At 29.8% G+C, this 60,865-nt stretch overlaps 1 protein-coding gene across 3 annotated transcripts; it reads left to right on the top strand.

Moving 5' to 3' along the window:
• Positions 1–12,796: 12,796 nt before the first annotated feature.
• On the top strand, positions 12,797–58,719 carry Pop2 (CCR4-NOT transcription complex subunit Pop2). Of its 3 annotated transcripts, none has more exons than XM_075358269.1 (9): positions 12,797–12,926; positions 25,047–25,149; positions 28,126–28,297; positions 39,301–39,440; positions 43,779–43,975; positions 46,723–46,884; positions 50,527–50,641; positions 51,726–51,866; positions 57,573–58,719. In XM_075358269.1, the coding sequence occupies exons 2-9, from the start codon at positions 25,063–25,065 to the stop codon at positions 57,693–57,695; spliced, it is 1,137 nt and encodes a 378-aa protein (XP_075214384.1). In that variant the 5' UTR covers positions 12,797–12,926; positions 25,047–25,062; the 3' UTR covers positions 57,696–58,719. The 3 variants fall into 3 exon arrangements, with proteins under 3 accessions (XP_075214384.1, XP_075214383.1, XP_075214382.1); XM_075358268.1 differs by having other exon boundaries at positions 39,277–39,440; XM_075358267.1 differs by having other exon boundaries at positions 39,253–39,440.
• Positions 58,720–60,865: the final 2,146 nt, after the last annotated feature.

The raw sequence follows: 60,865 nt of genomic DNA, 5'->3' as shown, positions 1-60,865 counted from the left end.
AATTGAAATAATTTTTTGCATCGAACAATCACATGTGTTGAGATATGGGTCCATCACTACAGTACCAAGTTGAAAACGGCCAGTATGGAGTGGCATAGTAGTAGATCACCTTACTTTGTAAAAGTGAAAAAGTGTCCATCAGCTAGAAAAGTTCTCATAGCAATCTTTTGGTGCTGGAAAGATGTATTGCTCATTGACTTTTTCTACCAAAGTCTTACTGTGAATACTGCATAATACTGCAGCTCTTGAATAAAGAAAAAGCCACTTAGAGGAACAAGAGTTACAGTCAGCCAATCAATGATATGAATTCTTCTTCAAAACAACACCAGCCCACTTACAGCAGTCAGCACACGAGATAAACATTATGAAATTTATTGGGAAACATTAGAACATCCCCTGTACAGCCCAGATTTTTCCCACTATGTTTTCTTTCTGTTTGGCTCATAGAATGAACCAGTCAAAGAACATTGATTCCAGAGTGAAAATGAAGTAATATAACATATTGGCTTGTAATATGTCTTCAAATTTTTTATGGAGAAGGGATCCACAAACTTGCAAAACATTGCAAAAAATGTGTAGAGTTTCAGAGAGACCAGATAGAAAAAAGTAAGTATGTTTTATATTTTTATTCTACACTAATAAATGGTAAAAACAAAAGTCCGATCTATGTTTAACTGACCCTCATATTCATTTGAGTTATATAAGCCAGAATTTAACATGGAAATTGGGATATACTATTTTTATTGGCAGGTTTATAAATCATACCATTTTCAAGGATCATCCATTTTTTAAAGATTATTATCAAATGTGGATTATAATCGGGCATTCATTGAAGAATGAATCACTCATTTTTCAATGAGTAACTTAATTATTTTTTAGAGAGGTTGAATATTATTTATTTTACTTTAGTTTCTGATGCGACTGGGTACGAAATTCAATTCAAGGAAAACAAATTTGAAAAATTTTCAGAATTCAAATATTGAAGTTCAGCATCATATGCATACCATTTAAGTTAATTTTTTTATTTGTCTACCAGGTTTTGTTTAGAAGAAATATTAAATATAAAAGAGCTATAACAGTGAGTAACCATTAATGGTTTAATAAATTTATTATTTTGCAAATACAGATTGGAAATTTCCTTAATACTCTTCATTTAATTCTTGAATAATGATAATGAATTTCAGATGTATGATTAAATAAAGACAGAACAATATAAACAGACCACGTTATAAGGAAAAAAGATAAGATGTTTGAGTTACTATACAAAACTATAAACTACCGTATCTAACCTTGAGCTAGATACGATACATGGGTTAAGAGATTTTTTTAACTTATGGTAGTGTTTTATGTTAATTATAGTTGTGTAAACTAATAAAAGAGGGTAAATAATTTAAAGCACATCAAAACAAACAAAGATAATGGACACCCTATACCATTTTGTGTATATTCTATTCTATAAAAAAGGTTTTTAAGGATGAGAACAAATTTTTCCAATTGAGTTAATATATAAAACAAATGGTTAAGCTGGGAAAAAGCTCCTTACAAATTAAAAGGCAATTTAATTAGAGCAAACTGCATTTATAAATGCATGTTTGATAAATCCATTTATTACAAAATTTAGCACTCTATCTATGTTGGAGAGAATGAAATATGCCTCTTAGAATGGTATATACAGTATGTAAATAACAAATGAAATGAAAGGTTTCTGTCATTTGATAATGGTTTGTTTTTATTTTATTCTGAGCTAATGGTATTCAGAAATTTCAAATTTTAAAGCTATTTTCTCTTTTTTTTTTCATGTGTGTAAATCGGATGTATTTTTGTTACAGTAAATTTATTCATTTTTTGTGATATGCGAATGATATTGTATCTATTTATGTTACTATGTAATTTATGCTGTTAAATCCTTCTAATTACCTAGCTTTTGTTCTTAAGATGATATAGAACAATATACAAAAATATATATAGCATGCACAGATAAAACAGCAAACTCATCGGCCAGTTTTTTTTAAGGAAATAAATAAAAATAAAAAATACAAAAACATTAACTATGAAAAAAACTAGGTCAAAACTTACCAACTAGGTAAAAAAATGACTTGCAAATTAAAAAGTTTCAGATGTAATGTGCTCTTCAGAACAATAAACAAATTAAACTTTTTTGACAATGTTATACACAAAATAAAGTTGCACAATGGTTCAAAGAAGATGCAACTTAAAACACAATAAACATTTAAAAGCTTTTCTCCGTTGCAACATAATCAATATTTTCCAACCATCTCAAACATGTAAATCACCTATCAACATTATAAAACAAACTTGATATTCCGTATGTAATTCAAAAACAAAAAACACATGCACACACACAAATAACATCTTAACATAAATATATACAAAATGAAATACATAAATGTAAAAATCAGACAATAATGAAATACTAAATGAACATACATAATTCAAATCAAACTCATTTTTTAATCCTATTTTTAGATACATATTAAATGTGCATTAATCTAATTATCAATAGCTTACTGGCAGATTGAGAACAGTTGGTAAAGATGAGATAGCAAGAGTGACTGATAATGTAATGATGTATTTTTTAGTCATATCTTATTTAACTGAATTTAATTTGGGACTGTTAGTTTAATTTTAAAGAACAGATTATCTTAAATATTTTAAATTGTTTTAAAATTTAAATTTAATTCATCCGCTGCCTAATTATATTGCATATTCTGAATGTGGAGGCACTGTTTAGCACACAATTTATTAATCTTTGCACAAATAAGTTACCTCATGTCATGTTTTGATTTATATATTTTATAACCGCAAGTAACAGTGATCTGCACTCTCCTTGACTGTATCTGTTAATTTGGGATTGGGTGGGAGATTTGAAGTAGCACATAGAATTGATGTCATTTTAATTCATAACATGATTGAAACCATGATGTGATTTATGTTTCTGATACTTTTTACCTTAATTTTTATAAATTTCCTATTTGTTTTGTATATTGAGCTTTTACTTTCATATGTGTATCATTATGTACATAATATATACATATGTTTAAATATATATATATATATATATAATATATGCATACATATGTAAATCATACAATATAATAATATGTTACATTACAAATACATCATAATTTATTTTCAATGTCTTATTGCTATTTATTATCATCACCAACACCATCATCATTATTATTATTATTATTATTATTATTATTATTATTATTATCCCACAGCTTTTACTTTTGCCGGTGACATTCCTTAAACTCGGAGTAATTTATACCAACAAGATTAGGCTTGCTATTGTTGACTATGTGCCTTCCGGGCAACATGGCAGGTGTCAATTATCACACTCCTTTGCATTAGCACATGGGTCTTCCACTGGATCTTCAGTTTTTCAAAACTTGTGCAAATTAGATGGTATTATTCCCTCCACTGATATAATTATCAGGATTATATAAACTTCTTTTTGATTCCACATTTCTTTAATTTCAAAAGCAAGTTCTGTATATTTCTGCCAGCTTCTCATTGCGTTTAGTGTTGATGTTGTTACTTGATGGGATGGCTATGTTTATTAGTTAAGTTACTAATTCTATTTTATCAGCTACTACTATATCTGGCTTATTACAGATGATGGGTTTTGCTGTTACAATTCCCTGGTTCCAGAAAATTTTGCGTTGTAGTTCTCCATAAAGGAGGCTGACTCAAAAGTATAGTAGGGCCCTGTTTGAAACTCTAACTTGTATCTATCACAGAGTTCTATGTGTACAATTTTTGCCACGCTGTTGTGCCTCCTGGTGTATTCCATCAGAGCTAGAATCGGAAAACCAGTGATTATGTGGTCTATTAGTTTCATTGTGTTACATACTTTTGTTGTTGATATCTTCTTTAAGAATAAATCTCTTAATATTTCTCGTTGCTACCACTTGATCCTGTATGCTACATATAAACTCCTCTATCTCAGAATATAACTTTCCCTGCTCAAGCCAATTATTTGAAGCTGCTTTGTTGACTCCTTCCTGCTCTAGACGGTGCCTATATCTCCCATGCAGCTCTTTTCTTCTCCAATCTAGAATTTTATCTGCAGTGCTCTCTTTCTTGTGTTCTACCTTGTTAGTCCTGTTGGCTAAGTTATGCCGCTATGGTCTGCCGCTATGATGGCTTGATAGAAGGGGTGATGCCTGCTATGAAAGTAATCCCTTAAGTTTTTGTTCTGGCCATAGCATAGATTTTTAATATCGAGTACTCCTATTTCACCTTCCCTTTTCAGGAGCGTGAATCTTTCTTTCGACGAATGGATGTGGTGGGACTTTCCTTGGTAGAATATTTTTCTAGTGAGTCTGTTCAACTTGTCTAACTCTGCTTCACTGTATTTTATTATACCTAACGTATACTTGGTACTGGTACTGCATATGTGTTCACTGCCTTCACATTATATTCCCCATTAAGTTCCAATTTTAAAATTAATTTTAATCTCTTTTCATATGTTTTCTTAAGTTTTTCCTTAATGGCTTTGTGCTCCAATTTTATCATTTGATCGCATCCTAGGTACTTGTACACATCCTCTTCTTTCATTGCTTCTATGCTACCCTGGGCCTGCAGGTCGTAATTCTGTGCTTGGTGAAACTTTCCGTTCACAATGGCGTTTATCTCACACTTACTTATTCCTAGCTCCATTTTAATGTCTTTGCTGAACATTTTCACAAGTTTGAGCAGTTGCTGCAGCTGATGTTCAGTCCCTCCATAAATCTTTAAATCATCCATATAGAATAGGTGTGCCAGTTTGTAATTTCCTGCTCGCGATTTTATATTATAACCATATCTTCCCTCCTTTAGCATGCTTGAGAGCGAGTTGATAGCCATACAGAACCAGATCGGGCTCAGGCATCCCCTTCAAATATTCCTCTACTTACATTTACGAGTCCTGTTTGTATTTTTCTTATTTCACTGTTTGCAATTAGTATCGTGCTCCAAGCACTCATTGCATGCCTCAAGAACCTAATCGTCTTTTCATCAACTTGATAGGTTTCTAAGATCTTCGTCAGCCACGAGTGTGGCAGACTATCGAATGCCTTTTTATAGTCTATATAGGCCATTCACAGATTTCTTTTAGTGTATCAAGCTTGTTGCATTGTTACCGTATCTATGATTATTTGTTCTTTGCTCCCCCTCGCGGCTTTTGCACATCCCTTCTGCTCCAAATGGAGGACTTTGTTGGTTTCCAGGTGCTTGTATATTTTGTTGGCAATAATTGCTGTCAATAATTTATATGTTGTCTGAAGGCATGTTATGGGTCTATATTGAGCTGACTTCTCTAGCGTGTGCATCGGGATCTGGTTGTTTTTCACAGTGACCTACTTTTGGTCTGCAATTCATTGTTCTGTCAGGTTTGAATACTGTAACTTCATTAGTCACTTAACAGAAGTGGATATCAAGCACAGTTGATTCCAAAAAGATGACACCACAATGCATTCAGTTAACAGGTCAATGACTTCTTTATGAATTTTCTTTGGTGAACGAATCATTTCAAGGGCTTTGTGGCCTGCAAGATTGCCCAGTCGACTTCCCTAGGTTATTTTCTATGGGCGGAACAGTATTGATGTTGAAGTACATTTTCAACATCTTTTACAAACTATTTCAGTTAAAAGTTGAAATAACCCTTTCTATAAAATAATGAAATAAAATTACAAAGTAATAATTAAGAAAGGTTCATCATTACACTTCCTCAATTCCAGTGCACAGCAACTTTCCTAACGCACTGTACTTTCCTCACCACTTTTCCTCCTTTGTTCTTTCTTCCTTCTCCTTCATCAATCACTTCCCCTTCACTTATTGTGCTTGCAACAAGCCCTATATAATCTTGCCTGAAGCACCTCTACACATGCAGTTAATTGACTTGTACTGACTAACAAGATTAACCTTAAATGGATAGACCCGTCTGTGAGACGTATCCCCCACCATCTCCTTGCTCCTTCCCCACCACCCTCAGCAACTATAGGGCTCAAGGTTTTAGTACCTTCCTAGCGTTCTGAGAGGGAGGTAGGTAAGTGCTATTTTAGTTCTATTTATAGCAACATTGTCTGGATGGAGGGTTGCCTCAGTAGGAGCTCTGTCTCATAGACCCTGTGTACCTTTCTGGCAGTTGATTTGGGTGTTTGTGAGACGGTGTGTACCAAGGTGACATTACGACATTATTCTTTTTTTTATCTCTTTTATTTTTGATTTAGGTTAACGTGTTTTGTATTTATTGTAGTTTATCCTTCATGTAAAAAGTATAATATATACTTCTTTTTCACTTTCCTCATACAGGTAAAAAAAATGGCGCATTCTCAATCTAGTTGCAGTGATGTAGTTTATCAAACTGACCACCCTGGTTTCGCTGAAAAAGTGAGAAACCTTTTGTTCAAAGATGAGTATATGGAAAATGAAATTTTATCTAGGAGATGAGAAAGCAGAGAGGAGAATAGCTTGGGTATTGATGATGAAATTGAAGGTAAAGATGATCTGATGGAAGGCTCTGATAATTGCAATGTAAACCCTGACTATGTTGTATCTTCAGAAGACAGTGATAAATGCTGGAGCAGTGATAGTGATTATGACAGTGATGAAGTCCATGAATCTTCATGTCCTCGATTCTATACAAATGTGGAAGCAAGTAGAGCTGCAGAGGCAGATATTGTTTGGAAATACCTGTAACATATCTTGGGACGAATGATTTCGAAAGGCGTTCTGCAGAACCCAATCAGTGAGTACGGCTGTCTTGTGAAAAAACAGTCAGATGTCTTTCTGATCTTACGAATTTGGCAAAAGCACTTGAAGAAAATCCATCTCCAAAACAACTGTGAGCCCTCCTAATAGACCAACAAATATTTGATGAAATATTAAAATGGATGATCAAGAAATTGGAAGAGGCCTATAGGAAAATAAATACTAATCCTGAAACGATAGAAAATGAAAAAAACCTCTTGAATAAGTATAGACCAACTGATTTGCATGAGATAAATGCTTTCATTGCGGCAATCCTGTTAACATTAATTTATAAAAGGATCCACAGAAGATATTGAATCTCTTTTCGCTTCCACAGCTTCAGGGCGACCGATGTTTAGATCCATTATGACCGGAAAAAGATTCAAAATTCTTCTTGCAGCCCTATGGTTTGACAACCCTAAAACCAGGCAAGAAAGAATGCAGGATGATGAAATTTCACCAATTTCATTTATTTTTTAGCACTCTGTCAATAATTGCCAATTTCCTATGAACCTCAGTAGTACGACTTGCATAGATGAAATGTTAGTCCCTTTTAGAGGTCGTTGCTTTTTCAAGGTTTATATGCTGAATAAACTGGCCAAATATAGCATAAAGGTTCAGGTGCTCACTGATGCAAGGAGTTCATATTTTTATAATGGCTACATTTATCAAGGGAAAGGGACTGATGGAATGGGACTAACTCCCTTTGAAAGAGAATCCAATAAGAAGTGGCGTAAAAGGTATCATCAATGAAGTTCTCAATGTGCTACCAGAGCCAGAGCCTTGCACTGAAGAAATGTCAGATGTGCTACCATCAAAGAAAACTTGTAAAAAAATATGATCCTAAACTAAAGAGGACACAGTATAAATACATCAGCTGTTGTACACCTATTACCCTACAATGTTCCAGAAAAACATGCACTACTGTACTAATATAAAACATATAAATAAATAATAAATATTATGACTGAAAGAAAATAAAACTGTACATCTCCTTCTTATTATATTTGCAAGCTCAAGTTTAAGTACACAGATAATTTTTTAGAAAATTACTGTTCTTGTTCTAGTTCTTTGATAATTTTTTATTATTCTTGTACTTTCATATAATTTATTTTAGTATTTTTGATGATCTCTTTTAAATGTTACCTGTGTATAGTATATATGTTCATACTAGTTTACAAGAAGTAAAGGCACACTTATTTTCATTTTAAAGAGGTGATTGTTCTTCATTTTTCTACGGATTTTTATGGAGGCTGTGTTTTCTAGCTAAGTCAAGACCTAAGGGAGGGTATCATTAATTCTTTTAGGCTGTGTTCTTACTTTTATTTATAGAGCTAAAGCAAGATTATAATAATTTTTTTTATTAGATGATGTTTATAAGAATTGTTAGTTATGTACAATCAAGACTGATTAGCAGGTTAAAAAAGAAAACTTAATGAGAAGTTTTATAATTTGAAAATACATGTCCCAAAAAAGAATAAAGTTTTATACTTCTAAAAATTTACTCAATCTACTTTCACCTTTGTATTCCTGTATTCATATATGCAATGTTCAGTTTAAGTAAACTGGAGGTAAAATCACTAACTTGGTGAAAAAAAAAAATGGTGTCTCACAGCCAGTGTGTACGCTGGGGCAAGCCCAGGTGCATGTACCTATGCAAGTTTAATACATGTACTTGAATCAGTTGGTACTTGGTGAGAAGGGGATGCAAATGTATTTTCTCATTAAGTTCTGCACATCAGAATCCAACCTTAATATCTAATTGAAGGACTGGCAAGGGCCAATTTTACCCTAAGTACATTTTTATAAACATATTTATAATATGTTAGTTTATGTCCATGAACTAAAAGTTTCTGTTAAATACTTTGTATTATGTGGTCAATACTTTGTACTGACCACCTTTAATTTAAACAAAAATCTATTGATTGATTCTTTACTATAATACTTCTTTCTATTGATTTCTAAGTTTTATTTTTAATAAGGGAGTCCTTTTATTAAACCTTTAACTAATTTTCCTCATCTGGATTTGTTAGAAATTCTCTCTCGAACTACAGATTTTTCAAAATATTGTGACATTTTATTTTTTTGGCGTTTTCTAAATATTTCTTGAATCTGAATGATCTATTTAATATAATCATGTTTTACATGTTTCTCAAAATGATCATTTACTTCTCATTTCTTAAAAATGTCTAAAACTTTAAATTTTTTATCCAGCTCAGAGATAGCTGCTGGTTCTCATCTCATTTTTAGGTAGATTTAATAAGAAATCTACCTATTTTAATGGGTACCGTGATTCGACTTCCAGAAAATTTCAACATATCTTCGCGTTTCATATCCCTCAGACCCCAAAACCACTGTCAGCTCAAAAGTTTATATATATATTACACTTTCATTGTGGACACTATAACTGCTGTAATTTTGCACCTTTAACTTTCAAATTGTTCTTTAAAAATAAGTCATTCCAAAATCTCGATTCAGTTCGTTAATGGCCAAAATCAGACCATGGGGATTGAAATGTGGGGGCTTTTTTGAAAAAACAAAATATGGCAATAACTTTCTTATTAAGTAAAATATAGAATTCATTTAGTTTCTACTATTCTTTGGATAAGGGCCTAAAACTTATCTAAGTAAAGGTTTTTAATATCACCAACCATCGGCCAAGGGGGTGGAAAAAATGGGTTTTTGAAGACAAAAAATCATACCTTCCTTAACAGGCACAGTATTGAATCTGTTTTATGTGGTAATTAGTTCTCTAAATGTTTGTCTGAAACAATTTTTGATATAACCAACCCTTACAGCAAGAGATGACAAAAAAAAATAACGAAACACAAAATATCGCTGTAACTTTCTTATGAAGCCAAATATCAAATTTGTTTAAAGTTCCCACTATTCTTTGGATAAGGGCCTAAAACTTATATAAGTAAAGTTTTTGATATCACCAACTACTGGCCCAGGGGGTTGAAAAATGAGGTTTCAAAGACAAAAAAGAATCATACCTCTCTCAATAGGCACAGTATTGAATCGGTTTAAAGTGATCATTAGTCCTCTAAACATTACCTAAAACTTTTGTCTGAAACAATTTTTGATATGACTAACCCTTATGGCAAGGAATGACCAAAATGTTACTGGAATTGTAAGAATATGGGGCTTGTCATACGCTAAACATGTGAAACTTTTTTCACATGCAACCATTGTCACTGATGAAATCTACCTCTGCCTTCCAGGGTGGTGCTGAAAGGGATTTTTTAACAAAGTATTGAAAGATTTTGAAAAAATAAAGAACCCAAATATTCTTAATTTGTAATATGAGCTTTTTGTTGAACCATAGTTTGCTTGGTTTTCCCATAATTTTGTAATATCAGAATAATAATTATGACTATTAACTAAGTGAACATCAAAATGTAGGGTTTCATTCCATAAATCCTTTTCAAGTTTTAACTCAAAGAAGGCCTTTGATTTTTTTCTGTTATGTATTTTATTTAATCTCTCTGCATTTTGTTAAGGGATGCTTGTAATGAACACCTACGTAATACCTTTACAAGCTCACCAGAATTTGAACTCTTCTAACACATTCACTATCATTGTTACATTTCTAGCTTCAATAACTTCACTATACTTTTGAACTTATGAAAGTGAAAACCTGTTCAGATGTGAATAAAACCATCTCAGAAAGTTGAGAAATGTTTTTTATTACCCATGTTTTCTTTTCTTTTGATGCATTGCTGCAGGTAAGTTTATGATTGGGTTAATTAATTTTCAGTGGTGTTCTTATTCATAGATTTTATAAACTCTCACATTTTTTCTTCTAAAAATGAATTTTTATTGTATATTTCTCTTACTTGAACTTAATTTACCAGTAAATTCCAGTCTTTTTTACCAAATGAGTTCATCTAAATTAGTGTTGGTCATCTAAGTACTTCTTCTATATTGATTACTTTAAACAGACTTTTTAAAACCTTTTATTTTTTGTAATTTTTGACAAATTTTCCACATACTTACTTCACTTATATTATCAGTAACAATATTACCACTTAATCCAATGTGGCTTAAATATGACACATACTTAGTTTTTTCTATTATTACTTTCCCACAATCTGAGCTGTCATAAAAAGATTTGCCTGTCACCAAAATTCTTTCCACTATCCTTACTAACTGCAAGAAGTTCTCTTTTATTTGTCAAATTAAAGTGGAAACATGTCAGTTTCCAAAAACAAATTGTAATGTTATCCTAATATAGTTATAACGAACATTTTTTTTATAGTTTTCTTTACCATTTTTAAAAGAAACAGGTGGATTTTTTTATTCTTCAGTAATTATAACCTCTTCAGATATTAATATTTTTGTTAGATGTGTTAATCCCTTGATTTTCATGTAATGAATTTCAAGAGATAGGGAAATGACTCATTTGCAAAGTACAAATAATTTTTTACTTAATTGTTATCCATTTTCTTATCTAAAACTTTCAATTGAATACTTGGATGTAATCATTAGCATTGGCTGTATACTTAAGCAAACAAAAATGATCAGGTTTTAAATGTCATAGTGGTATACAGTCAGAAATTTAAGTAATTTCTACAATTCTAAAAGTAATTTGCATTAACGCTAAAATATATTCCTTATACGAGATATTGTCATATTTTGTATGTGATGGTACTTAAATTGTACTTAGGTTTGTAGTTTGTGTCACTCATGTAGATTATCTTTCTACTTGATTAATTGTGAATTTTTTAAACATGTATCTTGGATTAAAGCACATTTTGAAGTTTACTGATATGATATACACAGTCTTGAATTTCAGCTTAAATTTTTATATATTGCTTTGGAACTATCATACTCAAAAAATTCAGTATTTTAACATATACTAGCATTAGATGAAATATAAATTAAATATTTCTTATCACTGGAATGAATAATTTCTTTTTATGATGCTTTGACATCTTTTTTGACTCATTGCTTTTTAATTTGTTGTAAGTTACTCCATTTACCTCAGTTGCTATATTTATCAGGTCATAGAAAGTTAAATTACCGGTTTTAGTCTGTAATTTCCAGCATGAAAAATTGTATTCATGAAATTTTTGTTATTTTGATTATCGTGTAAGTAAACGAAATGCCTCTGAACTACATTTTTTATGTGGCTTTTATAAAATTACAAATAGTATGTTTTAAGTGGCTCTCTTTTTCTCCTTGATTTACATAACAGGAATTAAATCCATATATATATATATATATATATATATATATATATATATATATATGGATAACATGGGTATATATATATATATATATCATCAAAAGTGCTGATTCCACAACCTGTTGAAATTCTTATTTTGCTGTATATGTAATGTTCTTATACAAAATTTCACTTGAGAAACTGGTTGATTGTTCTTTTGTTTTTATTTTTTAATTAGAACTTCTGAATTATACACACAGACCAGAATATTCATACTGGACTGCTCTTATTTTCGATTTTTACTGCTATAACAATAAATGGTAACACATGTTTTTTTAGATTGCAGTCCTACTGCCTATGGAAATAATAAATTATTGAAATAATTAATGTAATGAAAAAATATTATTTTTGTAGTAGTATCTATTAATATTCAACAAATATAATTATTTTTGGGTAGAAAAACATTTAACACCAGTGAGATAATGATGTGATATAAGGTCCTATTGTAAAATCTTATTTCGAAAGTACACAAGACTGGCAACCTTATAAAAAAAAAAGATTAGCTGAACAATTCAATGCATATGTTAGGCTTAAAAAAAATAAAATTGTCGTTTGTAATGAGGTACGTCTAAATCGCAGGATAAAATGAATTACAGAATAAGATACAATGTAATATATCGTAATAGGTAAGAGAATACATGAATGATTCTTCTTGTAATAACTTATTATAGTAAAATAGCTTGCGTAAATGTATTATAGAAATCTTTTAAATAATTTTATAACAGGTTTTAAGTTAGCAGGTAACGGGGGAAAAAGTTTATGTCACCCATGTATCAGCTGTATTAAAAAAACAACAAATCACGTTGGCAGAGAGCGCCCTATTGATTTGGTGGTAGTGACGTCACGACGAACTGTTTTGTGAATGAAAGTTTTTAGTCTGTGTGGTGGTTATTTATATTCTGTAAACAAAAATGATGATTAGGCTTCGAACGCGATAGAGGTATACAGTCAGACATTTCAGTTTATGTTAAGTAATTTCTGCAATTCTAAGAATAATTTGGATTAAAGCTAAAATATATTCCTTATACGAGATTTGTGTCGTATTTTGCATGTGATGTGTGCTTAAATTATATTTAGGTTTCTAGTTTGTGTCACCCATGTGAATTATGCTTCGACTGTACAAATTTTTGATTTTTTAAACGTGGACGTGTGTTATGTTTTGAGTGTATTCACAGTATGCCTCTTAAGTAGGTTGGACTAACTGATTTTTACTCTTTGTTAATACTGAAGCCAAGCTTTTGATCTATTTGTTGTTAATACTAAAAAATTAGAGACGTATCGGTTAGTTACGACAGATTTGTTGTTTTTGATGTGTTTATCCATTGTTACATTGTTTATGTATTCATTGAATAATCAATTAGTTAAATTAACCTATGTAGTTGATACAAGGTTAGGTTTTTAAGGGTGTTCAGTCGTTTTAGTTAGGTAATATATATCTTAGATAATATTTTATTGATACTTTTCAATATTTTTGATATTAGAAGTTTTGTGTGGTTTACAGCAATCATCAGAATTCATTAGAACACATTTTTCATGTAGTGTCCTGTAGAATGTTGTTGCTTAAACTTCTTGAAATTGATAGTTTTATATGTATTATTTGCCTACTTCTCCAAAGATTGTGTATGATTACAATTGCCAATCCTATATAGCTAGTATAGCGTATTAAAACCAATAATGTTCTTGGAATTTGTGTCAAACATAGATTTGATAGCAGCAGAAGTACGTGACTGTTAATTATGTATTGTAAATGAGTTGAGTTTTGTCTAGAAATACCATTTAAGGTAGAATGAATGTTCTAGAATAAGAATAGCATAATATTTTCAAAAGCTAAGAAAAATAAAGACAGGCAAACCTTAACATTAAAGATATTTTCTGGAATAAACTTAAATTTTCTGTATATCATTTTCTATACGCCTTTATTGTGATAGTTGATGTTTTTATACAGTGTAGTTATTAGTGAACACTTTGTTTAAATAAAATTTTGATGAGATATATTGTGTATATTTTTGTTAACTGCGACATATCTGTTAGCATATTCTCATAGCCTTTCCAGTGCTTCGTATCGCCTAATATTATTCCATTCTTTCAGAAAATATATTTTAACGTGTTGATTTTGTACTAGTATAAATCAGTGCATTCTTCATAATTTCCCTAGTGATAATTTTAAATATAAGTTGAATACTGTTTTAAATAATGCAGTTTTGCCATTACATTAAAAGCCATTTTTATATTATAATTACTAAATTGTGTGATCTTAGTTAAAGTAGTTGCTAATAATTTCGTACAGGTGAGATTCTGATAGTATTTAACATTTTCACTGCCAAGCAATTCTTTTAAAAATTACTGCAGCAGGCTTTAACAGGATATTACCTACAGAGCCGTGTGTATCAATGTGATTCATTAAAAAACTTGCACCTCAGGTCGACACCCACATTTCTTAGGTTGAAGAACTGTGTATAATGCACTCCCCATGTTTAAGATAATTCATTTCTAGTTTCTGCTGGCGTGGCAGAAGTTGACTTTATAGTTGGTTTCAAAATTTTGGTTACGTTACTACCAATTGTTACAGGCAGAAGGTGTGTTTTGTCATGAAACTGTTGCAATAGAGTAAAATAATACACTTCGCTGTTGCAATAAAGTGATTGAATAAGTGTAGTTCTAGGGTATGCTACAAACTTTTATTGAAAACTATGGATTCTGTTCATCAAAATGTATTTAGAACGTGAAAGTGATTTTGAGAATAGTAAAAGCAGTGAACTTAGTGGTTTTAGAAACTTTACTGATCCTGATGATCCAGAATATATGGAATCGTACAGTAACAGTGAAGAGAGCAGTTCTGAACAGGCAAATCTACCAGTTAAGTGCCCCCCCAATTGTGATTCATGAGCATTCTTATCTTCATCATACTGATCTATGAAAAACACAGCCAGACTCAAGCCAAGACGCAGAAAATCTTGAAACTGCTAGAGTAGGCGGAAGTCGAACAAGCTGAAATCGTTCAGATGAGGTAATATTCAACTGGAGCCCGGTTTCAGGTAATCTTCATACATTTAACTTGCAGTGTAGATGATGGTATAACTTACCTCATTTTGGATAGGTTACCACTAACAGCAAAAGAAATTGACTTTACAATATGTTCATAGACGATTCGGTCCTCAATTACATAATTTTAAAAACTAACTTATATGCTAGTAGATCTATTGTAAAATGTTTTTTACAGCAAAGTACAGGTGTACACTCATGATAAGCTTCTTGGGAAGAACCTACCAAAGATGAAGTACGTAAATTTTTGGGTTTGCTTTTTTGGTCACAAAATCCTCTATATGAGTCTTTAATAGGCAAATTTAAGTCCAGAAATCATTTCTTCTTCTTACCACTTTGCATTTTTCAGACAATGAAAAGCAGCCTGTAACTTAATAAATCTACACTTTACAAAATTCAGGAAATAATTGCTATATTGAAGAACAACTATCAAAGTGCTTATACTCCTCATAAGATCGTTTGCATTGACGAGAATATGATTCCATATGGAGGTTGGCTGAAGATAAGACAATATATACCCAACAAATGACGCAAGTATGGCTTGAAGGTTTTCAAACTGTCTAAATGGTGGTTATACGTGCACTTTTACCTTCAATGGTTGAGCTGTCAAAACCTCAAAAAACAGGTACAAAAAACCTTCAAATGTTTTGGAGTATAATCAAGCAAAAGCCTACATAGACCTATGTGATCAGTTGGCATCATATGCAACGACTCTTCAAAAAGATATCAAATGGTACGTAAAATAGTTATCGAGTTACTGACCAACACAACGGTTGTAAATGCATTTCAAGTTTACAAGATTTTGAACAGTAACACTAAGAAGGCTGGGATAACAGTTTCGTGAAAAGATAGCTTTGTAATTGCTTTTCGGCACTGATCAACCAGCTCCATCAAGTACTTCCACCAATCAAAATCATGAGTTGCAGGATGTCAGTGGACAAAAACGACAGGTGTGGTATATGTTACATGACATTGACAGAATGTTCTGGAGCAGCAGCTGTTCGGAAAAAATTGAAACAAGTATATACTCACTGTGTAGGTTTTTCTGATGCTCAACTCATGTGTCTTTCATTTTTTTTGTCAAACATGAATGTACTAAGAAGTAGTAAGTTTTTTACCACAATCTGACAATGAGTTATTCGTTTCTTACTTTATTAAAATAAAAGTATTGTAAAAACAGTTTTATTGCCACACCCAGTTTTCATTTTCATAGGTACTAGTTTACAAGGCAATGTGTATCAAATTGATACACTATAATTATCGCTCATATTAATGACTTTTTTAATTATGTCAATTTTTTTTTTGTGTTACTTTGACATAATTTTGAGTTTTATGATCAAAATCTATGATGGCCTGGTGTGAAGTTTTCTCATAACAATGTATGGCTTAGTATGCAAAAATTTAGGTGTATCAATTTGATGCACATGGCCTCTAGGTGAGTTTTATGTATGTTACAGTTTGATGAACATGGCAGTGAAAGTGTTAATATATAATGTATATTTATCATATTCTAAATACATGTCTTTCATTTTAAAAAGCTGGAAGCAGTAACTTAAGTCGAATTCATTTTTGGTTAATAAAAGAAGCAATTTAAATGTCTGAAAACATTTTGTGCCTTGCTATTTAAATTTTATTATTGCTGGCTGATATTAAATCCACATTTTTTCAGTTTGCTTATGTTTGTTGTGCCATAACTTTATCAAACAATGAGTTAAGATTTTTGTTTGTAGTGATTATTTAATAAACATCATTTATAATTCAGTGAGGGTAGCTGTTACCCTTTACGTTTTGCTGTAAAACAGAGCTAAAACGCTTATACCATTAAATTTTATTTGTATGCTTTATGAAAGCTAGCTAGCTACTTTTACTCAGAGACAAATGTGTAACCTCAAAACACATTATCATAATAATCAAGGAAAAAAGACAAAATATTTTTTTTTTTTTTTTTTTAGTAATGCTTTGGGCTGCTGTGATTGAAACTTTGTACTTTTATATTCTCCCCTACGAACACCTGATTCTTGGATTTTGAATTCAATTATCTGGCTTGCGATATAGGAACCTCCTTTTGGAAACTTTGCATACTTTATTATTTTATGGATATTTTTATATATGCGTTTTTTTTTTTAATATGTAAATCAATAAATTTCTGAAGGATTGAAAAGAAAGATTTATATAGGACTGCAGGAGATCTTTTCTGTTTATTCCATCCATAATTGCCATATTATTTATTGAAGTTTCAATCTAGTTTTAAACGTGGAAAATTAAATTTTTGATTTCCTTGTGGGCGTAGATCAAGAAGAGAAATTGTATGTGCTAAGTAAGCCACTTATGAATGCCAACCAAAGTCATATATATATTTTTGCTTAAATTTCAGTATTCAGATTACTTATATATATATAGATTCAGATTATATATATATATATATATATATATATATATATATAATCTGAATCTATATATATAAGTAATATATATATATACTTTCTGAATATTCATATAATTATCAACATACTGACCACTGTGCCAATTAAACTCAAAACATCAAACACAGTAAGAGAAAAACAACTTACTGTGTTGGTGGTTAATTTGTATATATATATTTTTTTTTTCCAGTTTTTCCTATTACCCAGAAATACTGAGTGCTGCTTACAGTGAGAAAATAGTTTGAAAATTTATTCATGAAAAATCAAACGTTTTTAGAATTTTTATTTTCCTTAACTATATGTATATATATTTGTAGGTCATTGTTATAAAGTGAGGTTTAAATGTTTATAAAATAATCTGATAAATATATACAATTTACAGAAAGTGAGTCATGAATATTTAAACATTAAGTCATAGATATTATTAATTACTTTCATATTGTTGTTAACATTTTTTTAATTTTGTTTTTTCTCAGTACAAGTGGTGAATTATTACTTTAAAGAATTCTTTCACCGTTAATTTGTTATAAAATTCATCGTAGTTTTAATCTTCATTTTTAAAAAGTGACTTTTAAGATTAATTAAATTATTTTTTCATTGTAACTTTCATGTTTGTTTTGTTTAAATTCTTTATGTATTTATATTTTATGAAAACCAATTTTTACTAAAATTACTCTTAAACTTCAGTTAAGTTTCATCAGAAAAACTTTAATTTGGAATGAAGTAAGTTTTGAAATGTGAAACAATTTTCTGAATTGTTTTAGTAGTAGCTTTGATTAATCTAGATGAATGAACAAATTTCTTTGTAAAATGTAATAACTATTGATAACTGTTTCTTTATAAACAAAATTCATAATTCGAAGAATAAACAATTTACTTTAGTATGTCTTTTTATCAGATATCAACATAACCGAACCAAACATAACTTAATGCTCATTTTGCTCGCCAGCTTCATCTAATTAACCTTAAATATTAAATGTTTGGAGATCAGCATCACCTAGTATGTGATAGACTACACACCAAAATGTAAACTTGATGGAAGACTGCATATTAAAGCGGTACCCAATTTTATTTAATTAGTGGCCTGTTCATATTAACTCTACTCATTACCACTTATATTTATTCCCACCACCTGCTGGTGGTATCTAATTGCCTTGTCACCCCCGCTATGACCCAACTCTCCTATTTCAAGTGATCATGTACAAGTTACCGCAAAAACCTCCATGCTTCTGCTGTACAGTGTATGTGCACTCTATGAATTGTACAGAAATTATACAGTGAACAGAACATTGCTTACCTTTCTTTTAAACAGTTTGTGTGTGTATGAACTGAGATCCTATGGCAAGGACTGTTTACTGTGCACACACCCCGATTATATTAATGGTAATGAGTATAGATATAATCGACCATAAAAGAGGTATACAGAAGATGAGTATAACATTTATTACTAAGATTGTTTCTAATGTGTAATGAGAAATATTTTTGTTACCAAATTCATGCTTTAGTGTGTGCATTAACTGGGTGATGTAATAGTCGTCCATTATGTGTGAAAAACTGGAAACCTGCTTTTCATTGTAGATTTTCGTGATCCTGAATTTTCACCTATTAAAAATGCATTGCATATCATTAAAATAGGTGTAATACAGCAATTTACACACTATGGTGTATTTTTTTATTATTTGTTGTAATGTTGTTATTCAATGTGAAATTGTAACAAAAGAAGACCGGATTTTGTAATTAAAAAGATGCTACTCAAATAGTTTTAACACAATAATTAACAAGTTTAATGTTCACATTCTTTGAATTCGGCCAAATTATGAGGCAATCTGTAATATAAGGATGTATTTTGAAGAGCACAGTACCAAATAACTGTCTAAGAACCTTTAGGTTTAAACCTGTAGCATGTGATGGAAGTAGAAGTTTTTCTAAAGTCATTCAGAGTAAGAAAGACAAAAAGAAGGTTTTCTGCTGATCTTTAATAATTCTACACCAATATTATTTAACAGTGATTAAAATATGGTCTTGTGAAAGATGATCTGAATGTTGGCTAAATTTCCAGAATTTATATTAAATAAGGTTTTAAGGAATCCTAACCTACTTTTAAATATTTTGAGTTGTGATGAATCAACTTTTTTAAATTATCCTTCCATGTAAATCGGTATAATTGTACTTAATGGTATACAGTAAACAACAGCATTTATCTTAAAACCCAGTTGAACCTAGTTGACATAAGTTTATGGTGTAATATCCTGGAAAGTAGCACTGGGACTGTCATTTTTCTTTTTTTTAATGCTCAGTGACGTGAAAAGTATCTGAAACTGTTGACTTCTTTGATGTTCCACGAGTGCAAATTTTGAAAATTTATACTTCCAACATGATGCTTTGCTATTACATCAAGCTCTCATGCATGATCATTTGGTAGTCTGTAATAGGTGGTAGAGCTCCATGAAAATATCAAAAAGATTACCAGACCTCATGCATGTGGACCTTCAGGGTGTTTTGAAACATAAAACTTGCACTGTGAAATCAACACACTTAAGGAATCAAAAGTTGAATTCGTGCTCTTTTTTGAAGAAGCAAATTCAGATTACATTATGTAAAACCATTTAGCTCATTGCTCCATACTGTCTTAAGCTATATGCTGGTGAAGAGAAAGGACAGTTTAATTAGAAATCTTTATCAAAGTAAATCAATTTAATCTCATTTATTGTGAAATAACTTTGCTCACCAAGCATGTGATTCTTTTTAAACTTTAAGTTCATTGAAAAATATGGTAGCATATTTTAAGCAACTATTTTAGTAGTATTTTAAAAATATTTATTATAGTGTATGTAATATCTGAAGGTGGGTCAGTAGTGTGGTGCGGCATCCCCACCACTGCTCTTAACAACACTCAGCGACTTCTTACACCAGCATTGAAAGTAGCGTATTCCAAAAGTCACATCCTTTAATTTGCAATGACTTTCAGTATATCCAATTATGATGTTACTATTATAGTTACATAATTTGTTATTACAAATAAAATTATTTTTGCCTAATGTTTTGTTCAAGATGTATATAAGTAATTTTTTTATATCTTGAAAGTTTTTTCATGTTAAACTAAGGTTTTGTTATAAATAAAAAAAACAATGACGTAATACAAAAGTATATGAAACGAGTTGTTTATTTATTATAGGCTATAATGTTATAATTTTCTTTGACGTGGCATTGTTATTTACGAAAATTATTTCTAAATAGCACATGCACCAATAACTAATATACTTCTGAGTTTTGTAGGCCTACAAAACTACAAAATAAAAACTTTAAATTGTACAAAAACATACATAAATAAATAACTATTAAGGAAGTGTGAGTAAAAATAATATAATTATAATCATTATTAAGTTTATTATAAAAAAATATTATGAATACTATGAGATATTAAGTTTGTAATATAATAAATGTAAAATTAATTTTACATTTTAAAAGGAGATGAAAATTTAATAATAGTTGGAGATTGGAATGCAAGCATTGGAAAAGGCAAGGAAGGAAATATAGTGGGTGAATACGGGCTGGGCAAAAGGAATGAAAGAAGGGGCGGACTTATAGAGTTTTGCACGAAGTATAATTTAGTAATTGCCAACACCCAATTTAAAAATCACAATAGAAGAATATACACTTGGAAAAAGCCAGGTGATACTGCAAGGTATTAAGCAACAATTTAGAAATCAGCTCGTTGACTGCAAAACTTACCCTGGAGCAGACATTGATAGCGACCATAATTTGGTGATAATGAAATGTAGATTGGGGTTTAAAAACCTGAAGAACCTGAGGTTTAAAAACCTCAAATGAATCGGTGGAATTTAGAGAAGCTTGAGGAAGAGGAGGTAAAGAAGATTTTTGAGGAGGACATCGCAAGAGGTCTGAGTAAAAAAGATAAGGTAGAAAATGTAGAAGAAGAATGGTAGAATGTTAAAAAGGAAATTCTTAAATCAGCAGAAGCAAACTTAGGCGGAATAAAGAGAACCGGTAGAAAACATTGGGTTTCAGACGATACATTGCAGCTGATGGATGAAAGTAGAAAATATAAGAATGATAGTGATGAAGAAAGTAAAAGGAACTATCGGCAATTAAGAAATGCCATAAACAGGAAGTGCAAACTGGCGAAAGAAGAGTGGATTAAAGAAAACTGTTCAGAAGTGGAAAGAGAAATGAACATTGGTAAAATAGACGGAGCATACAGGAAAGTTAAGGAAAATTTTGGGGTACATAAACTAAAATCTAGTAATGTGTTAAACAAAGATGGTACACCAATATATAATACGAAAGGTAAAGTCGATAGATGGGTGGAATATATTGAAGAGTTATACGGAGAAAATGAATTAGAAAATGGTGTTATAGAGGAAGAAGAGATAGAAGAACAATTGCTAACATGTACAGGAACCAAACAGCAACAGTTTTAATTGAAGAACATAAGAAAGAAGCCGTAATAAGAAAGGGAGTCCTAGGGAACAAGGATGTTCCCTATCTCCGTTACTTTTTAATCTTTACATGGATCTAGCAGTTAATGATGTTAAAGAACAATTTAGATTCGGAGTAACAGTACAAGGTGAAAAAATAAAGATGCTACGATTTGCTGATGATATAGTAATTCTAGCCGAGAGTAAAAAGGATTTAGAAGAAACAATGAACGGCATAGATGAAGTCCTATGCAAGAACTATCGCATGAAAATAAACAAATACAAAACAAAAGTAATGAAATGTAGTAGAAATAACAAAGATGAACCAATGAATGTGAAAATAGGAGGAGAAAAGATTATGAAGGTAGAAGAATTTTGTTATTTGGGAAGTAGAATTACTAAAAATGGACGAAGCAGGAGCGATATAAAATGCTGAATAGCACAAGCGAAACGAGCCTTCAATCAGAAATATAATTTGTTTATATCAAAAATTAATTTAATGTCAGGAAAAAATTTTTGAAAGTGTATGTTTGGAGCGTCGCTTTATATGGAAGTGAAGCTTGGACGATCGGAATATCTGAGAAGAAAAGATTAGAAGCTTTTGAAATAAGGTGCTATAGGAGAATGTTAAAAATCAGATGGGTGGATAAAGTGACAAATGAAGAGGTATTGTGGCAAATATATGAAGAAAGAAGCATTTGGAAAAATATAGTTAAAAGAAGAGACAGACTTATAGGCCACATACTAAGGCATCCTGGAATAGTCACTTTAATATTGGAAGGACGGGTAGAAGGGAGGAATTGTGTAGGCAGGCCACGTTTGGAATATGTAAAACAAATTGTTAGGGATGTAGGATGTAGGGGTATACTGAAATGAAACGACTAGCACTAGATAGGAAATCTTGGAGAGCTGCATCAAACCAGTCAAATGACTGAAGACAAAAAAAAAAATTAATTTTAATTAATTAAAACGTTAATTTGTACTATATTTTATAATTGTAAAACATAAAATAATTTCATACAAAATAATTTATATAGTTACGGAAATTAATGGATTAATACACTAGAGTAAATAAATAATTAAACAATAAATTTAAATAAATAAATAAAAAATACAAAAAATAAATGAGTAGTGTAGAATAAACAATAATAAAAAAATAAAAATAATACAAGCAGTATAATTTGGGTGGGGGGGGGGGTCTTGCAGTCTTATTTTTGTAGCAACCAGTAGCAAAAGTGTCCTCCATGCCTGATTATATGAGTGGGATAGAGGCGGCTTGTTGGCGCCTTTAGATTTTTACTTACATTATAAACACTTTAATACATTCCTTTTGTATTTTTATATATCTGTTTCATCCATGTTTCATTTCTTCGTGTATTCTTGACTATTTAATCATTTTACTTTATGCCTTAAATTTAAAAGATAATTGATTGTGTAGACAAGTGCGGGAAAAAATTAACTACTTGAATTTATAGTATTATGTTTTAATAAGTTTTCCAGCTTGTTAAACTGTAATTTACTAAATTTTAAATTAATAAAATATACTAGAAGTGAAATTATTTATTAAACTGTATAAAAAAATCTAATCATTAAAACATTGAAAAGGAACATTAGGATTCTACTGATATAGATTTTCTTTGAGTTTTGTTTAATTTCTTTATAGAAAACATAAAGTATCTTTCAACTGCTCATTAAATTCAGTATATTAATATTTTTTATCATTTAGTTGAGATACATTTATAATTTTAAAGATATCGGTATTAAGAGATCAGTTGAAGACGTGAGAATAAATTACTTCATGCTCTTCATTTAATTAATGAATGATTCCTCTCTATGAAATTTATCAGTTTACAGTCAAATAAAATAAGTAGTTTTTGTAAATAAGTTTTATGAATGATGCATTATCGTAATACTGATTATATGGGTGATAAGTTGTCAGTTAAAGTTCACAAAGATCAATTAAACATAAATACCCTAACCTATGGCTTTGTTTGTAGTGTTGAGTAAAGTGAATAGCTTTCCAATTATCCTTTACAACTTTTAGAGTTAAATGTGTTTTTATCTTTTAGTACTTTATTTTATTTCATTCCTTATCTTAAAGTCTTTTGATTCGGTTGCAATTTAATCCAAATTATGTCAGGATAAAATGTTGTAAGTAAGTATTTTATGAATGATATTTGACAACGTGAATAAATAATATTTTAACATAAAAAAATTGAGCGTGACAGGTCTTGAGTCATGATCCAGGATTTTGAATTCTAGCACATATTTGTTCAGATAAGTCAACTATTTATTTAGTTAAATTTGTTTGTATGACTCACATCCCTAGTAGAAAAACTTATGAAAAATAAATAATCACAGATTTTTTTTTCCAAAGGTGTATTTCAGTTATCTCTAATTTAATTATTTATTATGTAATATTTAGTGTTTCTCCTGAAATTATGCTTTAAAATCATCTCTATTACATAGAATAGGCAATTATTATGAAATGTATATATCTTTTGTTTAATTATTTCATGAAAGTTACAATTTTTATTAATCACCCTTTTAACACAAATAAAATTGCAATGTATAAATATATTTTACATGACAAATAATTTTGTTTATTGAATTAATTTTGGTTGTTTGTGATGTATAATATAATTAAAACATGTGATTAATTATGTGATAGTAGTAGTAAAGTGACTATTATATTTAACTATTGAAGATTTTAGCAGCCTGTCAATCAAGCAAGTGATGCTTTCTCATCTGGTTAACCACTTAACTTTTTAAAGTAATTAAAATGTTCAGCATTAACTACAAAGATTTTTATTTATGCTATATATATTGTACATTAAACAAGGTAATTTTAAATTAGTTTGAACTTATTTGAGATATTGGTAGGAAACTGGTTTTAAGAAAATTTCATGGTGATCTTATAAGTTCTTCAGGAACTTTGTCTACATGTATTATGAATAATTTATTATTTTTGTAATGTATACTTGAATTTTTGAGTAAAAAGAAAGAAAAGATTTAATGTGTGCTGTAGTTTGTCTATTTGACATTTTTTTAGCATAAAGGTCAGTCAGTCTTTTTATAAGTAAGTGGTGATGTTTGATTTTATAGAAATAGTTATTTAGATTCAAGAAGTGTTTCAATGATTGTGTATTATTTCAGATCCTTACAATCCCAGATGAAAGTACAAGAAAGTGATGCACAAACTTGCACAAATAAACAGTTGAACAATAGATATTGGGAAACATCAGACATAAAGGAAAAAGTAAGTTAAATAACTAATTACATTGGCTTTTTGTTTAAATTTTAATAACTGAATAATGTTTAAATATTAAACATGTTGCAGTTTATTGTTACGAGTTTCATTTAAACTATTAATTGCAAAATTATTTTTAAACAAAATATTTAATTTGGATAGTTTTTAACGGTTGTATTTTTGTTTTATTTATTTATGAATTTACATCTTACCTTTTATGTACAGACTTATAATATGTACTGGATTTCGCCTTGAAAAATTCAGAATTATTGTTCAAGATTGTTAGTTAATTTTCTTATAAATATTTATAATTTCAGTGTGTAAATAGACTGCTTTGCATAAAAAAAATTGATTGCTATAAATAATAGGACTAAAGCTAATATTTTTTTTTAGAAAATCTTATTCTATGTGTCATGAAATATCCACTGATGCTACACATGGGAGTGGTGTAGTATATTAGATCGTGTCGTTGTGATTGGTGGTTTTTATGAATGTTGGGGATGAGTTGTTTTGATTATAATTGATTAAATATTATGTATAATTAAGTTTTAGGATAAATATTTGGAAAATGAGCATAACACACTTTCAGATGACACAGATTTTAAGATTTACAAATAAAAATTAATTAATTTTTATTTATTGTTGATCTTTTAAAACTGTTCCAGACACTTTATTCAAGTGACCTTTTAGATAAATTTAGAAAAAAACCTGTTTTTAAAATTTTGCCTTTTAAAGGCCTTAATGTGGATGATTAAACCTATGAAATCCATTACCAGATTGTTTCAGATTTTGAAGTATTATTTTTCAAAAGTAAATAATTCTGTAGCAGCATTACTGTGGCTACCCATAAAGAACCTAGCAACATTTAGGAAGTCTTCATTCCAGCCCACATATTATTATAGATTAAAGTTTAGATAATAAGAATTCTTTTACAATTTTATTTTAATTTTATATGTTAGGAAACATAGTAAAGGAAGAGGGCTTATGTTGATAAGGTCTTCTCGAGTACACAAGGAAGTGTTTACTTTTGTATCTGAATAACTTACTTTTATGACCTATTTGACATACATAAAATTTTTAAATAATATGATTTTTGATTTTATAAATTATCAGTCTTTGATAACACATTTTACTTTATCAGTTAGGTGTTGATCAGAGCTTAAAAAAGATTAGTTTTTATCTTACCTGACAAAAATCTCCTAATAAAAGTCTCCAAAAATGTTTAAAGTCAGGTAACAAATAAAAAAACATGTTAGATTATTATATGTGGTTTTTACTAATTTTAAATTCATTTCTGAATTATTTATCCTTGAATTTTAACTACTCATATTTACTTGAATTGTAATATGTTATGCTCTTCATAACACAGTCATAATTCAATCTTTATAAAATGTATTTTAACTTATGTTAGTGACAATAAATGAAAACGTTCTGATGGTTGTTTGTTCTAAAGGTTACATACTGGTATGGTACCTAACTTAGAAAGCTGTTTTGCATAAAAAATTTCTCAAAATATTGCCATGAATATTTGTTTATATTTATAGGTTGCTTTTATATAAAAATAGTATAAGGTATGAGAAAATGATGAAGTGATAAGAATTGTGATTTGTTAAAGTCTACAGTATAATGTTTTAATTTCTAAACATTAGCATAATTGTTAATATCCTTTCAATTGAAAATTAAAATAAACTTCATTGTTTATTGATTTTTGGAACAATTACTAAAATAATTAATATCAACTGTGAGTTTAACGAATGAACAATCAGTAGATAAGCAATATTCATTAAATTAAATATAAATAAATATATATTACAGATTAAAGTACGCATATTATTTTATAGTTTTTATCATAGAAATTTATATGGTATTTGTAAAATTAAATTAACTAGTCCCACTGACTAAAACAATCTGTAGTAAGTTCTAAAATGTACTATCAAATTAATTGTTATGCTTAAATTCCTAATATTAATTATTTTTATTTTGTCATCTGTGCGCATCAGATTTAAATTAAGAGGATTAATATACCTAATAATATATACACTTAATAAACACTTTAGGTACATTCATTGTATGAACAAGTAATGTACCTGCCTGCTTGCCTTGAATGACTGACTAGTATTTTAAAATTCAATCTGCATTTTTTCTTTTGTTATAAGCTTAGATTAATTTTGATTATATAAAATTATCCTTTTGCATTTAAAATTAATAAATTTACACTTTCTTTTTCTTTAATTCTTTGTGAAGTTGGACAGTATTATTCTATTTAAATGTAACAATATTTACTATTATGTAGTAATATTTTTTATACACCATTCATGGATGTTTACATCAGAAAAATGCAAGATTTACAACTGGTGAGGTACAACTCTGTATTAGTCTGCTACAAGACAAGATATACTTTTTTCCCTGAAGATATTAGTATACTCCCATTTTACATGACAGCATTATTGTGACTTGAATTATATTCACTGTTTTTAGTAGGATACATAGTACAATGCTGTTGCTGTCTGTCTCCATCTACTATCAGACCAGATGATAGAAGGATATTATTTCAAACTTCTATAACCAGAAAATAATCATATCGATTACTATCTAACATCTTATAAATTAATTTGCATGTATTCTGTAGTATTACCATTAATAATGTTGTATCTTATTTTATTGGGATAGACTTATAAAAAATTATAGATAAATTCTCTCCATTAAATATATTTAGTCAGATAAGCTAGCATAATTAGACCCTGTGATTTAGTGTAGGAGTACCTAAGCGTCATTTTCATTTTGCCATTATTGATTAAAATAGTAATACCGTTGTTATACATTTTTCTACTGTGGTTTATTGACTTTTAAAAAATGTTTAGAGTTAAATCATTGCATATTTTATTTAAAATACAAATTTTATGTAGTTTTTCTTTATACAGAAAAAATGTGTTAATAATTACAGAATTACACAAACATGCAATGTTTATTTAATTATTTTTTCAGGGCTGTGTCCAACTGGAGCGAAACGGAAGTCAACAGCATCAGCATCAACAGCCATCACAGCAACAACAGCAGCAACAGGGAAGGGAGGTAGCTGGAGGTACAAATGTGAGCAGTTGGTCAGCACATTTACTGGAAAAACTGGGAGCAAGTCCTGTCATGCCGTCAGCTATTGGTACCTGTAACTTACAATTTTAATTTTTTTTTATCATACATTAAGATTTTTTTTATCAGACTGATGTAAAGTGATTTTTAAATAATTTTAATTGAATTTTAGGTAAAATTTGTTAAATATTAGGTATTTTTAACTCATCATTTACAAACGAAAATAGATGACGTAAAAGGAAATTAATATTTATTTTTCCAGTTTTTAATTTAGTTTGTACTTAAAATGTTACTGGTGTATTTTTTTGTATATTTATTGCCATGTTTGAACTAATTTTCCAGTTCTGGTTTTCTTTTATAACTCTTCTGTTAGAATTCTGTATTAACTTTAGACAGCAAAAATCAGATCGTTATAACAGTAATTTTCACTTCACCACATATAAAACTGGATCTAGATTTATAAAAAAAAGGAAGATAAAGTCAAGTCCCTTTTTTTAGATCAAATCTGGAAATTTTTTTAGGGGGGAGTTTTGAAATAGTGAACCTGATGTTGAAGTTTTTATCTTGCAATTTGCTACACAACTTGGCCACTATTTGTAAAATTAATTACAGCAGGCTTTTATTGTGCAGAAAGAACCTCTAATGTGAACTCTGGGCATTATTGATTACTCTTAAACATTTTATATTAAAGGGTTGCATTACTGTCCCATTATGGGCAATGTCTTATAACAGTATTTTCCATGAAATTATCAATTATCTTAAACCAATGATTTGAATGTGCCCTTTTGAATTTTATATTTGTGGTAAACCACTTTGTGTAAGTTTCCATTCTTGCTTTAACATGTGCTTCATTCTAATGTACTATTGTTACTAGTATATTTGTTATTATGTGTGTTTGTTGTTAGTGTGAGACCTACACCTCTTATTATTCACTGTCCCAACTTTGCCATCATAGATCAGATTTTTACTCTTATTTTTATCAAATAATATAGAATGAGGTTTGATAAAAAAATTACAAGAATTAAATTTTTTATCAAAAAGATACTAATTTTAATTTATTGATATTGTCTCCTTCAAAGTAATTCTACAGAGATGTGACAAACTCATTTCTTCCAATTTTCAAAATATCTATGGAAAGCATATTTCGATTTAGTCACAAGTTTTGTGAGTGACTATTTCTTTATTTTATTTATGCAGTGATTGCAAAGTTTTTTTTTTAATGTTTCCACTGTTTAACTGGTGATTGGTCCTGTGTCTGGAGGATATGAAGGTTGTGGTGTCAGTGTGGTGTTATTTTTGGCTAGATAATTATGAATTAATCATTAATAATGAATTAATCATTAATAATAATAATAATAGTGACATGTGAGATGGAGTGTTATTTTTATTTCAAAATCCGAGAATTATTTGTACACATTTGTTGTTGTTTTCTTCAGATTGCCTTGTGTAAACGGCGTAAAAATGAAAATGCTAAGTAATACTGTTTGTTGATTGTACAACCTTGTAGTAAGAACTCATAATGAACAATGCCATTGTAATTGAAAAAAAAGAAAAAACAGTAAGAAAAGCTTAAAATTTAATCAAATTCAGCATTTTTAGGATGTTTTCATTGGGATTATACCTTTATTTCAATGTCATAACCTTACTCCCATGTTTCATCACCTGTTATGACGTGTAATTCTGAGTCAGTGATGTCAGCTTTCAGTTATGTTGTGATGTTGCTTTTGTTGAAGATTAATTAGTTTTGGAGCAAATTTTGTTGTTTCATACCCAAAATGTCTGCAAAATTTGTTTTACACAAACCATAAGCGATTTCTGCCTTATCAGCAACTTCACTAGTTAATAATAGTAGTTGAACTATTATCGATTTTAGTGTCTATTTTGAAGTTATTTCATCAGTTGTTGAAACTTTTGTTGTCTTCACAGTCTGATGGATATAGCTTCCTCTTGTCCATGTATATATGTATTAGGGATTTTTTTGGTCATATCTGGGACATTTAATAACTTATGGTGGTCCACTGCCCTGTTTCAGATGCAGAAGCATAAGTGTACATGAAATGAATTAGAAGTGCTCTCAAGTTATTTCAGCCATCGGACCGTTTCTCTGCGTGATGTTGGCGCTCGGAGGTTCAGAAGACCATAATTAAAGGATACCCTCAGGGCAGTGTTCTGAGTCCCCTTTTTTGGATCATAGAATTCAATCCCATGTTGCGTTTAAGGTTCCCATGTGGTTGTCGTATTATCGCTTATGATGACGTGCTGCTACTGATTGAAGGGGATTTGCGTAACAAGGTAGAGTTCTGAGCTGCTCATGCTTGTGAGACACTCCAACTGTGGAGTTTCCAACATAAGATGATTTTTTTCAGCCCAGAGAAAACTACAATGATTTGCTTAAGTACTGATTAGCTGCTTCCCAACGAATCCGGGTTCAGAGGGCTGGTCTCCCCATTCGGTATGTTACGGCTCAAAAATACCTGGGTGTTATTCTTGATGAGAATTTTCAGTTCAAGAAACATTTACAGTATGTAGCAAAAAAGGCTGTTGATTCTTTTTATGGAATCCGTAGAATCATTCATCCCGATTGGGGTTTGAATTACCATACCATGCGTATCCTTTACAAAGGTGTCAGCGAAGCTATTATGCTGTATGCTGCTCCTTTCTGGGGTCACCGCATGGCTTTTAGGTATTGTACGGACATTTTGTTGCGGGCCCAGCGACTCCTCTTGCTGGCTGTTATAGACGGTTATAGAACAGTCTCGCAGGAGGCAGTTTGTGTTATAGCCATAGTCAAACCAATAGATATCTTGGCTAATGAGTGTAAGGAATGCTACATTTCTAAAGTAAATAACCTATTGACATCAGAATGAAAGCAGGAGATTGAAGACTGGGGCCTTGTGTCTAGGCAAGTCAGGTGGGATGAATCCCCCACAGGTATATACTATACACTGGTATATTCCCTATAGTTCTAATTTAGGTGCAATTGGATGGGTCTCCCCCAATCGGTATATCACACAGTTTCTCTCCGGCCATGGTCCCTTTCGGACGAGTTTGGCTAGGTTTTGTTTGGTGGATTCAAGTCAATGCCCAGATTGTGGGACTCATGATGCAGTGAACCACGTCCTCTATGTCTGTCCCCGATACGAGGTCGAACGTTCACAAGCTGTTACGGAACTTGAGAGAATACATTCCTTTCTGGATCTCCGTATTAACTGGATGATCCGTGAGGACTGGTCCATAGTGGCTGGTCTTCTTCACACCCTTGCGAGGTATAGGTCTGCAGAGGGAGTGTAATCGAGGTACTCGATCATGGTAGGATCCCGGGTGGCTAGGTTTTCGCCCTAGGCATTGGATTGGTTGGAGTTAGGCACACTGGCATCGTGCCATGGTCATATTGGCGTTGTTTGTGATTCGATTTGGGGCTCCTGCTGGTGGGAGCAGCTGCACTGCTGGGGTATGGTAGCCCGTGCGGCCAGGGGCGTGTCCTCCGTCTGCCGGTAGTGGTCCTGTTTTTGACTTGGAAATGCCGCGCAAGACTCCATGATGAGACCAGGTGGGGGTGTGGGATTTGTCCCCGGATCCTGCGCGGACTGGAATGAGGTTACGTTCCCCTTGTTAGGTGACCTAAATTAGTCGACTTATTTGGGTGCAGATCTAATTTCTGTGTTGCATAAAACATAATTTTGATTTTTATGAGTGTAGCACTGATTTAACTTTACAGTCGTTCATTTTCTGAGGTATTCACAGTCATGAACGATACTGTCAAATCTGGATTATGTGCTGGGTTTGTGCTTGTGCGTTTTCAGTCAGTTAGTTTGAGAAGATGCCCATTTGAGGCCTACATGAAGGTGAAATCTGATAGGTATTTTACTAATGCCAATGTCTGCCAAGGGATTTTCATCGGTGCCATCCCAACCAAGGCCTGGCTGATGATTGTAAGGTGTAGTCAGTTAGAGGATCTAAAAACGACCTCCGTAAAGCCTCTCAGGGCTTGGAACAGCGGGGGTGGTGTGGCAACCAGTAACATCATAAGGTGGGTGTCTTCCCCCTACGGGGTTGGGATGTCTTCACGACCTTTTTGAAACTGTTTGTACCACTCATAAACCTTTGGTGTTGACATAACATCTTCTCCACTCCATTGCACTTTATTCCATTTTTAATGCAAATCATTTGTTCCATCATTTGTAAATAAAAATCACTGCTTGTAATAAAATACATCCTAATTATTCAGCTGCCAAGTTTTAAATGTCTAATATGGCTGAAAATATTGTTATATATTATACGAAGCATCAATATATATTTTCTGAGAAAAGATCTGTCTACATGTTTGTTAATGAAGGTATTGCTGTCTGATAATTGAAAAAAAAAAAAAAAAGATTGTATTTGGCTTAAGTTTGTGATTATTCAAGGGCCTGCTCATGTGACATATGGATTTGATATTATTATGTTCAAAAATGTAAAATTCTGCAGTTTACTTAAACAGTATCACAGACTTGAATTTTGCTTGAAAAAGCACATGATGAAATGACAGAAAGACAACACAAGTTCAAACAGCAAGCAGTTCAAACATCTTTGAAAGGATTATGTTAGTATTTTTGGTGTTTGTACTGTGTGCTTGTTTGCAGTAATTTGTGAGAAAGCATTTAGTGTGTTTGAAGAAATAGAAGTAAGTCTGTTCAAGAATTTGTATTAAAAGTTAGAGTGTGTGTAAAAAGTTGCCTTAGCGTTTTTCACAATGACCTGAAAATGCACTTAACTTGTCAATGATGGTGTATTCCATTATTCTAAAAATACTGCCAGGACATCATTCCATGCCATTCAAAAATTAGAACCTTGCATGATCCAAAGTATTGTCTCTGGAATATTTTAATCTTGCTTTCATTTTGATGCCAACTGATTTTTATCTTGTTTCCTTGCTTGAAATCTACTGAAAATAAAGCAATATAAGGATACCAACTTGATAAAACTGCAGAAGGAGGATTCTAAGAATAAGTAAGTTATGTATGTTGGCAAAAGTGTGCATTTGTAATAAGAAATTATTTCAAAGGAAAAATGTTATGAAACATTTCTTTAATGTACACAGTTGTAAAATTAGCATAATGCAGAAATATTTTTAAAATTGTTTCTGCATTATCTTGCTTGCTTTTAAGAAACATGTTAAAGCTCTCTTATTGTAAGTACAGCAGAATCTATGAAGCATCTATCTTAGCTATCAGTGTCTAAACAAGCAAGTTTTTGGGGCCCTATTAAATTTATCTAAGATTAGTAATTTTTCTAGACTTTTGGCTGCCTTCATACACTGATGGTAGTCAATATTATTTTACAAAAGCAGAACTAATCATATTAGAATTTACATTTTACCATTATGTATGTAGATATTTATGTATGTACATGTACGAAGCATGTTTTTAAGTAAGCTCTGTTTTGAAATAAAAACAAAACTGAAAAATATGAACAAACTTTATTACTTTTTCTTAAAAAAACTACATTTATTTTCTACCTTTCTACATTGTAGCTTTCAATTTCAATACATCTTTTGTAGTGTTTCACTAGTTTCTTCATTCCTTCAATAAATACTATGGCAGTGACTTAAACCATGCAGCAGCACCATTTTTCAATTCATCATCATTGTCAAACCTTTGTGATGCAAGTTATTGTTTAAGGCAAAAAAAAAGAAAATAAATTAATGGGAGCTAAATCAGAGCTATAGGATGAATGATTGAAGATTTTCCAATGAAATTTTTCCTATCGCCTCAGTGTCTGATTTGTCATGTGCAGCCACAGATTGTCATGTAAAAACAAAGTTCTGCATCATAGCATCCCATGCTGTGTTTTCTTAATAGCTCTTTTAAGATTTTTAACATTTTGCAAATGTATTTGCATTCCCAGTATTCTGCAATTGCCAAATTCAACAACCCAGACACCTTATTGTCTTAAAAAAATCACATAACATAAGCTTCTTTACTGAAAGTTCTTGTTTGAAGATCTTCAGGCTAGGAGATGAGAGTGCCGTCATTGCATTCACTGCTGGTTTGTCTTCATGTTCAAAAAATAAATCATTATTTTCTCTCTAGTAATGATGTGATCAAACAATTTGTCATCATCATCTTTATAACTGCAAAAATTAATGCGCTGCAGCAAAATGTTCCCTTTTGTGTATCAGTTATTATCTTTGTCACCCATCTGGTACATGTTTTTTTGTAGTCCAGTTTTTCAAAACTTCATAAATCAAAGATTGTAAAACATCAAAGAGACATCTGACATGATGAAGCACTGATTTTCTTGATGTTTTCATCAACTTTTTCATTCAAATTATCATTGGCCATCAATGATGGCCAGCCACTACATTCTTCTTCATTAACGTGCATTTGCCGTTCTTGAATTAAATGACACCACCATCTTATAATATTTGGACCATAAATGTCACAAATTTGTGTATTAATTTTAGCTAAAAACATTTGCGTGTGTTTTTTGCCAACAAAAATGTGATTATTCTTTGTACTTCTCACTTGCTAGGATCACAAATTATTCCACTCATAAATGTTATCCATATAAACAACAAAGTGATTAATTATAGTTACTTGATGTAGCAGTTGACTTCAGATTGAAGTAACTGAGCTATGAAAGTGCCATCTGTTTGTTTTGTATATGTAGGGAGCAAATTCAAAATGAACTTTACTTTAAAAACACGTCTCGTGTTTGTGTATACATATGTATATATATATAAATATATACTAGCATCATCATCATGGCTTTGCCCATAGTATGTATTCCATTGTATGCGATAATTTATTTTTTTTAATGTTTTTAGTCAAGTAATTAATTGGAGGCAGGTGCAGCGAGTCACATCACACATACAGTAACAGTGGCAGTGACTTTGTTAGTAGAACCGCTGTGCCATGCATTATCACGCCCTGTAAGAATTCAAAAGTTAAAAAATTCTGAAAGTAGTTTTTAGATATTTAACTGAAACGTATTTGCAAGCCCAAATCTTCTGAATATCATTTAATATAGTTGGAAATGTGGAGAATTTTTGCAATCATTGTTCAACACTTTTTTATCTTTCTTCACCCTCTTCAAGGTCAATTTTCTTAAAATCTAGAAATTGAGTTTTGGATATTCAAATGAAGATTATAGACACCAAAAATCAAATTATTATCATCATTTATTACCAGTAAATTCAAAAAATATTAAATTAAATTGTTATGTCATTTTCACCCTTTAAACTTGGAATTTCAAAAAATCTTTTCTTAGTGTCCACTTACACCATAAGAAGAATGTGTACAAATTTTTATCAATTAACTTGAGTAATTTTTCCTGGGCATTGATTATAAATCACTCTCTCATATTTTTTTAAAAATGCATATATTAGTGTAAGATGGGTAAAATATTGTGGAAGTATTGGTACGACCGGAACTGGAGTGGGGAGGACTGCTTTTTGCCTGCACATTTAAGTATTGCCAGTATGTGTCGAGCATCGACTTTTGAACAAGTTTGCATAATTGTGTGTGGTTATTTTTTGTTAAAATGCAGTTAACAGTTGAAAAATGAGTATTCATGATTGAGATTTATTTAAGAGATGAAATCTCATGTGTGTTTGCAAAAGTTCAGGGATAAATTTGAAAAAGAAAGAAAAAAAGAATTTGAAAAGTAAGGCCTCTTGCCTTACAGCTTGCTCTACTATGGAAATGCTGCAGGATTTTTTCAGTGAAAGAATTATCTCTAAAGGATTGTGTCCACCAAGATCCCCTGAGCTGACTAGTTCAGACTTCTTTCTGTGGGGTACTTAAAAATATTCTTTATCGGAACAATCCACACATCCTGCAAGATTTGAAGACATGAAATGAATTTAAAATATTACTAATGTCATCCAGAAAATAGACATGGCACAGCTAACAAGAGTAGCCAGGAACATAGGTCAAACGTGTTTATATATAAAACTTTGTAATTTATACTGATTTTGTTAGTGAACAAACGAGGGAAAATCTGTCCCCCAAATGTGATAATTAATGATTAAATGTCAGTTTTTGTTTATTGATTAGTTCATATACACATTGAACATTCAACTTTAAGTGGCTTTTTATACTGGTAAAGTAACATTTAATAGTGTTCTGCAGATTACTCTCAAAATTAGTGTTTCTCAACCGAGGGGGGGGGGGTCGTGACCCCCTGTGGGTGTCATGACCCTCCCCTATGGGAGAGTCATGGTGATATGAAAGGGGGTTGCAGAATTAGCCTACAACTTTACTTGTAAACAATAATAAAATCAATTGATGAGAAAAAAAATTGTTTATTAAAAATATTTAGTTAACACATCTAAAAGAATAAATTAATGAGAAGGTTGCATTTGTTTTTCATTTAAAATTTCTTCGTATGTGGATTTTTCTTAGAAACACACAATAGCAAATTATTTTCAAGTGATAAAAGATGAGATTCTTATATTTACTTTTTAGCACAACTGTAGATGAAAAACCCTTTTCACAGAGGTAAGATGTGGCTAATGGGCTTAATATTTTCAATGCTTCTGTAAATGAATTTCTATGTCTACTTTGACAGGCAAGACAAAACGCATCTAAATCTTCAGATGTGAATTGTAGTTGTAACGTTTTATTGGCAGATATTTCAATGGGCTGGCCGTGAATATAAACTGGTAACTTAGCAGCTGTAACAATGTTTTCACTAAATGGATTCAGTACCCATCTCTTCGAGGAATCATTTTTATCATCTGAGAAATACAACGCCGACTGAATTTTTAGCTCACACAAATGCATTTCAAGCTATCCAAACTGTGGTGAATAATAGTGTCTGTCATCCAAATTTTTCTCAATATACTTGGAAGTGAGTGGATACATATTAAAATTTTTATTTTAAAGGCAAATAATCTAAAATATTAAGCTTCTTAATGAAAGTATTTGTCGTCAATAAAATTTTTTATCATGTCCTTATAAATTCACATTCAAGTCGTTTAAATGTGAAAATACATCAGCTAAGTAAGCCTAAAGCAAAATATACTCATTATTCTGTAAAAACATGGGGAATGGCATTTTTTATGTTGGAAAAATATTATTAATTCATCTGCAATTCCAATAACCGGGTTAACACTTTTCCCTGTGATAACCATCTGACTGTATGAAAAGAAGAGATTTTTTCATTTCATCCCATAGTTTATCAAACAGCATATTCTGCAATGGTCAACTTTTATTAAATTTAACCATTTTTACAGCTTCACAAATAATTTGTTTGAGATTTTTTGATATACATTTTTTTGTGGCAAAGGCATGTCTGTGAAGGAAGCGGGGCGTCCATTCTGCTCTTGGTATAAGACGAACTTGATTTTTTTCATAAATCCATTGTTCATTCCTGTTATTACCTTTGTAATCACTATATACTGCAATACATTTTGACCAATCTATGTTATAGTTTTTAGTAGTTTCATAAAAAAAATCAAAAAGACATTATCCTGTTGTATGACCAGGTATTGATTTACAAAACAACATATATATATATATATATATATATATATATATTTTTTTTATTGATCTATCCCTATAGCATTCATATCTTATTAGATATAAGAACTCAGAAATGTTTGCCACATGTGTTGATTCATCAAATTGAATACTAAAATATTCACTCGAACTAACTAGCTGATTTTTTTTTCTTGATGATAAGCTTGAAGCTTGTGTGTGGATATAGAAGTGTAGCGTATGAAATATACTGTGCCTGATCGGGACTCGAACCCAAGACTTTCGGATGAAAGGCTGAGACGCTACCACTCGTGCCACAGTGGCTGGCGTGAACATCAGCAGCCATATCATTGATTCACCTTGCGCCTTGATACCGTGTCATTAGAAAGCAAATTTTTTTTTTTTGCTTCTTCCTTTCCTGTTAAAACACTGACCATATCAGTTGCAGCATGCAATATGAGTTTTTCTGCGATTGTATGGGGTATCTTGGGCATCTAAGCTACTCTTAATGTTTTGAGATTAGGTGCTTCAAGTGTACTTTTTACGGTATGGCTTGATTTACAAATAGAAGCTTGTTGTTGATTTCTCAAAGTATATGATTTTCTTTTGAAAATTGCCTAGGGAATCCTTCTATGATCCACATGTTTAGATCCAAGAGTCAAATTAATTTTGATGCTTTCATCAGAGAGGACTTGAAAGCAGTTAACGCACTTTGGCTTTTAATCCAGTGAGGTAAAATTATAATTTAAATAACTTTCATTGTACAATCTTTCCTTTTTACCAATTGATTCACGTTATGTAGATGGCTTCATTTTTTTCATAAATTTATCCATTTTGCATAAAAATCTAATTGAAAAAAAGAAAAAAACAGTTTCATCGCACTCTAAAAAACCGAAACCTCAGTTGTTATTATTTTCAATGAAACTATGCTTTTAAAATCTTAAGTAAAGGCACCAGATGCAGAATTCGCATTTGAAACTAAACCCATGTTCTGCAATCCCTTACACCTCTTTTATACTGCTCAGAGCACAATGTGTTCACGTATCATTTGCATGTTTGAGCATGATGCTCTCACAGCAAACATTATAAAAGTAGATCAAATTACAAGGAGCATGTACACATCAAGTTCGAACCTGTAAATTGCTCATGTTTGCACACTTCATATATGCATATCTTCACTACCTTCACTTTCAATTCAACTAAATAGATTTAACAAGGTTTCATTGGATTGAGTTGAAGGGGTTGTGAAATATTTATTATATATTTTTTTACTCTTTGGGGGTTTTGAAACTAAAAAGGTTGAGTGAGAATCACTGCTCTAAATCTCTTCTAGTTGAAAACTTCAAAATACAGTGAAAGAAAGAATGCCAGTATATTAGTTAAAATGTCTAATCTGGTTTATTGGTTACCACTATTCCTTTCATTTATTTATAATTTAATCTTAATATTGTTGATACCTGCTGATATTTGTTTTAAGTAATATTTTTTCCATTTTATTCTTATTACTAACAATGTTTATATTTCTTTTGTTACTAATCTCTAACGTATTTACTATACAAAGACCATTGTATGGTGCGTGTTTTAGCATGGGCTGGCCCTGGTGTTACAGGAGGAACCAGTGCTACTGGAACAAATGTTGCAATACCTAGTAATGAAGAATGTGGAATAAGAGATGTCTGGGCATATAATTTAAAAGAGGAGTTCCGGACTATTAGAAAGATAATTCAAAAGTACAATTATGTTGCTATGGTATGTTTTTACTTAGAAACATGTTTCGTAACATATAATGCATTGCATGTGTGTTCTTTAATATTTGCTAATTTTTTTTTTTTGTAGAAGCAAAGTTTAATGGAATTTATCCTTTCTTGACTAAGTTTAAAGTAATATTTTGAAAGTCAATTATTTCTGCAACTAATGATTTTTGTATTTAACAAAGTATTAAAAAAAAATCACTTTTTAATAGTTCAATGATATTTTACAACTATTTAATTTTAGTGTGAATTATTGGTGTGATTATATATTTAGCTTTTTCTTACTGTTTTTTTTTTTTTTTTTGCTTATATTTAGAATGAACGTCCACCTTAAGCAAACCGCTAAAATTAATTTTTTCTTTTTAAAAAAATGAAAAGCAGTTCAACCAAAACCATATATACATATATGTAATTGTGTTTTTCTGATTAATAGTGAAAATAATTATTCCTGCATAATTCTATTATAAATCTCCTGAAAGTTGTGAATTTACTCTTTTGTTTTACTGAATGCTAATTAGTAATATAAGATGTAATTTTCATGCACCATATGGTTCTTGAATTTAGATCATTAAGCTGTACCAGATTGCACTGATCATCTTAAACAATGGGTTTTTAAAATAATATGTCATTTTTTCATTGATCATTATCAATTTTTTTTTTCACTAATAACAAACATACTTTGATCCCACTTCATCACCATTTGGTTTTTTTTTTACCGTCTTCAAATTTTGACTCAAATGAAGAGCCATTGACAAAGCATCTAAAGGATACTTTTCTTTGGATTTTACATACCTAAGTGTGTGTAACACAAAGCATCATTTTAAAAAACCTATTCTGGAAATTTTGATAAAAGATACACAGTCTGTTATGAAATAGTTTAAAATATAGTTTAATTGAAATAGTTTCAATGCTGGCAGTATGTAAAAGTTGTGTTAAAATTATTGATTATTTAATTTTCTTCTTTTACTTTTTTAATAAGTACTTCATAAACATCTCTTCTTAAGAACAGGACATTAAAATTGTAAAAAGAAATGTTTCCTCTATCAATCATTGAAATAAAATTAATTTTCTGCTGCCATTATGTAGCAGGTAGCAGACATCTATTTAAAACTTTTTAAGATTTAGTTACGTTTAAACCAATCAATCATAAAAAGAATCAATCTGAAGAAGCAAAGATCTTTGAGAAACTTCATTATTCTTGATGATCATAAACAAAATAAATCATCCTACTAGTGAAAAAAGTTAGTATTAATTTTAATAATCTGCTTTTTGTGTTAATCTATTCAGACAGAAAATAAGTTTTTTTGTATGACATTTAATTGTGTATTTATTTCAGTGCTTGTAAACCATAATATTATACAGGTTGGAGTTGCAATACTGTTCTGTGTAATACATGTGTAAGAATACAAATATCTTTGTCTGTATATATCCTTCAGTAATCTATACTTGTGAATACTCAATTATCAATTTATAGTGAACCAAGAAATGCAAAGACTGCTAAAAAGATTTATTTAATAAATGCTAGATATCTTGTTTGCTGTAGTGTTTTACAAAAGCCATATTACAGACAAAAAAGAAATCAACACTAGATATTTGTATTATTTGTTATGCTTTTCACACTGATTTTTACTGTAATAATTTTATTATAAACAAATAATTTTCTAATTTTTTCTTTTTTTTTGTCTCCAGTCATTTGACTGATTTGATGCAGCTCTCCAATATTCCCTATCTAGTGCTAGTCATTTCATTTTGGTATACCCCCTACATCCTACTTCCCTAATAATTTGTTTTACATATTCCAAACATTGCCTGCCTGCACAATTTTTTCCTTCTACCTGTCCCTCCAGTATTAAAGCAACTATTCCAGGATGCCTTAATATGTGGCATATAAATCTGTCTCTTCTTTTAACTATATTTTTCCAAATGCTTCTTTATTCATCAATTTGCCGCAACACCTCTTCATTTGTCACTTTATCCACCCATATGATTTTTAACATTCTCCTGTAGCACAATATTTCAAAAGCTTCTAATCTTTTCTTCTCAGCTACTCCGATCGTCCAAGTTTCACTTCCATATAAAGCTACGCTCCAAACATATACTTTCAAAAATGTTTTCCTGACGTTTAAATTAATTTTTGATGTAAACAAATTACATTTCTGACTGAAGGCTCATTTTGTCTGTGCTATTCAGAAAATTCTGATTCCCAAATAACAAAATTCTTCTACCTCCATAATCTTTTCAATTCCTATTTTTACATTTAGTGGATCATCATCTTCGTTATTTCTGCTACATTTCATTACTTTCGTTTTGTTCTTGTTTATTTTCATGCGGTAGTTCTTGCGTAGGACTTTATCCATGCCGTTCATTGTTCCTTCTAAATCTTTTTTACTCTCAGCTAGAATTACTATATCATCAGCAAATCTTAGCATCTTTATCTTTTCACCTTGTACTGTTACTCTGGATCTAAATTGTTCTTTAACATCATTAACTGCAAGTTCTATGCAAAGATTAAAAGGTAACGATGATAGGGAACATCCTTGTCGGACTCCCTTTCTTATTATTACGGCTTCTTTCTTATGTTCTTCAATTATTACTGTTGCTGTTTGGTTCCTGTAAATATTAGCAGTTTTTCTTCTATCTCTGTATTTGAACCCTAATGTTTTTAAAATGCTGAACATTTTATTCCAGTCTACGTTATCGAATGCCTTTTTTAGGTCTATAAATGCCAAGTATGTTGGTTTGTTTTTTTAATCTTCCTTCTACTATTAGTCTGAGTGTTAAAATTAATTCCCTTGTCCCTATACTTTTCCTGAAACCAAATTGGTCTTCTTCTAACGCTTCTTCCAGTCTCCTCTCAATTCTTCTATACAGAATTCTAGTTAAGATTTTTGATGCTTGACTAGTTAAGCTAATTGTTCTGTATTCTTCATATTTATCTGCTCCTGCTTTCTTTGGTATCATGACTATAACACTTTTTGAAGTCTGACAGAACTTACCCTTTTTCAGAAATATTACATACCAGTTTGTATAATCTATCAATCGCTTCCTCACCAGCACTGCACAGGTATTCTGTCTATTCCAGGAGCCTTTCTGCCATCCAAATCTTTTAATGCTCTCTTAAATTCAGATCTCAGTATTGTTTCTCCACTTTCATCTTCTTCAACTTCCTCTTCTTCCTCTATAACAACATTTTCTAATTCATTTCCTCCATATAACTTTTCAATATATTCCACCCACCTATCGACTTCTTTCGTACTATAAATCGGTGTACGGTGTATTTGTTTAATACATTATTAGATTTTAATTTATGTACCCCAAAGTTTTCCTTAATTTTCCTGTATGCTCCGTCTATTTTACCAATGTTCATTTTTCTTTCCACTTCTGAACAGTTTTCTTTAATCCACTCTTCTTTAGCTAGTTTGCACTTCCTGTTTATAGCATTTCTTAATTGTTGATAGTTCCTTTTACATTCTTCATCACTAGCTTCTTATATTTTCTACATTCATCCATCAGCTACAATATATCCTCTGTAATCCAAGGTTTTCTACCAGTTCTCTTTGTTCCGCCTAAGTTCACTTCTGCTGATTTAAGAATTTCCTTTTTAACATTCTCCCATTCTTCTTCTGCATTTTCTACCTCATCTTTTTTCTCAGACCTCTTGCAATGTCCTCCTCAGAAATCTTCTTTACCTCCTCTTCCTCAAGCTAACTTCCATCGATTCATCTGACACCTTTTCTTCAGGATTTTAAACCCCAATCTACATTTCATTATCACTAAATTATGGCCGCTATCAATGTCTGCTCCAGGGTAAGCTTTGCATTCGACGAGTTGATTTCTAAATCGTTGCTTAATATATCTGATACCTTGCAGTATCACCTGGGTTTTTCCATGTGTATATTCTTCTATTATGATTTTTAAACTAATTTTCTAATTATTTATGAAATTGTTTTTGAATTTTTACTTTGAAAAATTTCATATGATAGTTTTTAACAGTTTTACGTGACAAAACTACATCTGTAAAGCCTATCTCCCAATGAAGACTGTATTTTTAAATTACTTTTTCAGTAACGTGTAATATTAATCTTATCTTTATTACTATCATTTTGGATAATTTATTTTTGTAATATCACACAACCATCACAGTTGTTATAGCTAATGTAAGATATGTTTTGCAAAATTTAAATGGTGTCATTTATAACTTTCATTTTCATTTTTTTTCGTATATTCCATTTATTGCTTTTATATTGTAATGTCCTTTATAATACCCTTTTTCTATTTTAGAGTTTTTTATTTTGTGAATAAGCATATATATTTATTTATTATTTTTATTGTATAGGATACAGAGTTTCCTGGAGTAGTTGCTAGACCAATTGGAGAATTTAGAAGTACAGCAGATTATCAATATCAGTTACTTCGATGTAATGTAGATCTACTCAGAATAATACAGTTAGGATTGACATTTTTAGATGAAAATGGTAAACCACCATCAGGACAGTATACAACATGGCAGTTCAATTTTAAATTTAATCTATCGTAAGTATGTTTTATTTTCTATTTGTTATATAAGGAGGCTAACAGCATTTATTTTGATAAAATTTCAGATGAATTTCATTATGTTTGTTTGAATATTATATAAATCTCATCGATGAATTCCACGGCATAATGCTAGCATCTTACTTTCATCTAAAAGTTCTTGGTTAGAAACTGGTCAGACTTGACATTTTTTCATGGAAAAAAAATGCACTTTTGACATTTTTTTAAAAACTTTATCTGTCATGAAGAGAATACTTAATAAATTATAGAAAAATAAAATGCAATAAAAAATGAGTGATGGTATATATTAGTTGTACCCAAAAAATAATCAGAATTGGTAAAAAAAAAAAATATTTTAATCATTTTTATTTGCTAAAACTTTAATCTCCTTTACAGGTAAGTTTTCAAATGACACTTCCCCTTGTTTTTAACATGAAAACCGCTTCTAGACCATTGTTTAACTTAAAGAATTTTGAAGTATCACTACTGTTTCAGTAGTACTTTTCATAAGAGGGAACAAAATTTAATGCAGACTCTGCTGTTATGATCACCGATTGTAAAAATTGCTGAACACATTTAACATACGAAGAAAAGTCAACACTGAATGCCTTACAAACATTACAGATCATTCCCATTGGTAGAGTGCCATAATTAATGGGGATTTCATAACCAAGTCTAAATTGTGTGTGTATATATATATATATATATATTTTTTTTAAAAAGTAATATCAGAGTATGAAATTTCATACTTAATGTACTCCCCACACCCTCTGCATGTTTTTCTCTTATTTAAATTGATGATAATTTTGTAATTTCCCACAATGGTTAAGATATTAGTTGTTAGGCTTTACGAAAGCTGCCTTTTCCATGTATACTTGAAAGACTATTTTCAACTTTGTTAAAAGTGTACAATTACAAATTCAGTGGAAAAGGGGGATACTCAAAAACTTAGTGCCCTGTCTTGATGCAGCTGCAACCATTGTTATTCTGAAGACGTGACGTTTTCTTAATCGCTCAGACTGTTGTATGATTAACAGAACCCTAAAAATATATAGAAGATAATAATCTAGTTTAATAAAAAATCTAATTTAATAAAAAATCTAATTTAATAAAAAATCTAATTTAATAAAATACATAAATGAAAATGATTATAATTTAAAGGTCTATTAAGTAATAAATTAATTAATAGATGTGCATTTAAACAAAACAGTAAACTGAATAGATTTTTAATATTAAAAAGAAGATTAAGAATAATTTCTATATTTTCTTAAATTAAAATATTAAGGCCTATATAAATATTACAGTAAAATATAACTAATTAAAATATTTTTTTGTAAAGCAAGAGTTTAAAAAATAGAATGCATGATGCAAAATTGTATGAAAATTCTACACAGGAATGACTATTAGGAGTTTTTTAAAAACTTTTAGGAGCACTTAAAAGCATATAAATATAGTACACAAAAAAATAACACTGATCACATTGCAAAAAATACAAATTTTCAAGTGTAGAGTTGTTATTAGTGATCAGTAGCAAAAAATCTAAATTCTTAAGACAAACTAGCTTCAAAAAGAAATAAAAATTGAACATGATGATTAGCAAAATAAGATATTTAATTTAAATTATTCAACCTTTATTTAGAATAGATTAATTTTTATCGTAATTGTAATAACAGCAGAGAATGGTTCATTTTATATCAATAACCAATAATCAATATCAATAATGCTGGTTGGTAAAAATACCTTTCTTTAATTTTAACATTTTAAACTATTTTTTTAATTTAGCTCTTCGATAAAACTTGTGATGAAACAGAGAAGTTTACGAAAACTGAGAAGAAAAGTACAAAGCAGAAAGCAAAAAACTGATTTTATAAATAACATAAAACAGTTAAATATCCTCACAATTATAAGTATAATGAGAAAGTACAAATTAGGTTAAAAACAAAACTACAATTCAAAAGAAGAATTGCTTTACTATACTAATATAGTTAAATGTTTTTTTATATAACTGTTTAATGGAAAACATTGTGCATTTTTTAAACGTTCATAATTGGAATTTATCAAGGCTTAAATATTTTACATGTATTCACTAATCTTATGAGATAATAGAACAGCTTCATGTTTTTATTTCCACTATAATTGCATTTCAAAAGTTTTTTCAAAATATTTATTGGTAAAATTTTTAAGAAATATATAACCCCTATGCAAGCTTTTAATCTTTCTCAAGCAAGAAATAAAATGTGAAATTATTTTTTAAATTGTTTGTTTTTAAGTTTACTTAAAACAATATCACATTTTTGTGATAGAAGCAGATATTAGTACAGACATTCATTTCCTATCAGAATTGAAATTTTGATATAAGATTAAATTTAAAAGAAAACTCTTGTGCAGTTCTGTAACAAGCAGACTGACTTTTCCTTTATTTAATTTGGTTTTAATATTTTTTTAACTTTGTTTAATATTACTAGTGCAGATAAAGAAATGTCAGTGTTCCAACTTGCAGCATCTTAATGAGCCATGCTTAACAAGAGGAAGGGAAAGCTTTTCCTTCCTCTAAACTTGTTATTGAAATTTTGAGACTTCACTGATTGTCAAATTATGTTATAAGAATGTTTTATGAGAGTGAAAAATAACAGAAAAATTATGTTTTGTATATTTTGTGCTATGTTTATATTATTTATTTCATTTTTTACATTGAAGATATGTACACTTAGACAGTTAACAGTTTTTTTTTTTCTTTTTTTTTACAGGGAAGATATGTATGCTCAAGACAGTATAGACCTTCTCCAAAACTCGGGTATACAGTTTAAAAAACATGAAGAAGAAGGTATTGATCCTTTAGAGTTTGCTGAGCTTTTAATGACATCTGGTATCGTTCTTATGGAAGAAGTTAAATGGTTGTCATTTCATAGGTTAGTTTATTATTATAATTTAAAATTATTTTTAATTTATTTATAATTAATTTTGTTTCATTTTTTGATTTCTTTTTTTACCCTTTTGTTTACAAAATGTAATTTATATATGATATTAACTTAGTCCAGTACCACTATTGTGTCCCTATTTTGGCCCCTTTGGTCACTTACATTGCTTATATTTATTGATCCTTTAAAACAATATTTTTTTAATAAATAGGAAAGTTTGTAGTTTTTTGATTAGCAATAACGATTGTCACCCTCCAAATTCACTGCAGTAATGTATCAAACACGATTCATCCATATGCTCATTATAATCATGTATTTTCTTGGATACTAACTTTTGAAATGGCCTGTGTCAGTTAATAAAATTGTGAAGGTTATTGTCTACACCCAAATCAAAGTGAGACATATTACTCTTGATTTTATTTATTTTCATTACGTATATTTATGTTTAGTTAATAAATAATAAATGGGATCAGATGTTGAGGGTGGATTCAGTTATTTTTGTCTTCTGATTACAGTAATCAAACATGATCTGCAAATGAACTATTTCTAAAAAGATATTTTGGTGCAGAAGCTTTGTTTCTTGCAAATGTGTGGCTAAAGTAACTACTATTTATAAAAAAAAATTAATAAAACAACATAAATAGTTTAATGACGTGTTATTAGTTGTTTGGTATAAAATTAAGCTTTAGCATTTTACAATAAACTTTTGACTTTTCATTTCCAGATTTCATGAATTTTGTCAATAAAATTCCCTTGCTGCCTCCAAAACATTAGCCATTAATCCTTTAGTTTGAATTTGTTTGGCGTGATGAGATAAAAGAAAAAAATTCACGTTGTGAATAAGCATACTTCCAATCTTCCAGCTCTTTTCTTGCTTATTTTGTCCAACTTTCTCTTGTAGTACTGTCATAAGTAATATTATTATCATTAATATAACAAAGTTTTTGCTGGATTTAAGTGATCCTGGGTCTGGGTCCTTCAATTTGAAAAACTAATTATCTATTCATAGTTGTAAGGTATGAGATGCGTCTCAAATAACCTCTTTCATACAGATGTCAACAGTAGGGGGTCATGCATATGAGGAAGTTCTAGGGAGAGAAGGACAGACAAAAAAATTTTATAGAGGAAAGATAAAAAATATCAAGAAGAAAAATAAAAAACCATTATGAAGAAAGATGAAAAACCATTAGGAATTGGAGCATGGAATGGCTTAACACTATTACAAAGTGGAAAACTTGAAAATGCAAAGAATGAAATGGTAAAAAATAATGTAGACATACTTGGTATGAGTGAAATGAGATGGAAAGGAAGTGGAGCAATATCAAGCAGGAATTTCAAGTTTTACTTTTCAGGGGCAGAAAAGTGTGATAGTAATGGAGTAGGTATACTGATAAATAAGAAACTTATAGAAAAATTATTAAAGGTTCAGTATGTTGATGAAAGGGTGATGATGATTAGAATAAAAGGAGAAGATAAAAATGTAATAATTCAAGTGTACATGCCTACCACTCAGCACACAGATGTGGAAGTAGAACAGTGTTATAAAAGGATAGAAGAGTTGATTGGTGAAGAAAAGAAGGAGGCATCTAGATAATTGGAATGCTGTGGTTGGAGAGGGAAGAGAAAACAAGCCATTGGGAAAATATTATGTAGGAATTAGAAATGAAAGTGGAGAAAGACTGGTTAGATTCTACATGGAGAAGGAATTAATGTTGGGAAACTACCCAGTTTGAAAACCATAAAAGAAGAAGATATACATGGGCATCATGAATGAATAAAGAAGAATTATCAAATTGATTATCTTTTGATATAACAAAGATTTAGAAATTGTTTAAAGAATATTAAGGTTTATAAATTCAGTTCAGAATCTAGTTGTGGCAGAAGATTTCTTGCCACAACAATTAGTTGTGGCAATTTTCTTCGATCAAGAAAATTGGGAGTGGCAGGAGAAGAGAGTATTATGATTTGGAGAAGCTAAGGATACAGAAAAAGTGATGCTAGAAAAAATGACAATGGGAGATAAATCAAGTAGTGCAGAAGCTAAGCGGATGAAAATTGAGAAGAGATTAAAGAAAACAGCAAAAGAAATAATAGGATTTTAAAACAAGAACAGAATACGAAAAGAGTGGATTACAAGTGAAATGTTAGACAAGATGAATGAAAGGAGAAAGTGGAAAAGTGTGCAAACAGAAGAAGGTTAAATAATGAACTAAAAAGGAAAACTGAGAAAGCAAAGGAAAAAAATTTGGAAAAAGAAGAGAGATAGTTTATAAAGAGAAACGAGGGAAGAAAATGTATTAGATAGAGGCAAAGGAGAGGGAAACACTTAATGTGAAGGAGGAAATAAAAAGGGGATGGGAAGATTACATTGCCAATTTATATGCATTAGGAGAAAAGCCAAGAAATGGGAGTAGAAAAAGAGTACAAAGTTCATGAAGATAGAAAAGGTTACAGTATATTAAAAAGTGAAATAAATGAGGCAGTTAAAATGATGAGAAAAGAAATAGCTGAGGCTTGTGAAAAAATACCAGTTGAACTGTTCCAAGCACTAAACGAAACAGGAGAATTGTTATTACTAGATATACGTAATGGAATACTTGAAAAAGGAAAGTGGATCTTTCGGACAACCAAGGTACTATGTAGTACGATGTCTGGCGAGTGTGTGTACAAAATTTTGTCACATTGCGCTACTCCAGCCTTGAGTTATATTCGGCCGCATACATTGTGTTCATGTGACCTTCTGCGAGCTCACAACATGGAACAGAGAAGCATAATAAAATTTTATGTTCGATTTCAAAAATCTTTCATTGAAACTTATTCTATGATACAGCAAGCATTCAGTGATGAAGCCGCATCTTATACTACTAGATTCATACTCGTACTAGAGTCATTGGATGACGATGAATGAAGCGAGAGGCCGTTAACAGTTATTCACAACAAAAACATCGCAAAAGTGCATGCACAACTGGTCAGACTGTTCAAACTGTGAATTCTAAATTCTATTTGGAAGTAACGAAATGCCTGATGCATCGAATCTGGCCTGAACACCAGGCCGAGCAGTTGGACTCTCTTGCACGACAATGCCTCGGCACACATGGTAATAGTTTTAACACATTACGCCGCAAATCAAATCAACATCTTATCCCACTCGCCCTATTACCCCAACTTGGCTTCAGCAGACTATTTTTTTGTTCCCAAAACTCAAGTTGAAGATGAAAGCTCGCTTTTTCGACAACATTTTGGCCATCCAAAGGGCTTGCACCAAGCAGTTGAAGGCGATCCCACAAAATGATTTCTCCAGAGCATTTGACAGGCTCTACCGGCACTGCAACGAGTGTATAACTAGAGAAGGGTTCTATGTAGAGGGCTGATGTGACTGAATTTGTTTATCTTTAAATCTCTATTTTTATTTAATTTAGTTAGGAAACTGCTCAGATACACTGTTTATAAAAATTTATTATCTTTTAAGTTGCATAGTTAGTACATTAATTTTTTTATCTTAATTAGTATTATGACTGTATGACTATTTTCTATATGGTTATATATCTACTTATCAATTTTTTAAATGTCGTGTTTATACATGTATACTAAGTGAAGTAAGCTGAATTTTATATTTTGCATACTGTTTTTCAGTGGTTATGACTTTGGATATCTTCTGAAACTTTTAACTGACCAAAATCTTCCTCAAGCAGAAAATGAATTTTTCGAGCTTCTTCGAATATACTTCCCAACAATCTATGATGTTAAAGTAAGTACGTATTTTGCATTGTTAAATAAAACTGGTAAAGGATTACTAGATTATTTCTTCAGAATTTTTTGATGTGAAAATTTAATTTTTTTTTTTACATATTCCCATGTTTCATTTTTGATTATTATATTAAAGAAGTTATGGGTTTTTTAATGTTGAGTTTGTGAAAATTCATAATTAAATGGTTGATTTTTTTTATAGTAATTAATATACTTATTTGAACTGTAGCTAAATGTCAGATGATTAAATAAGTAAAATAAAAAATAGTAAATTAATCTTCAGGTCTTCAATAGTCAATTCTGTCAAGGTGTTTCATCTTGAGTCAATGAATGGGGTAAAAGATTCGAAAGCTGTTTGTTATTTCATCTGGAGAACGTCAGTTTAGTTTTCAATACTTTCTTCAAACCAGTATCTGTTGGAAAAATGTGTAAACTGAGTTTTTAATTGATATTTTTTTGGGCCTTATTGTTATTCTCGAGCTTTGTTGTTTTGTTGCTTGAATACAGTTAGTTCAAGCAATATGACCATATTTGAACTCTTATGAGTAGAACATTACTTTCTATATTGTGTATTACTTATGATATGCTTAATCAGATTTGGCCTTTTTAGTGATTTTTTTTTTTTTTTTAGCCAAAAATTGAGAATTTTTAATTCAGGTCAACTACAGATTGACTTTGAACATTATAACGTAAGTTACATTAGTTTCTTCAGTTGAGACTGGAACTCGTATTTTGATTTTTGACTAACTTAAAATTTTTGCTTTAAAAAACAGCAAGGTAACAGGGGTAAGAGATTTCTGTTAAGAGTAATTAAAGTTACAATTTAACATTCAAATTTTAATCTATTCTGTTTAATAAAGGTTAAAAATTGACTATACCAATGCTGCAACTTATGTTGGTGATACTACTTAAGAAAAACAGCTTCTCATATATAGTCATGTTATAATTATTCTTAAAGATGGGTTCATTCATTGCTATTTAAAAAATTATTGGAATTTAAATTAAATTAAATATCCATAAAAAGTTTGCTTGCCAATATAATTATAATTGACCTTAATAAAGGGATGTATCACTTTTTTTTTCAGTATTTGATGAAAAGCTGTAAAAATCTTAAGGGTGGCTTACAAGAAGTTGCTGAACAATTAGATTTGCAAAGAGTAGGACCTCAGCATCAAGCTGGTAGTGATTCCCTTCTAACTGGAATGGCATTTTTTAAGATGCGTGAAGTGAGTATTTTGTTTTTAATAGTAAATTAAAATACTTGTGTCAGTAAAAATTAACTGGACTTTTGTTTTTACATTTATTAGTATGAAACATCTTTTTTCCTTTTCTGTGTAGTCTCCCTGAAGTTCTACACATTTTTTTTCAAGTTTTCTTCATATTTCATGTGTTGAGTTGTGGATCTTTTTCATAAAACACATGAGGAAGTGTCATGAGTCAATTGTGCACAATATTCTCTACTTTATTGTCACAAATTGATTGAATTTTGTCATCTGTCGTACTTATTCTTGAACGCTTTATTGTGACTATCATTTTCTGCAGCATCACATCATCTTCTTTTAAATTTCCTGGCCCAGTTGTAGACTTAAGTAATTGACAACATCATATCCCCAAACTGCAAATTCAATCAAGTTATATTTTCAGACCTCATAACTTCACAGTAATATGTTATGCAACCCACAATGGAACTTCTTGTCCTGACATGATACTACTGACCAGAGAGGTGGGAATGCCAAAATGGCTCAATTTACCATCTCCTCACATCTCTCCTGTCAGTATCTACCTCTTCCCCCTCCATGCTAGTATTGTCAGTATCGATTACCCTACTCATGTTTTAATATGAGCCACGAAGACAAAATTCCAAATTATATTTGACTGATCCTCTTAGTATAGCTTTTATATTATTTTATTTTGTTAACTAAGCTATTTTTTCCCAATAGTCTGTTTCGAAAAAAATTTGAAAATAAATTTAAAAAAACCAGCTGTCTGTATAAAATAAAGTAATAAATTTTACATCATACTAATAACAGTAAAATTTTGTCTTACTGTTATTAGCCTAGAAGATTTGTTATGAGAATTCTTTTTTCAGCACTTCTAGCACCTACTCTAAACCTATCTTTCATTTTCGGAAATAAAAGCTTTTGCAAACTTATGATACACTACTAAGAGGATAGGGGAAGAAAAATTTTGTAAGCCTCATGAATCAACTGGGATATGAAATATCAAATAAAACTGATATTGGTTGAAAAATGATGTACAGCTCAAAGTTTCAAAGGATATATTCTGACAATGATCAGTGAAAATGTTAAAAGTGATGAAGCAATAAAAGATCCTAAAACAAAAAATCATTTACATAATTTAGGAGATGAAGTTTCAATCGCTTCACTTCATTTTATTGAAGAGCAAGTAGAGACCTTGTTGATAGATCACTAATATTAAAAGGTTGTTTGATGTTACAGCAAAGAAACTTAAGATGAATGAAAGAAACAAATGAAATTTCAAATCTTTTAAACCAGTATTTTTTCTGTTTACTAATTGTAAATAAAAAAGTAACATCCTGAGCCAACGTTTTAGTAGTTTATTTTTCTTGCTATATAATTTAATTTCCTTTAGTATTTCATAGAATATTAGTTTTTATAATTTGAGGAACATCTGATCTGTTCACCTGGAGTTATTGAGGCTCAACTGTATAATTTAGCACATTATATTTATCGATGTCACATTTTCTATGAAAAGGAAAACCTAAAACTTAGAAAATTTGTTTGGAAAATACTGATGTGCTAAAAAAATTAATTTGCAATAAAATAATACACAGAATATGAAAATTTAAAATATATTGTTTTTATGGATTATGAAGTAATTGGTTATATTTTAACAAATTGGTTTCATGGAAATGTGAAATGTTCGATAAAATTTAAAGTTTTAACATGGATTAAAATGGTACCTTATACTGAATCTTACCTTAAATTATGCTGTTTGTTTTTTTCTGACTTATATGAAAAATTCTAAGATCTGAATGCACTTATGTTATTATCTGATGCAGTTACAATGTTCTAACTTAATCATAGAAATTGTAAAGGTCTATCTATTATCGGCGGCCCTTATTAAATTTTGAAATTTTTTTTATTTTAACCTAGTTTTCATTATTACTTCCTTTACTTCGTACAAGGATCATATGAATATTGTGATAGCAAAAAATTTTGATTTTCAGATTTCAAAAGAAATATCCATTTTGACTAGTTACAGTGTTATGTCTGTACATACGTACGTATGTGCATATGTATGGATGTTGAAATTTTGGATTTAGGACTGTTGTAATATCTAGTTGTGCACCTTTTCTTTCGATTGCAATCGACTGGACCAAAAGTGTCTAAAAAAGCTCAAAATCCAATTTTTTTGGATTTTGGACATTTTCTTAATTGCAGTAATAAGCCCTCATTGAGAGCTTTTCAACAATATATCATAAGTGATATTTATTTTTATGGGGTCCAGAGATTTAGCCAAATAAAATTTTAATTAATGAGATATTTGGATTTTACAAGGGGAAGGCACATCGATTTGAATCAGACTTCATCTCCTATTTTTTAACTTTTTTTTTTTTAATTTAAGTTATTGATTTATTTATTAAAAAAAATTTTACAATAATAACAATTTTAAAAAAATTTTAAAATATCAGCAGTTATTAATGAAATAAAATTTTATTTATTTTTCATTATAAAAAAATGTGTATATGTAATTTAATAGGCGTACAAGGAAGTCATGTAGTGTACACATCAGATTTTTTAAGTTACAGGTTCAAGTAGTAATATATAATATTTTGAGATTAATTTTTTGACTTATTATAAAATTATAATTAGCAAATATAACTGTAATTTTAATTTGATAGAATTGGGAAACTTGAAATGTTAAAATAATTATTAAAAAAAAAATCAAAATTTTTTAAAGAGTAAGAAAAAATGAGATTTACTTTTTACAGAGCTTGTTTTAGTAGGCCTTTCTAAGATTATGAAATTTTTCAATTTGGAAAAAAGAATCAGACTGAATAGCAGTAGCTAGGTTTTTGGGGTGACATGTTAATAAGCTCTTACCATCAAGCAAGAACCCAGCCCTAAAATCTGTTGTGCACTAAAATGTATGTCAGTGGAATTTCTTTGTCCCATGTATTTGTTTTTATTACACATTTACTATTATTCTCAGCACGTAAATTGTTGTTTTGTCTGGCAAATCAATAGAAATATATTCAGAAGTGATATGCTATTCATAATTTTATAATTTTGATTTAATACCTTCACTATCACTTAATTCATATCGTAAACAAAAAATTCTCTTTTTTTTAAATTTGATTAAAAAAATTAAAAAAACTACAAATGCAGTTTCATTTTAAACAAATAAAGACAATACATACAAAATTTTGAGAGGTCAGCTTTACCATCAATAGCTGTTACAGCAACATTCAAAAAACATCAGTACAAACATAACAATATGAATTTATTGATAACTAGCTAACCCTGCATTGCTTTGCCGTTGCTAGATTTGAGTGTATATATAGGTTACATGAACTAAAATGAAAGTTTGATAAAACATTAAAAATCTGATAGTTATGGAATTTCACAAAATTTAACCTTCCCCTTTTTCCCTTTCCCATTTTCCCATTTTTGCATCTTCCTTTTATTCCTTTTTCTCTTCTCCTCTTCTTCCCTTTCTCCCTATTACCCTTTTTCCATTTTTTGCAAAAATTATTTCTTTTCATGTAATTAATATACATTCTGAATATGAACCAAATTGGACCATAAATGCAGTTTTCCAAATATTTCAATGCCAGGGCCATCTGGCGGGTCTATTTTTTGCATAGGTACTTCTTTCTATGTAACACATATTTTGAATATGAGCCCAATCAGACCATAATTACAGTTTTTCAAAATATCTTCACCCAAGTGCAACCTAGCAGGTCCAAACTAATTCAGAAACTTTTGCAAGTGTGCGCACAACAACTCAAACAAACATTCATTTTTATATATATTGTTGCAAACCTGGCATTGCTTCGCTATTACTAGATTTGAGTGTGTGTATATATATAATGAAATGTAAACACAAATGTGAAACACAATTGTAAATTTGATAAAACGTTAAAAAACTGAACGTTAAAGAATTCACAAGCTTAAACCTTTTACGCTATCCCTTTTCCCCATTTGTCTATATCACCCTATCACCATCATCTATTTCCCATTTTTCCATATTTTCTTTCTCTCTTTTTCCCCTTTTCCAATTTTTATTTTTTCCTTATTTCCCTTTCAATCCAGTAGTTTTTAGTCTACAGCAAACACATATACAATCATTGCCTTTTATATATATATATATATATATATATATATATATATATATATAAGGCAATCAGACTTTCTTCTTCTATATATATATATATATAGAAGAAGAAAGTCTGTTGTATATTTGTTAGTTTGTTTCATAAATATCTCGACATCAGTGCCACCTAGAGGGTATAGTTTTTGCAAAAATATTTCTTTTCATGTAACTAATATATATTCTGAATATGAGCCAAATCAGACCATAAATACAATTTTTTGAAATATCTCAACCCCAGCAGGTCCAAACTAATTTAGAAACCTTCACAGGCGTGCGCACAACTCACCAAAATTTAATTGCAATCGGATGAATGGTATAGGAATGCATATGGGATAAACAAACATTCATTTACATATATATGTATATATATATATATATATTAGATGTGTTCATTGGAAATTAATGTCTACTAACAGAGAAATAAAGGGTCTTCATAAAAGAATAGGGGTTTTGAACATAAATTAAATGAAAACAAAAATACTTGCAGTTGATGTTGATGTTGTTTATTTATTTAATTTGTCATCTCAGACAGTTTTTTACATAAATAATAAATTTCAATATGTGCACCATTAGTCACTGTGCAGATGTCCAATTGATACTCAGTTTCTGCCCGTACCCAAATTAACATATCTTCTATTACGGTTACAATCACTTCATCAATCCTTTCCTTTAAGTAATGCAGGTCACATATTTTTCAGTGTTTTGTATAAAACTTTGTGAATTGTTGTTTTCAGAATATGTAAGTGAGGCTTTGACAAGAGATGGATTTGTTAGGACTTCTGATTGCAGATTGTCTAATTTTCAACAGTTTTATGTGGTACTTGTGATCTGCCAGTAGATTTTTCCTGGAGAATAAATGCAGTTTCTTTGATTGAACTGACATCATATATTATTTTCATGCGGTGGCTCTTTTCTTTATTTATGCCGGTTGAAATGCTCATCGAACAAAAATTATGGACTTTAATTCAGCCTCCCACAAAACTCACTTTACATTTTCTTGAACAGTGAACACTAAACACATCTCACCAATTCAAAATCTGGTGTGATGGTTTAAACTGTTGTTGCACAACTTTTGGGTTGTAGGCTATCAGGGCTACAAACATTGCCGTACTGTCTAGATCTGAATTACAGAACCATACATATGACATTTAGTTAGTTAATTAAAATAGAAATATTATATAGAAATAGAAATTTGCATACTTCCAAAGTTTTAAAAAACACCTGCTGGACTATATGGTAATTACTCTACTATTTATAAATACATTGATAGTGTTACAAACATTTGTCAGTATATAAGAAATTTTATATGATGAAGTAAAATTTATAACAATTTAAAATAAATAAATTTAAAAAAAATGAAATAACGAATGAAGTAAACAAGTGTTGATTTTCTTGCGGTTTTGTTTTGAATTTCAATATTATTAAAAAAACTGGTTTTTAGTGTTCTAACTAGTATTGAATGCACTATATTCATTTTAAAATTAAACTTTTACTCATACTTATTTTTTAATGTATTCATTCTTTAAATATATTAATTTTAAAATGTAAACTTTTATTCATACTTTTTTCAGATGTTTTTTGAAGATAATATAGATGATGCAAAATATTGTGGCCATCTTTATGGATTAGGAACATCATTCATAGTGAATGGAAATAGTTTTCATGATAACGGTGATAATAGTAGTTCATCGTGAGTGAATTCAGTTTCGCTATAACTGCTATTAATTAATTAAGTATAAGTCCAATTATAAATTATGATTTAAAAAAGAAGAAATGTAATATAACGACAACCATCCGTATCTAAATTATTATACAGAGACTTTATAAAAAATTTATCTATTTTTGTAAAATATTTTTTAATCAATAAATCTGTTTGAAATTGTTTAATTGTTTACAATTATAAGTAAATGCATAAATTATGTACATGTATATTTTATACATATACACATGTATAATATCTTATGATTATTATTGCTTTAATAGCTACAATTAATTAATTTATTATTGTAGCATTTATATATTTAGTAATTTTTAATGTATTTAAAAAAACCTCAATAAAAATAATTAAAGACATACAAACAACATACTTAGATAAGTGTTGTGTAATTTTTCTTGTGATAGCTAATATTTTTATTATAACTTTTTTTTTTCAAATATTTTTTAAGCATTTTTCATGTATTGATGATAAGTAAATAATGATTCATTAATTTTATTTATTTTTATTTGTTATTATTATTTTTATTATTATTAATTGAAACATCCTTTTTGTATTATTTATATGTTAATAGTCTTGTGTGTGATAGTTCATTCACATGTAAATATATATTTTTTGGATCATTCTGTATTTTTAGGTATGCAGAATAATGTTATCAGTGTAATATCGTCAGTTATTGTTTTATTCATTGTAATGATTATCACGTTTTTTGAACAAATTTATTATTTTAATTTTACAGAAATTAATTATATTTAAATTATTAAGTTATATCTGTTAGGTTTTGTGTAAATTAAATAATGTTATAACAGAACCATCTATCGGTAGTTATATTGAAGTAGGTAATACGTTTTTGTTTTAAATTATTTGTTACATGAATATTAGCCCTTTGAACTTCAATATGTAGAGACTCTACCTGAACTGTGTCATTTAATGTCATTTTATTTCTGTATAATTTTACTTGTTAATTATAAGTTAAAAATGATTTATATTTTATTTTGGACTGATTTAGCTTTATTTCTTCAACAGTTTTATATCACAATTCACTATTACATAAAATACCATCTGAATATCTTTCATAATCATGAAGATTCCCTAATTCGTATTTCATAATCTTTGAAAACATCTCAAGAAGTACCTGTCATTTAAAAAATAAAATCAAGTAAAGAGAAAAATAATCATGAACATTGACATAAACAGATCTGTTATTACTCCAATAAAGTCTTGACATTTAGTTAGTTTATAGAAATAGAAATTTGCATACTTCCAAAGTTTTAAATAACAGCTGCTGGAGTATACGGTAATTATTATACTATATATAAATACGCTGCTGACAGTAATATAAAAATTTCATGTTAATAATTTATATTTGACAAAGGAGTCCAAAAGGTTAATATTTTCATTTCACATTTTACAATTTTTCAGGTTTGTTTTCGATTTTCTTTTTCTTGGGAACATTATGAAATGGACTTATAAATATATTTTTCCATGCATATTTTGCTGTATTATATAAGCTAACAATATTCCTTTTTAATACAGTATGTAAGTAATTTTATATGATGAAGTAAAATTTATAAAAATTTTAAATAAATAAATGAAATATTTTCAAAAAAAATGAAATTTTATATTTAAATATTATGTTGGTTTATTTTTTTCTGACAAATTTAATTACATAAAACAGTTACTGTTAAATACACACTCGCTATGAATCACTATAGTATGCTTCATGAAATAAAAACAAATTTATTAAATAATCACTGCCTTATTTAATTTTTAATTTTATATAGATTTAATCACTTACATAATGCATTTTTAGAATTTTGTTAACAATTGTTGTGTTATTAATATTTAATAAAATCTGATAAACATATATATTTTAAATAATTTTCTATTTTACATTTTAATAATACAAAAAATTAGTTAGGTTTTAACGTGACAACGTGCTGCTTGATTACAGTGTTCTGGTTAGATATTAACAGCAGTAATTTAAATATGTAATTTCTGTCAAGATTACTTATTCTTTTTATACACCACGGTATTGTTGTCAAATCTTATGTATTTGTTTTACAGAACCATTATATTTTTAATAAATAAACATTTCTAAATAGTAATTCTTTTAGCATCATTTATAAAAGTTTGTCTTTATTTTTTTAATTCTAATCCAGTTTCTAATTAGCCATTTCATGATATTAAGCAATCTTTCTCAGTATGTACAATTGACATAAATTTGTAGTCTTTTCTTCTTTGAATAGAAGTTGTTATTTGTATGTATTTTCCATTGTATTTTAATGTACGTGTGTATTGTATTAACATTAATTGGATATATTAATTTGATAGCATTTTTTTTTTTAATCTATAAGAAAAGATTAAGCACTATGTGTGCTTATAAGCTTCCAATACAAGGGATTGTCCTGGCATTTTGAAGTCACCTAAATAACACAAAACGTGTATGCAGTATAGAACAGTTCAAGGTAAAATTTCAAGATATTTTTTTAACTCTTTTGCAGCATTAGTTGTCTAGGTGAATTTTTTAAGGTCCTAACCTTCTCTATTTAATTTGAGTCAAATCCATGGCCAGTGAAAATACTTTTATAATCTGTTGTATTCTCTCATTATGCCTGTGTTTAATATGATTTCAGGCAAAATACTATTCTCTTAAGGTGTATGTATCGTATTTTATTTAATTTTACTTTCTAAAACCTAAAAAAAATTCCCGACCATTCTTTGAACTTTATGAATTTTAATAAAACTGTGTTCATTTTTAAAAGTTATGTCTATGTAAAGTTTTTTTATATAGCATAAATTTAAAAATAGGTCAGTCTGATAATTCATCTATTTTGATATTCATGTTAAGCAGTGCAGTCCTTAAAAAAATTATATTTTTGTTATTTTTTATCATACAAATATGAAAAAAAAAACAAATTTAAGTAATTTTTTCAAACTTTGGAAAGTTTCAGTTAATTTTTACTGATAAAATTAATATTTTTTTTAAATACCTGATGTACAAAAATAATATTGGGGTTTTAGTTTATTATAATATCCCTTTCACGAGGTGTACAGTGATTGTTAAAGGCTAGACTACAAAAAGGACAGTTTTAGTTGCATGCATAGCTGTAGATTTATTCCTTATCTTTCTGCTTGATAGCACCACTA

Source organism: Lycorma delicatula, chromosome 2 (genome assembly GCF_047948215.1).
Source record: "Lycorma delicatula isolate Av1 chromosome 2, ASM4794821v1, whole genome shotgun sequence".
NCBI classification, from domain to species: domain Eukaryota; kingdom Metazoa; phylum Arthropoda; class Insecta; order Hemiptera; family Fulgoridae; genus Lycorma; species Lycorma delicatula.
The sequence above is the reverse complement of the archived record's forward strand: the minus strand, read 5'-3'. Positions and strand labels throughout refer to the sequence as shown.

Coding starts and splice junctions, on each gene's coding strand:
- Pop2 (XM_075358267.1), top strand. CDS start 25,063: ATGAAAGTACAAGAAAGTGATGCACAAACTTGCACAAATAAACAGTTG. Junction 25,150..28,125: donor CATCAGACATAAAGGAAAAA/GTAAGTTAAATA, acceptor TTATTTTTTCAG/GGCTGTGTCCAACTGGAGCG. Junction 51,867..57,572: donor CATTTTTTAAGATGCGTGAA/GTGAGTATTTTG, acceptor TACTTTTTTCAG/ATGTTTTTTGAAGATAATAT.